Here is a 65765-nt window from a genome sequence, read left to right as displayed (position 1 = left end):
GTGCATAATGGAAAATTTCCTAAATAAATTATCATTTAATTAATATACTTACCCGAATCACATTAGCATTGAGTCACCTGAGATGCTTATCACTGAAAAACGCTTACCCGGCTAAAGAATTTAAAGGGAAGCAACCCATCACCAAAACGAAAGTGAAAGTAGCTTTGGTAATGGGCCAGTACACCGGGAGTTACCTCCCATACGGGTGTATGCCACGTCACTTCCTCTAGGAACACGTGCCTATTATCATACGGCTTTAAAAAATCTTAAAACCATAAGCGGGGCAGGTGGGAGGGAATACAGTATGTGATTCGGGTAAGTATATTAATTAAATGATAATTTATTTAGGAAATTTTCCATTTAATATCATATTCTTACTCCGAATCACATTAGCAGATAACATCAACAAGGCGGTGGGCTAGAAATGAATCAAAACTCACCATCAAGTTCTGGACAGGAACTGGCCTGCTGCTATGAGCGCTGGAAGGCCTCTGGAGCCATCCTGTCGAAGAGCTGTGACGTCCCGAAGATAAAAGTTTATGAAAACATCTTCGGAACGCCAATACGCAGTTGTCAGCACCTCCTCTAGACGTCTGGAGCGCAGAACTGCCAGAGAGGATGCCCACGCCCTCGTCTCATGGGCTCGGGCCGAGTCAAGTGGCAAGGAGGGCATAACCCCCCCCCTCTTTGTGCGCCTCCACTCATAAGCCTGCTTGATGAGCGAGGACACCCACCGGGCCAACGTTACCTTCGACAAATCTTTCTCGCGCCTAGTAAGGAGAGAGATAAACAACAACTTCTGAGAACTAGACCGAATCGGCTGAGTCCGGGCTAAGTACAGACGAAGTGCCCTCACAGGGCAATTGACCGAATCGGGGTCACCCGGGGCCAACGCGCTGGTCAGAGCCTTAACTCTAACCAGCGGAGAGGCCTGCCCCGGAGACTGATTCTTGGCCAGGAAATCAGGCCGGAAACGCAAAGATGCGGAACCGTCCGGCTCAAAGGAGATATCTCCAGGCTGACCCGACAGGGCGTGGACCTCGCTACCCCGTCGGGCCGTAGCCAACAAAAGGAGAAACAGCGCTTTGCGAGTGACATTGAACAGACTGGCCTCGCTTAAAGGCTCAAAATCCGCAGAACGAAGGAATTCCAGGATTAAAAACAAGTCCCACTTGGGAGCGGGCAAACGAGCTTTAGCTTCCTTAAGAGCAGCCCCTTTAATGACTGCAGCTATAACGCCCCCGACTCGAACAGAACGACCAATCTGCTGAAGAGTCGCCGAGATAGCGGAGCGCCGGACCCTCAACGAGGAGACTGAGGCGCCCTGTGAAGACATGAAAGAGAGGTGGTTAGCGACCTGAATAGAGCGCGGAGCCACCGAACTCACCCCTCTAGCTGAACACCAGGCAGTCCATGCCTTCCAGTGGGAAGCATAAACTGAAGAGGTGGACGCTCTATGCGAGCGAGCCACCAAGTCCAGAGTCAAAGACGACGCCCCAGAGCGCTTCAGCGAGTCCCGAACAACTTCCACACGTGAAGCTTCAGAAGACTGGGCTCCTCGTGTGGAATGCCTGTTCGGGGCTGCACTAGTTCCCCTCGCACGAGTGCGAGAGGAATGGGGGGCCCTTGGGCAAGCCGAAGAAGATCTGGAAACCAGACCTGCGACGGCCACAGAGGAGCGACCAGAAGAAGAAGGGCCGGCTCCTCCATCTCCGCTTTCCGGATTACTCGGCTGAGTAACGGAAAGGGAGGAGTCTGAAGATCTGTATGTGCCCCCCAACCCTCCCTGGACGCATCTGTAAAGAGGTCCAGGTCGGGGAGGGGCACGACGATCGGAACACCTCTGCAGACCCACTCCGTGTGCAACCACGGAAGGGTCGCAGACCGGAACCATCCCTGCAAAGGGATGAGGGCGTCCCAGTCCACCAGAGGAGAGTCCACAAACGGCTTCAGCGCGAACTGAAGCGGACATTTGTGGACCCGGCCCAGTGAAACCAGAAGAGCCATAGACTCCATCTGCCCCAAGATGGAGGCGAGCGAGCGGATGGAAGCCATCAGGAGAGGTAAAGTGGAGCGAATCTGAGCTTGGAGCTTGTCCACCCTTCTCTGAGAAGGCTGGACAGTCCAAGCGACCGTGTCGAAAGACATCCCCAGATAAGTGAATGTCTGTGACGGGGTCAGCTCCGACTTTACCCGGTTGATCGAGAACCCCAACCAGTTGGATTCTCGAAGAACCGTCAGGGTATCCTGCGAACAGCCGCTCTGGGACTGGTTCATGATGAGCCAGTCGTCCAGATAAGCCCGCAGACGGATACCCTGGGACCTCACCAGTGCACAGACCTGTCTCACCACCATGGTGAAAATCCACGGTGCGAGAGACAGCCCGAAAGGGAGTGCGCGAAACTGGTAGATCTGATCTCCCCACCGGAAACGAAGCCATTTCCGGTCGGTCGGATGCATAAGAATGTGAAAGTATGCGTCCGTGAGATCGATCGAGGTCACCCAGTCTCCTGGGCGGAGAGAGTCTCGGACAGAGGCTGGCGTCTCCATCTTGAATTTTATCTCCCTCAAGAAAGTATTGAGGAGAGATAAATCCAACACGGGACGCCATCCTCCTGATGCTTTGGGAACAGCGACCAGACGCCCGTAAAATCCCAGGGAGCTGTGGACCCGAACTCTCTCCACCGCGCCCTTCTGCTCCAGGGAGGCAATTTCCGACTGCAAGACGGAACGTGCTTCCTGCGAGAAGGGGGGCTTGAACCGCGGAGGCACTCGGGTAAGAGGCGCCTTTTCCTCCCGCCAGAGTAGACGGAAGCCCGAACTCACCACTCCCACAATCCATTGGCTGTCTACTACCGACATCCAACGAGAAAGTGCCCGGGAGGGGCCTCCCGCCATCACCAAGGTGGAGGGCGGGAGGGAGGTGAGATCGGGAGCGCTTCATTGGGGGTGTGGCTTACTTCCAGAGCCGCCACGCCCCCTCCCCGATGCCGTCCTCTTCTTCCCACCACGAGCGGCCGGCGAAGCCTGCCGCTTCTGAGCTGGCTTGGGGTTAGACGATGTCTGAGCCTGCTTCTGTTTAGAAGGCTGAGACTGTTTCACCCCCTTCAGAGTGTAGTCAAGGAACTGACTGTCCTTGTTTGACTGAATCTCCTTCTGTCTGGCATCCAGTGCCAGCGGACAGAAGAGAGACTCCTCTGAGACCGGGGAGACTCTCAAGGTCTCCCTAGTAGCCAGCTCCGTGAATTGGGACTGCGAGAGGAAGAGATCCCTCCTGCAGAGTACCGCTTGGGTGTACTGCAGGGAGGAAAGACGCAATTGTTCCTCATTGACCTTGGCCAATGCGGTCAAAAGCGCAGAGACATCGTCCGCATTCTGTTCTTCACTGAGAGTGAAAGGAACTAGCGAATCGGTCAATGCCCGAGACAGAGCCCGAACGAGAGTCTCCGCAATGGAGGACAGTTCGATCTGCCGACGTCCAACCTCCTCAGCAGAGAGGAGGGAAGCCTCGGAAACCGGCAAAACCGAATCACGCTTGATCGGTTTAGTCAGAAGAGGCAGCAATTCCCGGGAAACCGGAAGGGTAGCCCTAGGGAGTGCAAAAGACGCCAGCCAATTCTGGCTCTGATTGGGCATGCCAAGCTTCCTATTGGCCGTAGGCACGAAGGAAGAGGCTTGGGCAGCTGAAGCCACCCACTGCTGAGCTGATTCCGGAACTGGACCAAAAGGAAGCAGTAACGGAACAGGCACTGGCCGAATACCACTCCCCGCATGTGCTGGACGAACCAGTGAATGCGAAAGTTGGTAAGCCACTGACGGAGACTCGGCGAACCGGAAGGAAGAAACATCCTCCTGTGCCGGCCGGAAGTCCGCCATGGCAGAAGGAACGAATGATGCGGAAGAGTCCGCAGCCACCACCCCTTCAGGAAAATAACGAGACGTTACTTCCGCCGCGACGTCAAGAACAGACTTGAGCTTCGACGGAAACACGCCCCGCGACTCCTCGCTGACCACTGATGGAGCATCAGAATAGTCACACGTGGAACCATGACCGAAGTCACCAGTTCCGGAAGCAGAAGCATGCCCTGGCAAACCGGAAACCGGAAAAGCCTGAGCACTAACGTCATCCTGCCGCCCAAAACCCTGTGAAGGTAAAGGGTAAGCAGGACGACCATCCGCAAAAACCGGAGCTGGATGAGCTGACGTCACTCCCCCGACTGAGTGGAGTGATGCCTGCTCAAGCCTAGGCGCTTGAAAGCCGGAAGGCGCACGCTGTAATCCACTATCTGGTATCCGGAAGGAACCACCAGAAGAGGAAGAAGCGTTTCCGGCCGAAACCGGAAGTGTAGTCAACGGAACCGCAAAATGCGGAAGTGAAGACTGCACTGGTTGACTTCGCGATCCGGAAGGACCGGAAGTCAGTGAATACTCCATCCTGCCGCGACCGCCGTAGCGTGCCGGAGCGGACGGATCATCACTTCCGGCAAGTGCCGGAAATGCGGCAGTCGAAACCGACTGCCGCCGCTGTTCGAACAAGTCCGGGGCCTCGTAGGTTATCGCCGGAAATGAAAGATCAGCAAGGTATCGGTCGTGACCCGATGCGAAAGAGCTGTCCCCCGAAGGAGAACGTCCAGGCGCCTCACGAGGGCTATCGGACCAGCTCTGCTTACCAACCGACGCTGAAGAGGGAGGACGCTGCTCCAAGCCGGAAGTGGAGGACAAAGACACGGAAGCCAATGCCCGGACGTCACTGCCAGATGCCGGAAACGCCGAACTGCTGGCGACGGAACGCTGAAATTCTGCCTGCACCAAGCTGCGGATTTCTGGAACCAGTGACTTTAACAGAGAGGAAACCAACGCACCTTGTCCAGGTGCTAACAAAGAAGACGAAGTCTCCGATGTAGAGACAGGTGCAGAAGTAACAGTAGCGCTAGGCGCCGCAAAAGAAGCAGAAGTAGTAACAGCGCTAGGCGCCGAAATTGGTACAGCCAACAAAGTGTTACGCTCTTGGTCTGTAACAAGTAACGTTGCTTTGGAAGAGGAAGACTTAGCCTTAATTTTCCCCTTGGGGTCCGACTTGCCACGGCGCTTGTCTGAATCAGACATGTTGACAACAACACGTGGCAACGCGAAAAAATTTACTGAAACATAAGTCTAAACGACTGGAAAATTCAGTAAACACACGCACTAATGCGTTAACAAAATACTATAGCTAAACTTGCCCCACAAGCAGAGGCACGGAGAGCTACAAACAAAGTCACACGAGCTAGAAAACTAACTCACACAACAAAATGGCGACACGCAAGACACTGACACAAACGTCAACAACACGTGGCAAAGTAAAAAGATTTACTGAAACGTAAGTCAAAACGACTGAAAACACAGTAAACACACACGCTTACGCGTCAACAAAATACTAAAGCTACACTTGCCCAAACAGAAAGAGGGCACGCAGAGCTACTAGCAAAGTCACACGAGTTAGCTAACTAACTCACACAACAAAATGGCGAAACACGCAAGTCACTGACACACAAGTCCGTAAAAAACGGACAACGTACAGTAACGAAACAGCGCAAACAACCAACAACAAACGGGAACGAGCTCACCAAACTGTAGGCAAGGCGAGCAGACAAGCTGGGTAACGTGGCCGGCGGGTGTCACTCAAACACACAAGGTCAGCCACAGAGCGTCAAAAAGTGAACCGTCCTCTCCGAGGTGAAAAAGACGTATGATAATAGGCACGTGTTCCTAGAGGAAGTGACGTGGCATACACCCGTATGGGAGGTAACTCCCGGTGTACTGGCCCATTACCAAAGCTACTTTCACTTTCGTTTTGGTGATGGGGTTGCTTCCCTTTAAATTCTTTAGCCGGGTAAGCGTTTTTCAGTGATAAGCATCTCAGGTGACTCAATGCTAATGTGATTCGGAGTAAGAATATGATATTAAATTACGTTAACAAATGATGGACTAAGTGCATTCTGTTCATATTTCGAAGAGAAGATCATTTCAAGTATATGGCATTTTTATATTCAAAACATAAGGTTCGGTTTAAAAAAGAGCACAAACATGTTTTCAACACAATGCTCTCAATTTGTTACCTATTCAAAGAAATGTGCACTCTTATAGATTCGGGTATTGTTTTTTTATGGTGCGGGTTGTTTTTTTCCATTTGCTTTCGGGGGGGGGGGGGGGGGGGGTAGGGGATTCATAAAGTTTCTCAGATTGCATTCTTTTTTCATCTTTGACAATTTTGATAAATCAACCATGAACAAAACCTTTTAAATAAATAAATAAAAAACAGAAAGAAATCAGAAATTAAGGACAACTTTGTAATGTCCCTCTTGCATGTCAGAGGTTGTTGTCCTTAAAAGAAGTGAACTCTTTTGAAAATAAAAATCAACAAGTTACTGGCTTAAACAAAATGTCCATGGCAAAATCTTTCCAGATTTTTAAGAGCATTTCTGAGCCAATTTATCAATGCTGACTTTTCCCCTTCACTACTTTTAGAGTTCTGAGTTATAGCATGATTTTTTGGAACGATTTTTACCACATCCATTACTCTTCTGACCACACACACAGTGACACACACTGACTAGACTAGAGACAAACAACCACTACAAAAACAACGACAAGAATCACGATTTGGCCCTCAAGCCAACCTTGACCTTGGCAGTTCCGTCACTGTCATCCTCCTGGAACACCTTGATGAGTTCAGTCGATTCCAAGCAATTTCCAGAACAGCTGAGGACTCCAACAGGTTGCAGCATTTGCCAAATCCACAAAGCTGTGATGCGTTTGTCACAGGTTGAACAGCTGATATGTCAGTGGTCCGGGCACATGTGCCATTGATGTGGTGTTGGAAGCCCTGTCTCAACTTCAGATATCTCACACTCGCGATTAGACATAACAATTATACAGTGCGCACACAAAGCAATATGCCAAACAGTCACAACATCAATAAAGGAAACAATGATTAAAAAAAATGTGTCTCTCATAGCACTCCAATTGCCTGAGTAATAAACTACACATACCAATTGCAAAGGATAATGAGCACATGTCAACAACAACAAAAAGAAAAGAAAAACATGGATTTTTTCTCATGTCACACAGTTAAAAAGAAAAATAACCCAAAACAACACCAAAAAACAAAAATAAACACCACACCCACACAACAAAACATACACACACAAATTCACACATACTTACTGTGTACCAGCATAGAAACATGAGATGCCAAGCAGAAGCACCACCAAGAAAGGCACCGAGACAGCAGACGGAACAATAGCAGCAACACTTCTTGCAGGGTTTTTTTAAGAACACTAGGCGACTTACAGCACTGATTCAAAAAGAAGATTTTTGCATTGAACACTGTTGGGTTTTGTCATCCTCTGGACATTAAATCGAAGCAGTCTGAATGTAGCAAGGGTAACGCTTCCCTTTCTCTGAGGATGCTGGGCTTGTGAGGTACGTGGCAGATAGAGTGAATAACAGCAGAAGACTGTAGGAACTCTTGATAGATTCCAACAAATGACTGTCATTGTCAGCACAGCTCCCCTGTCAAACTTGTGCACTCTCAAGGAATCGCAGCAGGCGGTTGCAATAATTGCTGGATGAGATGCTTGGTATGATCCCATCCATCATGTCCAAAACGTGTGCTTCCAGCAACCATTCTTTCTTTCTTTATTTGGTGTTTAACGTCGTTTTCAACCACGAAGGTTATATCGCGACGGGGAAAGGGGGGAGATGGGATAGAGCCACTTGTCAATTGTTTCTTGTTCACAAAAGCACTAATCAAAAATTTGCTCCAGGGGGCTTGCAACGTAGTACAATATATTACCTTACTGGGAGAATGCAAGTTTCCAGTACAAAGGACTTAACATTTCTTACATACTGCTTGACTAAAATCTTTACAAAAATTGACTATATTCTATACAAGAAACACTTAACAAGGGTAAAAGGAGAAACAGAATCCGTTAGTCGCCTCTTACGACATGCTGGGGAGCATCGAGTAAATTCTTCCCCCTAACCCGCGGGGGGTGCCAGCAACCATGTTTCAAATCCTTTCTCTGTGCTACCTTCTGATGCCCATTTTACTCTCTCCATCTTTGTCTGTTCTACAGGCATCATGATACTGTGCAGCTTATATATATCCTTCTCTTTTACATTTTCACTTGTTAACAATGCTCAAATGAAGACAAAAGACCACTCCTGTTTTAACAGAAGTTCCATAAAGAACACCAGATGAAGGGATTTCCTTAGTAAAAGTTGCAGCAGATTCACAAGAATATGGATTCTTCCAGAGAAGACAGAAAAATATAAAGATTATATTGAAAAATATCAGCCTACAAGTTGTTTAAATAAGCAGAAACGCCTCAATGCAGCAGTCATTCTTTGCATGCCAACACCTGTTAATGTTATATGTGTGTGTTAAAGGTGTGTCATAGGTAAATGCTTTGCTGTAAAATTCACTGCAGAGTCCATGGGCATGGGAATGCAGGCAACAACAAGAATTGAAGAATTACTCTTCTCTCCCATTAAAAGTTTACTTTTTGATTTAAGGATAGGTGTGGCTCATTTTTGTGCAGTCAATTGCACAAGTTGTAAGAGTTGGGCACATGAAAAACTTCCAACAAAATAATTTATGTTTGTGTGAATATTCCCTCTCTCTGTCTCTCTCTCTCTCTCTAAACCTGCAATATAAATAATATGGCACAGAAAGAGCCAAAGAATTTACAGTTATGGTACTCACATTTCTCATAAATACAGTAACATTGTTCTAATCACCAATGCGGAAGATTCTGTATATTTGTAGGACCTATTCAGTTATTGTACACAGTACATGTACAACATTTATCTGGCATTTTGGCCACAAGTAAAGATTGAAATAAAAGTAGAGGGACAAAAATATTTCGGACAAATCATAATGAAAAACCTTGCTCAATCAAATGTTAAACCACCGTACAACAGTGATTCAACAAATCAGAATAAATACATGAAAAACATACATGAATAAATTTGATTGCAAAATGATTTTTGGTTTTCATGACCTCATTTCTCAGGGCTTTGGGGGCCAAAAGTAATGAACAGAAGGTTAAACGAGATCTGTAGAATACAGAACACACACACCGACACACCAACCAAACAAACAGCACTAACAATGAGGGATTCAAATAATACTGATACCAGCCAAGGTTGGAAAGAACGCTTTTCTTCAGTAAAGCATAGAAGATTTCAAATCACTGTCACAGAACTCAATAACTTGTGCTATGCAGACTACCAGTTTGTTTTTTCTAGCCAGTGTACATAGTTGTTTTCATTAATGTTTGCTTTTGTCTTGCCTTGAAATTAACTAGCACATTTCTCCTGTGCAGGTTTCCCAAATGTATTTTTCATCCCATATGTGTGTGTGTGTTTGCACGTGGTTATCTTGAATTTTTTCTTGCAATGTTTACATACAACATAGAATAAAAGGTACTGAAAGAACAACTGCATACCCTGGTATCTCCGATTTTGTATGCCGGTAAAACAGTGAAATGATTTATTGGGCTCTTCTAAATACCTAAAATTCGCGATCTTAAGGCGATTCTTAATGCATCTGCAATTCCTAGCGTATTTGTTGTATGCAAGAATCCAAGATATTCTTCCGTGCTGCTCTGTCTCAGGCACTGATCCAAGCTGACGTAACTACTGAAGGAATCTTCCCATAAATTCTGCACTGCAGAATATCAAAGCTGTCCTCTGCCAAACTGGAAGATCTCTTTCTCATGGTCTGGGTGGCCGAGTGGTAACACACTTACGCTCGGAAGCGAGAGGTTGCGAGTTCGACCCTGGGTCAGGGCGTTAGCAATTTTCTCCCCCCTTTCCTAACCTGGGTGGTGGGTTCAAGTGCTAGTCTTTCGGATGAGACGAAAAACCGAGGTCCCTTCGTGTACACTACATTGGGGTGTGCACGTTAAAGACCCCACGATTGACAAAAGGGTCTTTCCTGGCAAAATTGTATAAAAATGTCCACCAAAATACCCGTGTGACTTGGAATAATAGGCCGTGAAAAGTAGGATATGCGCCGAAATGGCTGCGATCTGCTGGCCAATGTGAATGCGTGATGTATTGTTTAAAAAAATTCCACCTCACACGGCATAAATAAATCCCTGCGCCTTGAATTCGTGTGTTGAGATATGTGCGCGATATAAATTGCATAAAAATAAAAATAAAATAAATAAATCCCTGCGCTTAGAACTGTACCCACGGAATACGCGCGATATAAGCTTCATATTGATATTGATTGATTCTTGGCTGAAGGTCTTAATGTTGCTGATGATTCAAAAGTTGATGACAATCAGAGAAATCTTGTGCTTGATTGAAAGACGTCATAGAACACAGCAGTGTTGGAAGCTTTTCATTCCTGGACCTTAGGCAATGTGTAGCTGTAACATCTGGCCGAGTCTCCGACCCCAAATCGATGATGAAAGATGCACACTGGTCATTCTCCATTGCACTCCGTTTGTACCACACATTCCACTCCTTTGGTACAATACATTCCATTCCTTTTGTACCACACTTTCGGATTCCTTTCCTTCGGTACTATACATTCCAATCCTCTTGTACTATACATTCCAATCCTCTTGTACCACACATTCCACTCCTTTGGTACCTCACATTCCGCTCCGTTTGCGCCATACATGCCATTTCTTTAGTATCATAAATTCAAATCATCTCCTCTTTCAGACATCTCTTGTGGACACATCCTTCATCCAGTACTGTACATCCCTGAACTTTGATTATTTACTGTCAGTGAACAAGGAAAGGCTACACATGCCAATCATCAAGAGGAAGAGGATGAGGATGAAGAGATGGTGGCCACATAGCCTTCAATATTCAGTCCAAGGGTCTGGCACTGCACCAGAATCGTGCTCACTGCCGCCTGGTTTTCCTGCGACACCTCGAACAGTAGAAACTGTTGTGTGGTGCGGGGGACAGAGAAAGGGAAAATGTCGCTGATTACTTGGTTCTTCACTGCTTCAAAATGGTTGAGTAAGTAGTATGTCCTCCAGTAACAACAATGTATCACTGCTGTCCGCATTTACAAGTATGAGCACTATCTACTAACTGCAAATAAAAATTCTGACTGCTCAAAATCTTCACTCAACTCAGGTTATTACCTATAAGATTTCATTTTGGCATTTGTAAGCAGCACGATTATGAAATGATGTTAAACAATACATAGAGAAACACATTTCTAAATGTTCTTCACTATGCTAGCTGTTATGAAAATCTGAAAAAAGGGAGATGGGACACCAAAGCTGATTTTATCAATCATGAACGTAGAGAGTGTTTAAAAACAAGTTGTATACACAGGTTTTTTGAAACTGATTTTTTTTACAGAAGCTGATAAAACATGTACATGTAAAAACCTGCAACGGAATCTTATCAACATCAAAATGTTAATACCATCATCATTCAACTTGCAGACTAAGCCACATAAATCAAAATGTACTCATGTATTCAAAAGCTTCAAGTCAAATGTTGATATAACACCTATACAAGTGACCAGATACCTCAGCTTTAAGGAAAAGATTTGTCAGCCATAACCATCTCTTATATCTCATCCCTATTGCTACATAGTACATGCTATGACCTATAAACTGGAAGGAAAGTTAAACAGAGGAGTTCTTATCTGGCTGTATTTTCTTTCTAATTTCCCATGATAAGAACAAATTAAGTATAATATGACAAAATAAAATATAAAAAAACACTAACTGTGAAGACCTTGTAAGATCAAGGAGCTATTATGCGATCAGTGGGTGTTATTTTTCTACTCTTCCTTCCAGTAAACTGTTATTCTATCCCACTGAATTGTTGCTATTTGTTTCTTATGCAAACAATGAAGAAGACAACAGTATATTTACATCTTTCCACAGCGACACAGATAGGGGCATGGCGGTGACTGCTCGCATGTAAAGACGCTCCACCTGTTTGCAACACACAAATACTGCTTATGGGACTCCCTTTCTTTGGCATTGCACTCTTCTTTCTCAAATAGAACCTTTATGTCCATCACATTTCAAGAAGAAAAAAAGAAGGAAAAATCTCTTGCAGTCTTACGGTGAGAAGTCGACACCCCTTACCAAACTAAGTTCTTGTTTTTTTCACTGTCTCGTTATTTTTTTGTATGTCTTGTCAACACAAGAACCATCAGGCCAACGTACTTGTAAATGTTTCGTTTTGTCTACAATCAACCGTTCCAAAAACTGACCTCTCTTGTTTTTTAATCCCTCATAACTGTTTCAATTCTCTTGAAGGTCTAAGCAGCTGCTTTTAAGCTCTCCGTGCTTTGAAGTACTGTAGTCAACAAGGTCCTGATAAGTGCAAACATTTGTTGAATAAGTATGATGACTTAGCCTCAACAACCAGTTATAAACCTGTTTTTGTGCAGAAAGAAATTTGCACCAAGAATGTTATTGTAAGTTTTCTGGCTGTACATCAATACCCATGAGATGAACTTACAGGGCCAATAACACACAACCAAAAAAATCCAAGCTGATAATATTTGTATCATACAGTAACAAGTACATGTAATGCGCCAAACATCTCTTAAATAAAGAAAAACCCACTCCACTACATATGCACACCAAAGAGAAGCATGCGTTGCCTCTATATCCTTGTGAAGTAGTACAGACTGTTAAAAGTTTAGATGTAAAGATGATTCTTCAACACAAAGAATCTACACACACACACACACACACACACACACAAAACAGTAGTGAGAATACAAAAGACAGGAGAGACACAACATATGGCATGTGTTCCCCAAGAAAGAAAGAATGCAAGAAAGAAAAAAGAAAGAATAAGCTCTTCATATGCAACATTTTTGTTAATAAAAAAACAAAAACTGAAAGATTGTACAGTATTTGCTGTGAACTACAGCGAACAGGAGATTCTGCCAAGATAAGGTAAAAATCATTTATTTGTACCGTTAAAAATGAACATCTATAATGTAAAGTCAGGTGCACACTGACACACAATGACAGATACAGAAAATATACACATCCAAACTCACCCACCCCTAAAATTCAAACAAAATTAGCACACCAAAATAACATTATCAGATGCACAAACAACTATCAATATAGTGGCAGAAAAACAAATTCTTTATTTGAAATTCACAGAAAACAAAAATTATTTGTGCTACATCAATAGAAATCACAACAGCTATTTATTTTATATGTGATTATGTTACACATAGTATGCATCATTTATGATGTCCAAGCCAAATTGAACATAATGTACTTTAAAAAAACAAAAAACATTTTTATAATTGAGACACAGCATTTTCTAGAGCAGAATGATTGTACAAAAAGACTGGAACAAACGAGTCATCAATAAAACAATCAATAAAGCAATGAACTTATTGAATGTGTCAAAAAAGCTAAACAAAAAGTTCCCTTACCTCTTTAGGAGTTCCTTCTTGGTGTGCCAAAGCCAAAGCCCTGAAAGAAAATGTTACTACCTTATACACTTTCAAGTATAAAACAATTTCCTAGAAACAGTCAGCGAGTATATAAAATCCTCTGCAATCATTAAACACAAATGGTAACCTGCTCAGTATAATAGCTCCGTGTCCAAGGTTGAAGACATAAAAAACAAGAGGCGAAGCCTTCAAGGCTCACGTAAGAAATCAACAAACAGTAACACAAACTCAATCACTCCGTCACACATACACACACACTGTAAGCATAGGTGACACGGTGCAAGAGTGTGAGACACTAGATCTAGATCTGTCTGTCTGTAGCCTACTTACGAGGACACGACTGCCAGATGGCCAGATCGACACTGCGCTTTCGACAGCGCTTCCTCGCGCAGACACTGGAAACACACTGTACAGATTAACCTGTAGGAAATCTCCTTTGGTATCTTCTTTTATCTATTTTTCTGGAGCTACGAAACCGAACAATGTGAAATCGTCTTCTCCAAATCAGCGAACTGCAGCTCGGTGATAACTGTATTTATACCACAATCCTTCACGCGATCTGACCTAACCTTGACCCCTGACCTGGTCTACATACCACACAAACCAGTCACCTGTTTTTACCCCCCCAAAACCCCCCACCACCCGTTTTCTTTGGATACACACTTTAACTACATATGTGCCGACGAAATGTTGATCATTGCTTCAATACTTTGAAGCTGTTGCTTGAATAATAACCAGGTAAAATTTGTATTTCGGTGTTCAGTCAAATGTTAAAGTTTCTACCACAGACATATGCACGCACGCACGCACGCACAGACAAAAGTTAGCATCGCATAGGCTACACTTACGTGAGCCAAAAAACACAGCCCAGAGTCTTTTGCATTTGAGATCTTTTTACACGTGATGAAAGTACAGCATACGTTACAAGGATGAGTCCATTCTATAAAGTGTTCCATATCAACAGGAAACAACAATCAAACACTGTACCTACCAGCCTGAAACATGAAACAAGACATGAAATAATACGATTCATAGGCAGATGGCAGAAATGATAAAGAAACAAATGTAAAAAGAAGACACAAAAGCTGGTGGGCAAGTGAAGTGCAAAACAACCCCTGGATACAGTAGAACCCCTCTTTTCAGACCCCCACCCCCCTTCATTCATTCAACACTCAATCCCCTTTTCAAACCTCGCCTCTTTTTCACACTCTCTCTACTTAATCTCTCTAAGTTTACCCCATTTTCAGACCCCCAACCCCCTTCATTCATTCAACACTCAATCCCCTTTTCAAATCTCGCCTCTTTTTCACACTTTCTCTACTTAATCTCTCTAAATTTACCCCCATTTTGAGACCCCTCTTTTTTAAGATCTAAGATTTGGGGAGGTTTGAAAAGAAGGGTTCCACTGTAAAAGGTCCCACACTAAAGCAAGCATGGAGAGAACTCACAGTTTCCACAGCTGGAGGTTGGCCACTTTGTCATAGATGGCGCTGGCACAGAGACTGCGAGCGCGGCGTGCCTGTCCCTCCTTCACCGCCCTCTCCACACACCTGTCATCATACAGCACAACACTGGCCTCACTTCTCATGGCATGCGTGTCTCACAACTCATGTACTTTCATTCTGAGTGAGTCTTGCATACAAAGGGAAATAAGCATGGCTAACTAAACAAAGATTTAGTCTGCAGCTGAATCAAGCCATTTTTGTCTCCTCCCCACTACCACCACAAGCTGAAAGTGTTTTGATGTTCAGGTGTTCCTATCCTAATGTTAGTGGGCAAAGGAGGAGACTCCAGGATCACTGAGTTCTGCACTGGACAAGCCATCATTTCTTCCAGTTTTAAAATTGTCTCCCAAACACATGTAAATGTACTTTAACAAGTATTTGAATATAATCATGTGAGTTACAGTTCCAAAGTTGGACATTTCGTTTCTGTTGTTAATCAACTCCACACAGATTTACTACTTTCAGATTCCAAGCAGCAATCGTGCAACGGTCAGTATCAAGGACATACCTGATAAGCAATGAAATGTTGCTGGGCATGAGATCGTAGAAGGTCTGCAGTGCAGTAAGGGAAGCATCCTCCGGCAGCAGCTCCAGGTAGAACTCCACCAGGTCTGTCACGTGACTCAGGTCCCGCCACTGCTGGCTGTGGGGTCCGTGTTGCCGTGGGAACGGAACGGTGAGGAGAGTGGGCGCCGTGGTGATGCTGCGTACTATGGCTTCCTGCAACTGCTGCAAGGCCTCCTGGGAGGTGGAATTCTGTTGTTGGCGGTAGAGGAACTGCACGTAGCTGTGAAGCAGAAGAAAGAATTAAACTTATGATTTCGTTTGGTGTTGGTCGGTTGGTTATTTTTTCTTTTATTTGTTTACTTTTATATGCATTTTTTGGTTTGTTCCCATGTGTGTGTGTGTGTGTGTGTGTGTGTGTGTGTGTGTGTGTGTGTGTGTGTGTGTATGTGTGTATGTGTGTGTGGTATGGTGTGTGTGTCTGTGTGTGTGGTGTGGTGTGTGTGGTGTGGTGTGGTGTGGTGTGGTGGGTGAGTGTGTGTGCGAGCATGTGAGTGGTTGCACGTGCCTGTGTGTGTATGGGGAGGGATTGTTGTTGTGGTGGTGGGGAGAAAGGTGTTTGATGTGTTTGTTCTGTGCTTTCTAATCCCAGCAGATCCTCTGTAAAACGAACAAAAATCTAATGAAAGTGTGCAGACAAATGCTCTAGGTGGCGCTGACATTAAAACTTACTGTATTTCAGACTTCAATCAAGAGCGCAAGATTCTAGAATGCTGACAACTTCGCAAACTACAAGGGAACAACAAGTTGTGACAGTTTGCAGGGAGAAACAAAAAATACCAAGCATGTTTCTTTCAAGTCGCAAACACATAACAAAGCAGAGCATAGAAAATTTAGTGTAGAAAATCCACCCACCGTTTCCAGAGTGTAGCAAGATCAGCAGCATGTGTGGTGGCAGAAAGGGCTTGTTCATACGTGTTGATCACCTCTCCACTTTCCCCTTGTAGCTCCAACAGCAGGCTTTGGTTGGGGGGGAAAAAAGAAGATATTTCTTACAAGTATTTCAGAAGCAAATAACAAAAAATAAAAGAGCTGCATTTGTGTAGTAGACACCAATGAATGGAAATGCAAGTTTTGACAGTTCACACAACAACCACTTCTATAAGAGATAAGACAAGAAAAAAGTCCTTACCAGTAACACAGCCACAGATAGGTGTTCTTCGCAGCAACATATCCTTTGGCCTCTTCTTTCAAAGGTGGTAGTCTTTTGTGGATGGGTACCTCAAGCCCAAGCAGGTTCCTGCAGAAATTACAACACACACTGCATGCATAACGTTGAGTTTTTAACATCAGAGGCACATTAAATTAAAATAAAACAATGCTACCTTCTAAATCCAAAATTTTAATAATAAATTTTCATTTAATTAATATACTTACCCAACTCACATATAGCAATTAACTCTAGTTCAGTGCTGGTAACGCTGTACGCGTCCCCTTGGTAACAAGGGAGACCACCCTAAAAAAGAGTGATCCATCCCATAATATCAGACCGATGTCCGGTCCAACATCCGTATGCGTGCGCATACGCCGCCATTTGTATCATTCGAACGAAGCCCAACTCACTACTTTTTTAGAACCCAATACCACCACAGCGGGGAGGCGGGAGGGTTTAAACGATGTGAGTTGGGTAAGTATATTAATTAAATGAAAATTTATTATTAAAATTTTGGATTAAATTACATATTATTACCCAACTCACATATAGCAGATTGCTACTATAGGTGGTGGGTACTTACCAAAACTAGGCATGCAGGACTTGTCCCGCCGCTACCATGGCAGGCAGCGCGGAGCTTCCATCCTGTCTTACAGAAGCGACATCTCTGAGGTAATAATTGACGAAGATGTCCTCAGAGCGCCAGTACGCAGCTTCCAGTACCTCGGCTAGCTTGCCGGACCGAAGAACTGCCACAGAGGATGCCCAGGCTCTCGCCTCATGGGTTCTAGCCGCGGTGAGAGGCAACACTGCCCTAATATCACCCGACTGCACTTGCCACCATGCATATGCTCGTTTGATCAGAGTGGAGATCCATTTGGCCAGAGTCACCTTAGCTATATCCTTACACCTAGCCGTGATTAAAGATATGAAAAGAAGCTTTTGACTTTCTGACCTAACAGGCCGAGTTCGAGACAGATAACATCGGAGAGCTCTCACAGGACAATTTGCAATATCGGGATCTCCAGGAGCCAAAATCCTGCTCAAGGGTGGGATGCGCAAGATTGGAGAAAGCTGGCCAGGTTTCTGGTTTTTCGCGAGAAAGCCGGGAACAAATTTGAGAGAAATGGAACCATCCTTCTCGAACGCAATATCCTTGTCTAAACCCGACAAAGAGTGCACCTCACTACCTCTCCTCGAAGTAGAGAGAAGCGTTAAAAACACAGTCTTACGCGTCAAATCGGCCAAACTGGCTGACAAAAGAGGCTCGAACTCTTCCGAGGCTAAGAAACGTAAGACCAGGAACAAATCCCATGCAGGGAGAAGCGATTTTGAACGAGCTGCTAAAAGGGCAGCCCCCTTAATAACACTAGCGATAACCCCTCCGAGCGAAATTTTGTGGCCTAATTGCGCGAGGGTCGAAGAGATCGCCGACCTCCGGACCCTAATAGAAGAGGGAGAAGTCCCCTGATCAGCCAACCACGACAGATGGTTGGCTACATGAATAGACCTAGGTGAAAGAGGTTTAACCCCGTTAAGCGCGCACCACCTAGACCAAGAGGCCCAGTGCGATGAGTAAACCGAAGACGTCGATTTTCTATGTGCATGTCCAACGAATCTCAGAGTAGGGGAAGAGGCCCCTGCCCTACGCAAAGCGCTTCGGACAGAATCCACGCGTGAAGGGCCAGGATCTGTGGGTTCTCGTGCTGAACGCCTGACCGAGGCTGCACGAGATCTCCTCTTTTCAGGGCGAGAGGGATCGGGGGCCGAACTGCTAGACGCAGTAGGTCGGGAAACCAGTGCTGGCTTGGCCACAGAGGAGCGACCAGAACCAGCGCTGGTTTCTCTAAGTCCACTTTCCTGAGGACTTTGCCTAAGAGGCAGAACGGAGGGAAAGAATACGCCGGAAGATCTGACCAATCCACTTCCAGAGCATTCACCTTCCAGGCCAGAGGATCCGGGAAGGGGGACACAAAGAGAGGAAGTCTCGCCGAAAACCTCGTCGCAAAGAGATCTATCTTGGGCTTGTCGATCTGCGACCAAAGCCGCTGCAAAGACTGGTGTGTGAGAGTCCACTCTGAATTAACAATCCTGTCCCCTCTGCTCAAAGTGTCTGCAAGGACGTTCAGACTGCCCTTCAAGTACACTGCTGACAACAGAATGTGCTGGGCGTGACACCACTTGAGAATGCGACATGCAATGTCGGAAAGACTGTGAGACCGAGTCCCCCCCTGTTTGTTCACATACGACGCCACAGACATGTTGTCGGTGTGAAGACGTACATGACTGCCCTCCAGGAAAGGCTTGAACGCTAGAAGCGCCAGGGAAACGGCCTCCAACTCCAGTACATTGATATGTAGGGAGGCCTGAGAGCAATCCCAAACTCCCGAAACCATGTGCTCGTCCAGATGAGCACCCCACCCCGTCAGAGATGCGTCCGTAAACAACTCTCTCTCCGGCGGTGGACGAACAATGGGAACACCCCGGAACAAATCCGGAAGAAGCCAAGCACCTGTGGTCTGCTGAAACCAAGTTCCCAGAGCGATCGGAACACTCCAGTCCTGGGATGTCTGATCCCACCTTGACTGCAGGGAGGCCTGAAAAGGCCTTTTGTGAACCCTGCCCAACGGAATGAGGGAAGCCATGGATTCCATCTGACCCAGAACCGAAGTCAGAACCCTTGCACTGGCGTGATTCTCTCCGTAGAGAGACCGAATCAGACCCTGAAGCTTGTCGATCCGCCTTTGAGACGGACGGACAGACCACCGAAGTGTGTCGAATTCCATGCCCAGGTAAGAAAACGTCTGGGATGGTTCCAACTCGGATTTTGTCAGGTTGACAGAGAAACCCAGCTGTGCCGCCCGGCTCAGCACCCTGTGCGTATGAGCCTCGCAAAGCCCCCTGTTCTGGTGAAGGATTAACCAATCGTCCAGGTATGCTCTGAGACAGACGCCTTCCTGTCTCACAAGAGCGCAAAGCTGCCTGACCACAATCGTGAAAATCCACGGAGCTAAAGACAGGCCGAACGGCAGAGCCCTGAACTGGTAAGCTTTGCCGCCCCAAGGGAAGCGAAGCCACTTCCTGTCCGCGACATGTATGAGGACGTGAAAGTAAGCGTCTGTAAGATCGATCGACGTTGCCCAATCTCCCGGCCGTAAGGCCTCCCGAACCGAAGTTGGAGTTTCCATGGTAAACTTGATTACTCTCAGAAACTTGTTCAAAGGAGAAAGATCTAACACCGGCCTCCACGCCCCCGAGGCTTTCGGCACTACGAAAAGTCTGCCGTAAAACCCCGGTGACCGCGCGTCCAAGACCTCCTCTATAGCTCCCTTGAGCAGCAGAGCCGAGACCTCCTCCTGGACCGCGTTCCGTGCCACCAAATCCTTTGGCGCCCTGCAGGGCGGGATTATCCTGACCAGGGGAGCCTTCTGCCCTGACCAGAGAAGCCGGAACCCCGAACACACTATCCCCGTGACCCACTTGCTGGCCACCAGTTGCAGCCAGGAAGAAAGGGCCCTGGACGGGCCGCCCGCTACAACCAGCGCGGGGGCCACAGGGATGTGTTGTTCGGGGAAGTTTCATTGGGGGTGAGGCTTACGCCCCGACCCCCTGGAACCCCCGAAAGACTGACCCCTCTTAGGGTATGGAGCTCCACGCCCCCTACCCCTGGAGGAGAATGACTGCTTCTGGGCCTTCCCACCACCTGACGAAGACGTCTGAGGCTTAGCAGAAGAAAACGCCTGAGTCTGAGACTTGCCCTGAGGCTTCTGGAAGCCCTGTGAAGCCAAACGTGCGATCGCTACATCCCGCGCGTCCTGTGTCTCTTTCTGGAGTGCATCGAAAGACGCCTGCCCTAGGAGAGACCCCTCAGCAAAAGGGGAGACCTTCAGCCTCTCCACAGTCGCGGTGTCCCGAAATCTGGACCCCGTCAAGAAGGCTGATCTCCTTGAAAGCACTGCGTGAGTATACAGCCGGGCAGACAAGGCAACCTGTTCTCTAGTCACCTTGCCCAGAGTAGCCAGCAGTGTCGAAACATCTGTTGGCGACGCATCGAACCGAAATTCAAAAGGATCAAGAGATGTGGCAATCGATCTCGACAAAGACCTTTGCAGAGACTCCGACAAGGACGTGAGCTCCAGCAAAGACCTTCCGACTTCCTCCAAGGCTGAGAGAGAACCGTCAGTACATGGGACAACTCTATCCCTATTGTACCCATCTTCTCTCAAAGCAGCAAGTTCCGGCGTCACCGGAAGTGCCCCTGACGGCAGAGCAAAAGTGTCAATCAGGCTCACAGGATAAGGGTTGAGCTTGAACTTCGGAACACCGGAAGCTGCTCGAGCCCCGGGTTGAGCCAGCCAAGAGACAACGTCTTCCGGAGCATCACCGTGCTGAACCAACAACGGCACTGCCGGTTTGCGTTTCCCACACAAGACGTTCGCCATTTCATAGGCAATAGTTGACGATTCCCGGAAGCGGAAGCGAGGCCGTTGCTCCTGTGCACTCCGGAAATCGTCAAAAGCAGACCGAGGTGGGTGAAGCTGAGCCTTGTCCTTCACCACCCCTTCCGGAAAGTATCTGAACGCCGTTTGCGCCGCCAGCGCCACTGCGGCTGACAGCTTCACGGGCAAATTCAGTTGGGAATCCTCTACCACTGAGGCATCCCCGTCTTCCGCCCTACCCTCCGACTCGAGATCAAGCTCGGAGCCAGGAGGCAGAACATCAGACAGTTTATCGTCGGCAGAACCGACCACTTCCTGCCCCCTGGGCGGAAGAGGACTAAAACGGTCCCCGATATTCTCATAAAGAGACGTACGGGGGCGCTCGTCCTTTCGCTGCTCATAAGAACTCTCACGGCCTCCAACGCACGAGAGAGCCCCCTGAGCTCGCACACCGGCAAGCGGTGTAGACATACCTTGTACTGGTGTCACATTCAGGAGAGACACCAACTTGGTACCCCCATCCTGCGAAGCATGGACATCCGCCCGAGTCACAGTCGCCGAAGGCTTAGCGGAAGTCGAAGCCGGAACTGCAGGAGACTGCCGTACCTGTGCTAAGGAGAGAACATCAGAAACACCAGACGGAAGCGCTCGTAATTCCTCCCTAGTGGAAGATAATTCCGACGCAAGTGTCGAAACTTGAGCGCTCAAAGTCAACAATAAAGACGCAACTTCAGTTGGCGCTAACCCAGGGCAGCCATCTGAAGTTGAAGCAGAAGCAGAAGCAGAAGAAGAAGAAGCTTTGCCCGAAACACCACTCTTGCCAGAACGTAAACAAGCCTGACCGGAAGTTAAACTGACGTCTGCTAACACGGGAGATTTAACAGAAGTTGAATCAGAAGAAACAGACGCGGATTTTCCTGCGCCCTTCTCTCTCCTCGAGCTACGTTTAGGAGGCGAATCGTCAGGCACCTGCCTCGAACTCGGCTTCCTTTTCACGCTATCAACAAGCGCAGCCTCCGCCATAGCAAAAATAACTCACGAAAAATTTCAAAGAAAAACAATTTCAGAAAAATTTCACAAGTACAAAACGAGCGACGAAAACGTCGCTAAAGTTATAACAAAACGGAAAGATCTCACCACACAGCTAGGTAAAGGTGAACAGATAGGCGACGACCAAGGGGAGATGCCAAAGCCAAGGACTAAGGCGAAAAACTGCAAACAGCAGGAGCGTACATCAGAAGCGTCCTTCCCAGTTGAACCGCTGAGAGAGAATGATACAAATGGCGGCGTATGCGCACGCATACGGATGTTGGACCGGACATCGGTCTGATATTATGGGATGGATCACTCTTTTTTAGGGTGGTCTCCCTTGTTACCAAGGGGACGCGTACAGCGTTACCAGCACTGAACTAGAGTTAATTGCTATATGTGAGTTGGGTAATAATATGTAATTTAATAGCAAAGTTAAAGCACACACACCAACACACACACACACACATGTATGTACACACGCACAAACACACTCACCCATACAGGCGAGCACATATACACATGCACATAGTAATAGTGCCTGGAATATACTTATGAATCTCTGATACAAATCAATCCTCTATCAGTTCTGACTCATCTTCATCTGAATGCTACTAGTGATGCCCACAGACACAGTAATACATGTAAAAAAGTAATAAGGACTTATCAAAGACAAACAAACTGCATGACCAACAATTTTACTTAACTGCTGACAGTTTACAGAGCTGGGTAAATAGTTGGTTTTCTGTTCTTCTGTAATAAACGGGAGATGTTTCGACAAGGTATAATAACAGACTCACAAGAAGAAAAGGTTTGGGTCTGCTTTTGCCATTTCCTCCTGGCTGACATCATAATGACGCAGCACAAATTGCTCCAACTGTTCCAGGGCCTCATCAATGTTTTCCTGTTCACAGAAATCATTTTATCTACAGGTCAACCAAAAAAAATGGAACATGAATCAGTCAATAAGTAACAGAGTAAATAAATATTGAAATAAATAAATGTAGTTTCCAATTCATCCTACAAAAAATAAGCTTTATCTGCATAACAGTCAGTACTGAAAACAGAAATCCTTAATCATTTACTGTTCTTCTCACGTTTAGATTTGAACACATCTCGCAGTGGTGAGTTGGTTTTACATACAGCAAATGTACGCCCATCCATTTATTCAATATCATTTCTATCACATCAAACTTTGTATGCTGAATACCCAAACAACATGAATGACTAGATAACTGTTTGTCGTTATCTGTGGCAATGGACAACTTCCCCAACATGAACATTGAAAGAAACAAATGAAGGGTGGAGTACAGGTGTGAATTCTATCAGGCTCTCATGTTCTCTTAAATGATGGTTTGCTTGGCTGATGTGCAATACAAATTTACATGTACTATGTACTGTGATAGACATTGGCTTTTCTTGTCCCTTCAACCTATTCGGCTATTCTGATTTGCTCTGAATTCTACAACAAGAAGAGCAAACGCTCGATCGAGTCACTTTCGCAGTTCTTCTGAATATTATATGAGGCATCAGATGGACAGGAAGAAATTGCTATTCACAACACAATGAGTCACGTTCACATAAAATTTGAGCCCGGTCACTTTTATAGTTTCCGAGAAAAGCCCAACGTTAAGTTGTGTGTTGCCGAACAGAAAAGGCTAGTTATCTCCCTTGTTTTTCTGATAACGTTCGTAAAAGGCTACAGATGTAAATACTTTGATGTAAAGAATAATCCTACAAAGTTTCAATCACATCCGATGAACTTTGTCAAAGATATAAAATGTCTAATTTTTCCTTTGACGCTGACCTGTGACCTTGAAAAAGGTCAAAGGTCAACGAAACCATCGTTAAAGTGTAGAGGTCATTGGAGGTCACGACTAAACAAAATATGAGCCCGATCGCTTTGATAGTTTCCGAGAAAAGTCCAACGTTAAGGTGGTGTCTACGGACGGCCGGCCGGACGGCCCCGGCCGGACAGACTAACACTGACCGATTACATAGAGTCACTTTTTCTCAAGTGACTCAAAAAATGGTTGTATGTCAGCTCAAAGCCAAAACGTTTTTCTTCTGCCTAACATATATGAATCAAAGGTCACCGTTCATGTCTTTGAAAGGCTTGATAAATATTCACCTGTGACATTTCCAGCAGAGCTACGTGGAAGTGAAGTTTGGCGCTGTACAAGTTGGGTTTTGTGGCATCCAGCAACACCTGTTATCACACACACACACACAATGAGACACACTTTCATGATTCATGACATAAATGAACTTTTTTTTTCTCAGAAGAAAAAGGTGAGAATCTAGAGTTTGCAAGGTAGCTAAGTACAATGGAAGCGCCGATTTAAGACTGGCAAAAATCTGAGATCAGGTCAATATTCAACAAATACATGAACCTACTTGTTAACTTTAGCCCAGCAAGACGGACCCTTAAAATCAACAGACACAGGCAAAGTCAACCTTGTGCATTCTCTTTTCACAAAGAAAATGTACTACGAAACTGAAAACAACCGGGGGGAGTCTTAAAAGGGGAGTTAATATACTATATCAGCATGCGTGCTTGAGTGCATGTGTATGTGTCAGTGCCGAAAAATGGGTAGGGCGGGTTCTGAGTTCCTTTGTATAAGTAGTGGAGTTTGAGTGCATACGATATGCATGTGTCAGTGCAGAAGAGGACCTACCTTTCTGGCATTAGCAACGTCGTGACATCCAGCGTAAATATCGGCCACCATCAGCCAAACGTCTTCCAGGTGAGGCACACACTGCAACACTGGCTTCAGGATCTGACACGCCTCAACGTACCTGTCACAGTACACTCACATTAAAGGCACAGTCCTTCCTGTAGAAATGATTCGGCCAGGCTTTCACATGAAACAAGGTTATCCCTCCACTTGGACACACCTAGGAAATCAACTCGGGTGCTTTCGGTGCAAAGTGGGTATTTTTTATAAATTAATTTCTTCATTAACACTAGCGCCAATCTGCAAAACTGATTCATCCGAAATTCCCACTCTGCATAAAGAGCAGTTAGGATGTCGTGGTTTTTTTTGTTTATGTGTCAAAGTGGAGGGATGGCTGTACCCCTTGTAAAGGCCTGGCCAGATCTGAGATGGTGAGCCATCCTGTTTTCATGGGAAGAACAGTGCCTTTATCATATGCATGTTCTTCAACCCCATGCATGATCATGGCAATCATCATGAACATTTATACAAAGCTGTGCTTCTACACACTCATTCACACATTTCTTTCTATCCAACTCGATCTGAGGTTTCTAAATCACCCTGTATGTATGACTACATTTCACATATCATAACACATCAATCAATTGGATAAACAGATGAAAAGAAAAATAATTAACATATCATACGCAGTAACAAAGAATATCATTTACAAAGCATTAAGTCAACATTCTGCTTCACTAAAACCTGACTGAATGAACTCTCATATGCTCACTTACTCAAACATTACACAATTGCCCTCCCTTCCTCTCTCTCTCTTGTCTCTCTCTCTGCCCGCCCACCCGCCCGACTACTCCCTCTCTTACTTTTCCCGTGAACGTAGCAGCTCAGCCAGGTTCTGCACGGCCATGACGTAGTGAGACGATGTGCCGCTGTCCAAACGCTTGTCAATGTCCACAGTGACAGCCTGGCCCAGGTACTGAACCAAGGTTTCTAAAGATGTGGCCAAGTTGGCTTTGTTGTGCCAGGGAATGTACAGCTTGTCCTGAGGAGAGAAACAACAGAGGCACTTTTAACAGCTACCGCATAGACCTAAATGACACTCTCTACAGTCCACTCATATAAAAATAAAATCCAAAAGTCTCTAAAAATGCTGTTGAACTTTCACAGAAGTTATCCCATCTGAGGTGAGAAACAACAGAGGCAGTTTTAACAGCAATTGCATTACTCTAAATGACAATGAAATCAGTCCACTCAAATAAAAATAAAACAAATTAATGAACTTTCATTTCTGAGCAGCAACTAAATAATGCCGCTTTTAACAAAAGAACCACTGAAACCAACATCACACACATTCCAGTCGTTTAATCAGGAGATTGTAAGCTACTGACCTTTGACCTGATCTGTCCTGGGTTCTGGTTGGCTGGGTCATAGAGGGCGGCAGGCAGACACTGAAACTCCATCAGGTGAAGCAGACAGATCCAGAGCACGCACCTGTCTGCGTGCGTCAGCCTCTTCAGGTAACCCCTCTCCTTGCTCACACTGTCTCTCAACCCCAGCACCGACTGCGTCATAAAATAGAAGTGTAAACCTAACAAAAATGCACATCACTAATTTTTAAACTCAGCACCAAAATAACATAAGAGTAAACCTAACAAAAATGCACATGACTTATTTTCAAAACAAGCACTGTTTGCATCATAAAATAAAATAAGGAGTAAACCGAAAGAAAAACGCATATCCTAAATTGACAGCTGCAAATATAATAGCAGAGAGGGGGAAAAATGCTCTGATGCTTAGCTCCGACATCCCCACCCCCCCCCCCCCCCCCCACCACATACATACCTATTCAATGACACCCAAAGGGTTCAGAAAAAACCCTAGCCCTCCTACTAGATCACAAACCCAAGATACAACTTAAATATACACACAGCGAAATGCTTTAACACAGAAAACACAAGCCACCAGAAAATGCCAACAAGTATTTGACACCAGTGCCATTGTAGCTTAGTACCTTATCCACAACCTCACACTCATCCCCACCTTGATGAAATTGAGAGCGGTTTTGAAGCGACCAGACTGAATGTTAAGGTTCACTTTGTACAGCAGCATTTCAAGCATCTGGTGGGAGCCCATCAAATCTGGTTGGCAAGGGAGATCCTTCCCATTCTCTTTTGCACCCTTCAACGCTTGCCTCCCTTCTTTTCCACAAAGGAAATCTAGGGCTGAGTTGCAGACTGCGTCTTTGGCGTGAAATCCAGTGCTGGCTTCAAGCAACTAAAGAAGAAAAAAAAATTAAATGTTGTAGAGCCCCAAATTATCTTAACTTCAGCAAATACATAAGCTTACTTACGGCAAACCCTGATCATTCCAAGCCATCCAAAGCAGCTGTTTTCTGCTGTCACTGAGAATATTTGACAAACAAAAGGACAAATCAATCCCCCCCCCCCCCCCCAAAAAAAAAGGTTATTTCTACAATTTAAGGGCACCCCTGAAAATATACAGCCATCCACAGTATCAAGGCTGGGTGTACTGGTGTAACAAACAAAATTCAATAACATAAGAAAAATATTGTTTCAAATTATAAATATTATCTGTAAGAATTTGTACACAAATGTTATGAACATCTGTATACTACCTAATTTTATGGGAATGTTTGTATACACGCACATACATGCACCCTCGCTGGGTCTCCATTCTCTCAGACCTTTGCAAGAGTCTGACAATCACATTGATTGACAAGACCAAAAACAGTATCAGAAAACTGACCAGCCACCAGATGTCGTAGCAAGGGGCACAAGCCAGCGCTGTCTGACACAGGTCTTTGAAGTCTGCAGCAGAGTCCGGGTGACGCTTGTACAAAGCCAGGTAGTGGACCCACAGCTCCCAACTGTCCTCGTTGCTCTCCAAGCCACGCGACAGCACGTTCAGCGCCTGGCCCAAACACTCCTCAGAGGATCTGCAATGGCATTAACATTGCATGAGAATTGTCATGCAAATTATGATTAAATAATATTTGACATGATGCCAGTGCTGCATATAAGAATTTGCCAATGTAAGAGAGTAGCTTGATCGTGCAACTAGCCGTCGAGAAAGGTCTCCAAATTCTCTATGAATGGGGGCAGGAATGTTAATTGCTGACAGAAAGAAAAAAATCACAGATAAAGAATTAGATTAATGGCCGAGTAAAAAAAGCCTGCTATGCACAGAAATAAGATCAACCTGCTCAAACACTAAAAACATATTCATAGAGACAGAGACAAATGCACGACACACAAACACAGCCAAACAAGGGCCAAATTGGCCTTGCTAATACAAGCATGCAACACAACCCCAGTAACCAACACTCGTACCTTGCAGGGTTGGACAGTTTGCTGTAGGCAAGTCGCAGCCAGAGCTGAGTGTCAGCCGGTGTGGCTAGCACCGCCCCCTCCATGTCCTGCACCTCTTCCCCCGGTGCCACCGTCTCCAACACAAAGTAGCGCACATCGTCTGCATCCAGCACAGAGTCGGCTTCACGCTGGCTTTGTCTTGCACCACCTGCATGTAGGAAGTGTGTTTGCAACAAGTACCTTTAAAAAGGTTGAAGGCATATGCAGTTCTACGCACAAACCTTGGGAAAAAGTCAAATAAGGGGAAAGTTTAACTACGTTTGGTTATTTGCGCAAGGCACTCACAAATTTTGCACATCAGCATTGTGCGTAGAACTGTAATCCTCCTATGAACATATGAGATATATACTTGCAGCAAGGTACAACATCTCTACAGACTACACAAGATCATATTTTTCTTTCATTTGTTATCAAATGACATGTTCTGGGATGTTCAATTTAACAAAAAAAAGTGCTATGACAAAAACCCTCCCTGAACAAATGCATCAAAACAGAAGCAACCGCCAAAACTCAGAAAAAGACAATAAACCCACATGTACAAAAAAGAGTACAATGCACAGCCACTGCGTCTGCCACATGAACCGATATCACCCCTCTTGATGTGTAGGGTAACCTGCTGTTGCTTTCTATTGAAAGCGGCAAGGTGAGTTATCGTTCGCGGAGTTCTATTGCGCCAGTGGAACCGGCCAACCGCTATAATTATCTGTTCGACATTCGTAACGACTGAGTGTAGAATAATTGTCGCTCAATTGCATGTTCACTAGTTTTAAAAGACTAGTAACGGATCCCGTGTTAGGTTCTGTGTGTCAAGAAGGTATCATAGAACTACCTTCTACTTATGACTAACTAAGTAACTTTGTTACATTTTAAGCCGTTTTACTTTCATTTCACGGTTCGTTACGTTGTTCAATGTGATGAATGTTTACGGGCGTATTAATCGCCCTTCAAAAAGGAAAGCCCAAACCGTGATTGAAGGTGAAAGGTTGAAGTTCCTGGGAAGGAAGTCTTCTTAGACGGGAAAGGTCTATATACACGTCTAGCTCCCCGTAGCAAGAAATTGAAACTGGGGATTATGGGCATTGGCACATGCGCAAAGAGGTACTACCGACAAGGGGAGACTACTCCCCTAAATGGTATACTGACGGAAATCTAGAGTTAGCGACCTTGTTTACAGTCTAGTACTTGTAACATAGGACGCTTCTCAGTCTAGCACTCGTAAGTAAGGTAACTCCTATTAGTTAAATTGAGGTGATGTATTCGAAAGAAATAGAGTACAATGCACAGCCACTGCGTCTGCCACATGAACTGATATCACCCCTCCCCCTCTGTCTTTACTAACAATGTGCCAAATCCACATATATTCCATCCCCCCTGCTCCTTCAGTCTTCAACACAAACACATCACAATTTCTCATGTGTACACACACACACACACACACACACACACACACACACACACACACACACACACACACACACACACACACACAAAGACACATACACTCACTTGTGGTGTCGGTGGTTGTCTGGAACTGAGACAGCAGAGACAGGGAGAAAGTGCTGGGTACACTGGCACTTGGTCGCCATGGACGACGATCGGGAAACATCGTGTGAGGCCGAGCTGAAACAACAGTCTTTATTATTTACTCAGAATAGAAACATCAATGCCTGCTTTTCACAAGAATGCCTCTGTGTGCACGTCAACTTCTTATTCTAATCAGAAATATGTGGTAACCGAAACACATAAATGGACAATGCCTTCGAAAATGTTACACCAAAATATTGGGCTGGTATAAAATAAGAGACACTAATGATGCAAAATCCTGACAAAAAGCCTGAACATTCTTTATTTAATAACACATTATAACAAAGAAAACGAAGTAGTCTTGTACAAAGAAGCTACATTTCACTAAAACTCAAACCAACTGTAATTCAAAGCTTTAACTAAAACACTAAGAGAGACAAAAAAGAGAATACTGACTGTGTTTTGCAGCAGCGTTGACTTTGTCAGTCAGCAGCAAACACAAGTGATCTATGGTCATCTTGCCCTTGTGTTGGGACAGCAGACTGTCCACATAGTCACCTGTGAACATCAAGCATACACCACTGACCATCATGACAATAATTTGCACTGACATCCACTGACATATATCGAATACCCTGCTTATCCAAAAGACCAAAGTGATCGCTTAAAACAGAACTTTCAAAAAGTACCTCTTAAAAAAAAAGAGATTCTGCGTCATTCAGTGTGCTTTTTTTCTTTTCTTAATGGTTTATTCAGGCATCAACATTTACAATATAGTAGGAACATGTGACAACACAGCAGTTGTGAATTATCTTCATATGACAAATCATAAGTGAATCCTCTGTAAATGAAACAGGAGAACAAAAAGACACAACGGAAAAACATGATATTTGACTGGAAAATACGGATATAAACTGTATTATGTTTTCCATTATTCGACTAAGGTATTGTATGGTAGCCACTTCTTTAAAAAACATGGATACAAAAAAGTTCCATGGAATCTCCATAAATAACATGGAACTGCTGTTCCAGTTTTTGCATAGTCAAGAACAGCTTTCGCATAATCTCATTTCCTCTTTTGACACACAATTTTCACAAAAGACCCATCTAATTACCCAACAAGATCATTGTTATCAACATGTCTATGGTTATCCTCACCTATGACAGAGGCATATGAAGAGATGGGAGTCTCGTCTGTCACACCAGCCAAACTGGGGCAGTAAGACACCAAGTCCATCAGGATATCCTTATCAGACAGCTTGTAGTCACGACTGTGTTGCCTAAAATACCAAACAATGCCATCGTCAGTATTTCCAGCACAACAATAGTTCACTGAGAGCAATTACGCAGCCTATCAAAGCAAAAGAAAACTTGCTGCCTGGTTGTGCAAGTACCTGCTGTGACAATGCACAGTCCAGTAAATCACTCAAATGAATCATGCAGAGTAAAAAAGTGATGTACAATTTATGTCAACATAACACTAACATCTTCTTTTTCTCATTCGTCAAATGGATAACACCAAAACTACAAGATGGATCAAAATGCAGCACAACCGATACATTCTGACAATATATGAGAAAACAACCAACAAAAAGGACCACAAAAGATATACCAACTCACCAAGGGCAATGCTGATCGTTACATGTTCCCTGCAACTCATAGCGGCACAGCACACGATTGGGATTCAGCTTGTGCGAGTATGTACCAGATGTGATCGTCAGACCCGCTTTCGTTCGATAGTAGGAACTGAACCTGAGAACACATGCACCATAACACTTTTATTTAAATGACTGACCCACATCCTTCATTGGATGTACCAAGAAACAGATATACTGGTACCTGTGAGAATAAGGGACAAAGTGTCCCTGCGTACATTGCTTGTGACATTGTACGACAGGTATACTTTAAGACCAGACCAGCGGACAACAAAGCATGTCCTTTATTTCGAGGTGTCCTTCCACTGGAGGGGCCTAACATTACAGGTACCACTGTCTTACTACCTAAACCAAACAAAATGTTTGCTGTCAGCAGAACTAAAACAAATGTTCTCTATTCGAACATCAACAATGCTGTAAAGTGATAGAAATGTCTCTGACAGGAATATGCTCCAAGAGTACATGCATCCAGAGGCAATTATCCTGTAAGATTTTCTGTTGCACCTGAATGAGACACCTAACGATATTGTTAAAGTAAGATGCCACTTACAGGTGCAAGTTCATTTCTCCTTCCACGCTCTCTTATATCAGCGTGCGTGTGTGTGTACATATGTGTATATGTGTGTGAGTGCCCCACCCCTCCACACCCTTCCTTTCCTGTGTGGTCACTGAGCTTCTACATTTCAGCAGTTAACTGCGAGTCTATCTCTGTATAGTATGGAGTTCTGCTCTAGTTTTATTTACATACATTTGTTTAACTTTTCTTTCTCCCATTGTCAGCATTTATTGTAAATCGCCATAAGCTCTAGTGAGAATGTGGCAATTCATAAGTGAGCATCATCATGGTTATTATAATAATAACTCCCATTACAGAATGTCTGTAGTGCCACTTTTCAGTGTGGACAATGTTTTATGACTACACGGAGTAAGAAGCACAAATGTGTACCACGACTCACAGGAAAGAGAGAAGTGTTGCAGGCTTGTGATTATTTCTTTGAGCGTGACAGCGTAGTAATTTCTGTTACAACGTAGCATGTCTAACAGTTGGCAGCTCTATCTACTGTACTGAAAATGTAAAGTCATAGCCACTGACCTATAAGCCCTGAAGGGCAGAAGAGAACTGGTGTAAGGGAGATCTGTTCCATCTGATTCCTCTTCCTGCTTGTGTTGTTTGCTGCCAGATCGCACCAGCTTTAACTCAGGTATCTGAAACACAGAATCGTGAGTTCACACTGTACAAAATTCTTATAGAAATTACCTGTGCCGTAATCTTGTCTTCTTGCCCTTACTTCACAAGGTCAGAAGTACAAGGGCTACATTATGTCCAAACCTGAAAATAAAAAGCCACAGTCAGAGCCCTTAACACGAACATACATTGCTGAAAGTTTTGAACCATAAAGCTATGCCCCTGATAGTCAAACTGGATATCAATTGTTGAACTTTTTCGCATATTGAAAATCAGGAATAAACCAGAAAATGTTTACCCCTGCAAGCTTTCAATCATTGGAACGAAGGCTCAGAGCTTACATAGCATTCTCAAAATAAATAAGCTAAAACACACACACACACACACACACACACACACACACACACACACACACAGTGTACAACTTACTGGGGCACAGTGCTGTGTGAGACTGGAGAAGATTTCATGGGACAGGTGTGCCGGGCTGGTCAGAACTCTCTCAACCTTTTCTCTCTGTGAATACAAAAATAGACTGAATTAGTGAACCCCCTCCTATCACTCTGAGCTCATTCATTTAAGTGTTTAATCCCTGTTCTTCCTAACAGAAGCTATCCAGATCAGTTCAAATAAAATCAGAATTTCCCATATATTAACTAAAAACACTAAAAAAAATAAGAAACCGACAATTTTACAATCTTCTTCTTTGACCCTAACTGGTAATTTAATAATCTAAATATTTCTGAATCCATTCAAAATCTCTGCACCTTTATTTCAAAAGCTACAAAAACTGTCAGTGCTACAATGGTTTAATGACCACACTCATTCCTGCCATAAAGGCTTAAAAGCTAAAAACGTATCACTTGAGTTAAATCAAAAAATGAAAGGGACATCAAATTGAAACGTTGAATGTTTCCAAGGAGAGGAAGCAGACGAGCAGACCGCTCAGCCATGGGTTACCTTTCTATGGAGCGTCACTCTTGCACCTGAATGAGACACCTGCGACATGAACGTGTCACAGATGGCACTTTAAGGTGCAAACCTACACAGGAGAAACCACCTACTCTACTTACCATTCTGTCCCCTCAAACGAATACACGCCTGAAAACAACACAGGAATATTGCTGGGATTGATTTTTGAAAGAAGTTTGGGTGTTTTGCTCAGGTCAAACAATACTCCTGTAACATAACCTCTCATATTTCCGTGAACAAACCATAACTGGGGCAGTTGATGTACCTGAATCTTGCAGAGGTTCCTCAGCTGCGAACCAGAAGGCATCTTGAAGGCAATGGACTGTCCTTCAGCCTTTTTCCCAGGCGCTGAGCTAGCCGTTTTGCTAGGATCTGAGTCCTTCAGATCTTCACAGCCTTTCAGCAGCAGTGTGGGCTTCGGGCTTTGAGTCATGTCCAGAAGGGAACGCCTCCGTGACCTGGCCACGCAACAGGTATAAATTCAAAATCAAGTAAAAAGTAAGCCAACTTGTCGATTTTTGGACTAATATTATGCTCCACCCTTTATTTAAGAGTCCTTTTTTTCCTTAATTTTGAACAAAAGCAAGAACCATAACAAACCACACACACACACACGCGCGTACGTGCATGTACTTGGAACACACACACACACACACCGCAGGAAATATTAAACAGAAAAGAAAAAGATAAAGCAACTTTGATTTCTTACATGAAAGACAAAAAGATGCAAATTAAAAGAAAGAAGCCTTGTAGAAGGCAATATGTATATTATTCTCTCAAAGACTTGACATTGAATTGCTTACAGTGGAACCCCCTTTCAAGACCTAAATAAAATCAGGTCTTAAAAAAGGAGGGAGACTTAAAATGGGGGTAAATTTAGGGAGGTTATGAGCAGAGAATCTGAAAAATCAAGGTCTTAAAAAAGGAGGGAGACTTAAAATGGGGGTAAATTTAGTGAGGTTATGAGCAGAGAATCTGAAAAATCAAGGTCTTAAAAAAGAGAAAGTCTTAAATTGGTGAATCTTTAAAGGGAGGTTCCACTGTATAAACAATATGTGTTGCCCTACTTGGTGCTTGTCACGTTGCTGTCAAGTGGCTCTAGTTTGATGGATTCCAGCGATTTCAAAGAGGCAGCCTGCTTGCTCTTCTCTGCTTGACGTGGGTTGTTACCTGTGCACGAATGATTGTTTTTGAAAAGTGCTCATGTGAAGCAATAATTGAACAGGCATGTACTAAGTCAATACATGACAAAGAAGCAGACACATATGAAACAGATCAATAACATTTGCAGGGCGGGGATGTAGCTCAGTCGGTAGCGCGCTGGCTTTGTATCCAGTTGGCCGCTGTCAGCGTGAGTTCGTCCCCACGTTCGGCGAGAGATTTATTTCTCAGAGTCAACTTTGTGTGCAGACTCTCCTCGGTGTCCGAACACCCCCGTGTGTACACGCAAGCACAAGACCAAGTGCGCACGAAAAAGATCCTGTAATCCATGTCAGAGTTCGGTGGGTTATAGAAACACGAAAATACCCAGCATGCTTCCTCCGAAAGCGGCGTATGGCTGCCTAAAGGGCGGGGTAAAAACGGTCATACACGTAAAAGCCGTGGGAGTTTCAGCCCATGAACGAACAAACAAACAAAAATAACATTTGCAAATTAATAATCACACAGTAAAACTGGATTTAAAACAGAAAAGGAACTAGCCAGTCTGGAACACCTCTCACTGTCATTATGTGAATGGCTTGGTGTAAGAGTAGAGATAAGGATAAGGTATCCTATTGTCCTGTGAGCTTACCCTCATGAACATTTTGGGTTTTTTCTCACAGGGAAAAGCAAGCTACCATACGGTATGGCACTACCCTTTCTTTTTTTAGGTTATCCTACATGCGTGGATTCATGTTTCCAAGCCCTGACACTTTCTCTGTGAACTTCAAATCTTTATTGTGTGCATGTGTGCACACGAAGGCGTTAGGACACCGAGGAGAGTCTGCACAAAGTTCACTGAGAAATAAATCCCTCACTCAAAGTGGGGTCGAACTGACCCTGATAGCAATGACTGGTTTCAAACCAGCGCCGCTACGGACTGAGCTATCTCCCTATCCCAGGCAATACAATCTGAACTTCTTCAAACCACGAGACCTCCTTTCATTACTAAAACTCTGCCAAAATTACCTGATGAAGCAGTAGACCGAATCTCTTTTCTCTGTGCCTCCACCTTCATCATCTCCAGGCCCTGCATCTCGATCTGTTGCAGACGCTGCTTGATCTGTTCAGACTGTCGCTGAAGTTCGGCCATTTTCTGAGCTTTTGCGCTGGAACCTGCATTTTGATGAGACTGAGGGGATGGGATGTTTTCGTTGTGTGACTCAGCCAGCGGCGAAGGGTTAGGTTTCGCCTTCTTACCAGGTGATGGCTTAAAAGTCACGCTCAGCTGGAAGAAATGATAAGGAAGCTATACATCGTTAAAATGCACATTTACTACACCCAAACTAGGTAGAAATGTAACACAGTCTACATGCCTAGACATGTAAAACTGAGGGGAATTTTTTTAACAATATTTCTAAGTATCATTTTCTTGTCATTAGAAATGTGAAAGAACTTCTGCCAACAAATGGTCTTAAAATGTGCTGCAGTCAAATGAGCATTTATGTGAAACCAATAGCCAACTTGCACAATACCCCGCTTGGATAGCTCTCCGGTGCTAAAGATAAGGAAGGTTCACTTCCCTGCGGGCACATTTTTTGCTCTCAAGAGTTATCGTTCCTTCCATACACTACAATCACTGATCTAAACAATGGCTACCGAACAGCAGAATTTTCATGCGATTGCAAGCACCAAAGTTGCAAAAATACCTCAAAGAAAGAAAAATACAATATTCAGGATACAAGAAACCGAAGCTGATAAAGTTATTAAACAGACAACGGAGTACCGGGATGGCACGTCATTTTGACGTCAAAGAGAATTTAGCCATCGCTTCACAAGCGCTGGTGTTCTCTGGCTTGTGTTAAAAAAAACTTGATCGCCTTTCCTTTGTGTACGGGCCATGCTTGGGTACTTTGAACGATTAGGATTATTCTTGCGGCTAACATTGCTGCAGCGCACTGCTGCAAAGTGCAAATTCACCATTTTCAAGGCGAAGTGTCTGCACTGAAACGCAACCTATCACAGAGCTATCAAAACATGCCCGCAGTTTGAGGCAGATCTCGCAAGACCACGCAAGGTATTGCAGATTTATCGCACGACTTCGCGGCGCTGGCCGAAAGGGCAAGTCGCCTATTATAATACAAGGACTTTTCATCATATCTTTACAATGTTTGATCACTTGATATGACGACAGCAGCTCATGTGTGTAGTAATGAACAAAGCAAGATCTGATCTTGTACAATCATGATCACACAAATTGTTTGTCTATCAAACTTCAAATTCATGCCACAATCCCAAACTTTTGTGAGTAAGAATAACATACCAACCTTTGCCACAACAGAACAAAACGGACAACAGGACACACACATCCGCCCCAGACAACTCACCCCGATATCACTCCCCATTTTCACTTTTCTCTTCAGGTCTCGCACAGGAGGTGTGATGGTACCCAGCTTGTAGCCAGGGCCATGAAGCTTGCGGCCCAGACTCGACGTCTCAGCAGCCGCCACTCTGTATATTTCCTTCCTCTTCAGGACATTATCTTTGGTTTGTTTCACCTGTTGAAAAAAAAAGAGAAAATAAACTGTCATGCAGTCAAGCAACCTGCAACAAGCCTGACAACTGTTGATTAAGACAAAACTTTCCAAAATCAAGAAAAATCAGCCTGTGCCCTGTGTCTGGAACATTCCGTGGCTACTTTGTTTTTGGGTGGAGTGAAATCTGCTAGAAAATAATTGTTCAAATCAGGCATTCCTGATTTCCTCAGGGGAAACTATTACCGGTCATTAATTGTCTATAACCACTCGCTAAAAAATCCATTAACAACCTGCTGGCGAGGCGCATTGATACAGCCTCAATTAGTCTCATTTGGCTTTGAGGGTCATTTTACAAGTAGGAAATATGAAGGCCAACGAAATACTGAGACCATAAGCTATGCGAAGTGATGACGTCGAATACGTGACGTAAGTTGATGCATGAATTCTTCCTGACTACGTCAGTCAATTCCAAAGATCGCTTTTGTGATGAACAGAATTTGTTTTAGAGTTTGCTGTCCAGAAACCCGTCAAAAAAGAAGGGAAAATGTGTGTGAAAGAAAACAAAACAGGAGCAGAGTGATACGATAGGAATACAGAGACATATTTCTTGGGACTTGACCCTTGCAGGTAGGTGGACTGAAAGTAGTGTGCGAACAGAACAGAACCATTTCTGTCTGTTTACAACCGCATGAAAGCAGGAAAGAGATCGTCGTCAGATTGAATTACAATAACATTAACATGCTTCCATTTGAAACTTCTCGGTCTTCATCGTGGATTGACGCCCTCCCAAAGTCTAATTGAAGCCCGACGGAGCGAAGACCTCGAAGTTTCAAAGCATGTTAATATGTAATTGTCTCAGCAGAAGAAAGCAAGCATGGAGAGCCAAGCCAGTAAATTTTGTTCTGCAGAATTGTGCTTTTGCACTTGAATGAGACACTCATGATATTGAAGGATCAGAAATGCCACTTAAAAGTGCAGTTCATACAATGTTCAATGTTGTTGCCTGAACTAGCATAAATACAGATTGTCTCAGCAGAAGAAAGCAAGCATGGAGAGCCAAGCCAGTAAATTTCACTCCACAGAAGTTTGCTTTTGCACTTGAATGAGACACTCATGATATTGAAGGATCAGAAATGCCACTTAAAAGTGCAGTTCATATAACTTTGCAAACTCAAACATCAAGAAAGGTTGCTATGATAATAAAACTCATAGCAAAGTAACAGTAAAAGTGTTAGCACTTTCAAGAGCTGATGGTCCAGGGATAACGTTAATCAGTAATTTCTGGAATTTTACTCGTTTAAATCTGAAAATACAATGTACCGGAAATATAATCAGTAGCCCGTCAGAATGACCACTTGATTTCTAGCAGGTATCTGTGTTACTGTACTTCATCTGTACTGGCCTTACAAAATCTAGGTTAGGCCTTCAATTGCTATATACAGACCTGTTTACCCTAAACCTGAGGCAAGAGTACTTTTTCAAAAAGTCGAGTGTATTTTTCAAAAAGTTGGTGTACTTTGCAAGCAAAGCCATATGATGATATGGGCTAGGGAAAACGTACGCGTGGGTGCAAACGTGTTTGTGTAAGAATAGCATGTCTTGTGAACATCTTCAGAATTTAACTCCTTCCGATACAACAGGGATAAAACAATTTTATTTACCTGTCAGTTTATAACATTATAACCAGTGTCTTCCAAGCAGATTGATAATGAAAAGATGAAGTTCGTGAAATAACATCTGCGGTTGACAGTGGCAAGTTCATTTTTACAATCATCTCAGAAAACATTGCTTCAGCACGGACTACAGCCTTTTCTTCTGGCAGGATTTGCTTTGCGGGAATGAACTTCATAATTCCTTGGCAGCTTTCAGCGGATTTCTTTGCAGCAACCTTGTCCATGTGAGTTTTGGAACTGCAGTGTCGTTCGATGTCATATTTCCCAGCATGGGCAACGGAGAAATCTGATTTACAATACTTGCAGTGTGCATGACTTTTTCCCATAGTAGACTCCACAATTCCTGGCTCTTTCTTATATTTCTCCAAGAAAATCTGGTGCTTCTGCTGTTTAGACTTGGTACAGTCATCCGAAACTGGCATATTTTACCGCTTCATTTTCCCACGATTGTCCAGACGATCGCACGTGCCAACAACTGAACAAGGTTTCCACAGCTGAAGACTCGCTGTCATGGTTATCTCCCTTCGACCGAAACCGGTATCAGTTGTACCATCCCGTAATCAGCACACCAACACCGGAAAACGTATTCTAGACTTTTTCTTATGCGTATTTTGTGCGTGTGTCGCGTATTTGCGTACTGATAATAATTTGGCGTACAAAATACGCCCAAATCGTACTGGTAAACAGGTCTGTAAATATTTTGAACCAGGGGACAAATCGACCTGCTGGTTTTGATTTAGATGAAAACTAAATCAAGTGACGCCTTGGCTGAAACATGCTGTTGCCTAATAATGACGTTGGAGCAGAAAGATGCCCTGATTTTGAAAATGGCTAACCTGATAAGTGTGGTCATGCACTACATTTACAGACATTTGTCTTTGAATAAAATGCATACTTTCTATGGAAATTAAAGCCACAAAGTGACAAACCTGCTGTTTCCCTGTGGCCACCAGTTTGCTGTTGCCAGACAGGTATTTCTCATAGAATTCCAGTTGCTTTTGCATCTGTTCTATCTGCTTCCTCAGCTGTGCTGCTTCCACCTCCGCTTTTTTCTGGTTGTTCATGAACTTGTTCAGTTTGCCGAACAGTTCCTTCAGTTTGCCCTGATCTGACAGGATCAACTGTCTGAAAACACAAACAAATTTGCTGTCAATTCTGCCTTCTCTGCCAGTTGCACTCTCAAATACGTTTTGCTGATATGAAGAACCAAACAAAATGTCATATTAATCTCCTGGAACTTGTTAACCGTGCGGTTGAAAGGCAGCAGTATACAATCCCCTGTTATTCAAGTTTTTGAACACATCATCAGAAAAAAAAGCACAAAAAAGTTTTTAAAAAGTCCTCTAATCTACCAGCTATACTTTTCCAAGGCACTTCACGGTGAACACACATATTTGTCTTTTTGGTCTTAGACGGGAAATTAAAAGTATAAAACAAATCAAAAACAGGACATTCATGCTGGACAGGAATCACTGACCTGCGCTTGGCCAGATCCACTTCCTTCTGTCGCAAGACGGCCTGCAGCTGAAGGGTGCTGTCAGAGACTTCCTGCACCACCCTTGTGTCTGATCGGTTTTCTGCTGGGCTGCTCTGAACGCTCCCATCCTGACAAACACAAATGGTGGATCAAGACTTCGAACTTAGTATAAAAATAAATAAAATTAGATTAAAAACAAGAAGGGCAAAGCCCATACGACTCACATGCTTGACCTTGACCTTTACATGACCTTGACCTTCAGGGTCAAGGTCAAATAACTAAACCTAGCAATGACATCATACACTAAGAACTGCTTTACACATTTTTCCGACCAAAATACATGTGACCTTGACCCAAGGTCAAGGTCATCCAAGGTCATGCAACACAAAGCTGTTAATTCAAGACATAGGAAGTACAATGGTGCTTATTGGCTCTTTCTACCATGAGATATGGTTACTTTTAGTGGTTCACTACCTTATTTTGGTCACATTTCATAAGGGTCAAAGTGACCTTGACCTTGATCATATGTGACCAAATGTGTCTCATGATGAAAGCATAACATGTGCCCCACATAATTTTTAAGTTTGAAACAGTTATCTTCCATAGTTCAGGGTCAAGGTCACTTCAAAATATGTATACAATCCAACTTTGAAGAGCTCCTGTGACCTTGACCTTGAAGCAAGGTAAACCAAACTGGTATCAAAAGATGGGGCTTACTTTGCCCTATATATCATATATAGGTGAGGTATTGAATCTCAAAAACTTCAGAGAAAATGAGAAAAATGTGAAAAATAGCTGTTTTTTAGGCAACATTTATGGCCCCTGCGACCTTGACCTTAAAGCAAGGTCAAGATGCTATGTATGTTTTTTGGGGCCTTGTCATCATACACCATCTTGCCAAATTTGGTACTGATAGACTGAATAGTGTCCAAGAAATATCCAACGTTAAAGTTTTCCGGACGTACGGACGGACGGACGTCCGGACGGACGGACGACTCGGGTGAGTACATACGACTCACTTTTGCTTCGCATGTGAGTCAAAAATCAAAAGCAGTGCTTGCCTATGGCTAAATGTTTGTCTGGTTCTGTTACCCCTATGGCATAGACAAGAATTGTGTCCAACTCCAACCTGCCTGTGTAGAAATAAGTTTTGAGCTTCAATGCAAAACTCTCATACTTTCTCTGAAATTGTACAACTCATAAGTAAATTCACACAGAGAAGTGCAGACACAAATATAAAAACAGAAAACTATCCCTAAAAAAATTTTTGCAAAAAACCCACATGTCTGCTCTGCACAAAGCATGTAAATAAACAGGGGTGGGACTCTCTCGTGAGGAAAAAAGAGGAAATCCCTTTTTTCTAGGGGGGTTCGGGGGCATGCTCCCCCGAATTTTATTTAAATGATACATTAAAATCTGTGCAATCTGAGACTAAAATTCAACTTGTTTGGATCAGGTAAAAAAGACATTCTCTCTCCCCCCCCCCCCCCCCCCCCCCAAAAAAAAACAAGAAGGGCAAAGCCCATACGACTCACATGCTTGACCTTGACCTTTACATGACCTTGACCTTCAGGGTCAAGGTCAAATAACTAAACCTAGTAATGACATCATACACTAAGAACTGCTTTAGACATTTTTCCTACCAAAATACAATGTGACCTTGACCCAAGGTGAAGGTCATCCAAGGTCATGCAACACAAAGCTGTTCATTCAAGACATAGGAAGTACAATGGTGCTTATTGGCTCTTTCTACCATGAGATATGGTCACTTTTAGTGGTTCACTACCTTATTTTGGTCACATTTCATAAGGGTCAAAGTGACCTTGACCTTGATCATGTGTGACCAAATGTGTCTCATGATGAAAGCATAACATGTGCCCCACATAATTTTTAAGTTTGAAACAGTTATCTTCCATAGTTCAGGGTCAAGGTCACTTCAAAATATGTATACAATCCAACTTTGAAGAGCTCCTGTGACCTTGACCTTGAAGCAAGGTAAACCAAACTGGTATCAAAAGATGGGGCTTACTTTGCTCTATATATCATATATAGGTGAGGTATTCAATCTCAAAAACTTCAGAGAAAATGGGGAAAATGTGAACAATAGCCGTTTTTTAGGCAACATTTATGGCCCCTGCGACCTTGACCTTGAAGCAAGGTCAAGATGCTATGTATGTTTTTTGGGGCCTTGTCATCATACACCATCTTGCCAAATTTGGTACTGATAGACTGAATAGTGTCCAAGAAATATCCAACGTTAAAGTTTTCCGGACGGACGGACGTCCGGACGGACGGACGGACGGACGGACGACTCGGGTGAGTACATAGACTCACTTTTGCTTCGCATGTGAGTCAAAAAACCACAAAAAAACCCACACTTTCACAAAACAATGGTAACATTGTAATGGTGCATACTTACGTAATGAATCATGTATCCATAATCTAATACTGGCAATATTATGATTCAATGCATTGAAGCTCAAAATGACTATTAGTTATCAGGAGTTTTCAGTCAGCACAATTTAACTCTCAAGCCTCCAGTGTTCTGTTCCATCTTCACTTCTCTCCATATCATTCAGTCAACAAGTTATAGATACTGTGATGAAATGGAACGCGGAAAAATAGATTACTCCAGCGGAATTCGTAAGTTGTGTCCGCGAAAATCCGCAGATTCGCGGAAAAGTCCCACCCCTGATAAAACACACTGCACTCACCGTGCCTTTCACGTCCACAGACTGCCTCTGCTCCCTGAGAAAGCTGTCAATGTCAAGACCTAGCCCTAGTTTCTTGTTCTCGTGACCTCCTTCGTCCTCCGATGATGAATCCGCACCAAGCTGAACCACCACTGGCTTGTGGACTGGTAGCTCCATCATACGCTGCAAACACTCAAAACCATTAGTACAGCATGTCACCTTTTTAGCTAATAGTACCGCAGAAAGTCAGCATTTCAACCTTCAAATGTTATGCCTCTGTTGCTAGGTTATCATTAGTTAGTTAAACTGTCAACAAATACAGTGCCTTCCACCTTCAAATTACATGCCCAAGTTGAGATTGCTTCATCGCATTTAGCTCGTTATTTAAACCACCGCCATTAGCTGGTTATTATACGCAGAATTTCTAGATATCTTCAGCATAGAATAAATATCAGACCCATAGAATGTGGAATCCGTATTCTCCTGCCAACCTATTTAAGCAAAAAGACTTCTGAAGACTATACAAAGGATAGACAGGCTACTAAAGTTGATCAACAATGAAGTGGAAAAGAGCACATCGCCACTGAAAGTCAAAACCCCCACCAAAGGTATAGGACTTTACAAACCTTTGAATATAGAGGTGCTTTCTTGACGTGAACCTTCCTGGAGGACACAGCTGTGGGCTTGGTGACCATGATGTGTTGGGGAGAAGCTGTGATGGACGCAGAAGGGGAGGAGTCTCTACTGCTGGCGGTACTGGCTGCTTTACCCTGTGAAAAACATAGCAGTGTGTGAAAGAACAGGTTCACCGTAACACAGTACCATGATTAGTTTGCACTTATCGTAGAATTATAAACATGATTATGAACACATAATCATCATTTTTAAACTCAACTCGACAAACCAGAAAGAAGAAAAGCAAAACTCTGCCATAGTGACAGCAAATTGATACGGAATACTTGTGATGCCTCAAATCCTCTTATCCTGCCGCAAAGCAAGTTTGTATGTTCATGCTACTATTCACATCATACGATTGATTCACAAAGGAAATATACAATACCTGAACTTCCTGTTTTCGTCGAGCCATTAGCGCACGCAACAGCTGAGCTCTCAGCTCATCCTCGTCTTCATCATCATCGCCAGCAGCCTCAACAGCTTTCTGTGGCGACGAAAACACGTCAGTAGGCTGAGACGGGCTGTAAAAAGCAGCGCTCTTATCACTGGAAAAGTCATCAGGGCTGTGCACCAACTTTGGAGAGCCCAGTTCCACAACGGAAGAGTCTTGAACTGGAACCAGTGATGGAACCACATCTTCTGAAGGGGTGATTTCTGCCTCGCATTTTGTCTGTCGCGTGATGTTTTGAAAAAACTGTTCAAGTTTGGATATCCTCTGCTCATCAGTCCCAGTTTTCTTTTCCAAGTCAACAGTCGTAGCAACAGCAGAACTAAAAAGTTCCGAAGGAGGGGGAGGGGGTGGAGGCTCGTCAGGTGGGAGAGGAGGAGGGAAGGAATCTTCTATGGGTGGGAGAGGTGGAAGGGGTGGATTAGTGGGGGGGAGGGGTGGTAGGACATAAGGCATGACACTGGTGTAGGGGTCCATAACAGCACCATACTGGCCCATCCAGTGTCTGTAGCTCAGCATGTACGGGTGGGAGGTCAGCAGGTCTGTGCTACCTGAATCAAACTGATCAGCGCCCTGAAACAATCATTTTACGTCTTTAACAACAGTGATGTTGACAAGGTAATGACAAAAATGATGAGAACCACTCCCAAATCTCCACGCATACACCTTTGCAATACATAACCTTGTTGAACTGTATCATGACCAAATCAATAAAACAGCAGTTGTCAAAAGATTTTGCCGTTTCATAAATGACACATACTTCTTTTATTAGATTTGTGAGTTTGCAACATTCACAGTCTACCTTTTTCTGATTTGTTTGAATCGACTTATTTTTTTCTAAAATGCTGTTTGTACAGAAATGTCCTTTTTTTTAATCTAATCAAAATAATTATTTATTCCTTTTCAAACACCAACGCTTTTGATAATAAAAACTGTGTAAAATATCTCTGCTCTATCAATAAGACTGAACATTTACCATCACTGGCACTGGTTGCATGGCAGTCTGAATATCTTCCATCTGTAGAGCTTCTGCAACATAAAGCAGTCAGATATGAGTATGAATGTACAACAATATCATGCAGGGTTGCAAGGGCTATATTATGTCCAAACCTGAAACTTACATTCCTACGAACTCTAAACCTGAACAGACACTGCTAAAAGTTCTGAAACATGAAGCAATACCTGAGAATCAAACCAAAAATCAATGTTTAAACTTTAAACCAAACCAGAAAATGAGCACCCCCCTAAATGGTAGCTTCTCAATCTCAAACACTCCTTTCACATGAATGTGTGAACCAAGCGTAAAACTGGTTTTTTCAGTACATCTCAATGTTTGAAGTTTAAGAGAAACAGATGAAGAAGACAGCACTTTACTTTACCATAAACTCACAACTCGTACAAAATAACCTCGTTTCCAAAAATAGAGCACAGTCAAATAAATGTGGGGCACTCAAGACACACTGAGAAAATCACTCAGGCCATCTCACACACACAGATCAGAAAGGAAATAAAGAGCGTTAGACAGCACATTAAAAAAAATACATAAAATAGTCAGCTCCATGGAAGTTTGGGACAATATTCAATGAAGACCGTGCACTCCTCTCGGGTGGGGTTTGTTTGTTTGTTTGCTTAACGCCCAGCCGACCACGAAGGGCCATATCAGGGCGGTGCTGCTTTGACATATAACGTGCGCCACACACAAGACAGAAGTCGCAGCACAGGCTTCATGTCTCACCCAGTCACATTATTCTGACACCGGACCAACCCCATAATGCCAGACGCCAGGCGGAGCAGCCACTAGATTGCCAATTTTAAAGTCTTAGGTATGACCCGGCCGGGGTTCAAACCCACGATCTCCCGATCACGGGGCGGACGCCTTACCACTAGGCCAATCGTGCCGGTCTCGGGTGGGGTAGTGGAGAGTAAGGTCAGTAACTTATTGAGGAAACTACCATACACTCATAGAATTTCTTGAAGGACATTCATGTATGTGTCATTATTCTTACCTGTCATGTCCTCCTCACTGTCAATATCCATCTCCACTTCTTCGTAGTTGTCGGTCAGTGACGGTAGCTACAAAAGACAATGGACAAAATTACTCATGTATAGATATTAATGGAAACCAATTACCTTTTCATCAGAAATTGTCACACAAGCTTCACGCATCTATCCATTGGCGCAAAAGCCTGCAATCTTTATCATTAACAGTGACAACAGGCCACTGGCACTGTTTGTGAGGGTATACAATTCTAAATGTCACCATTTATACAATACATTCATAGACGCAAAAGTAGATAAATCATGTTGAAAAGCACCTCCCCCCCCCCCCCCCCCCCCCCCCCCCAAACAAGAAAACCATCCAAGCCACAGAGAAATAACTGTGGATTAAATACCTTTGGTGGGGGTTTCAGTGGAGATGTGCTCTTTTCCACTTCATTGTTGATCAACTTCAGTAGCCTGTCCATCCGCTCTTTTTGGTCACCAATTGACAGAATCTTGGAAATTTCTCTTTGCCGTTCTTCATACTGCACTCGGCCATCGTTAACACCACTGCTGGATCTGTGTCGGTCAGATGAAGTGCGCGGTCGACTCTGACCGCTTCGAGAACCAGAGGTGGGAGCACTCGGACGAGGAAGCTGCCGAGCAACGCTGGTCTGGCGAGCCCTTCTTTGTGCTGTAATGAGTGTAAAACAAAAGCACAGTAAATGAGTAATCTCTGAGACGAACTTCACATGCACACAAACCTGACTACATTTTCATGATTACTTCATTCCTGCGTTCATTTCATGTTGAACACTCAGATTAGCTTCTTCATACCGGCTTGACTGCAACTGGGACAAGATGAACATAACACAAAAACATTTTGTATGGCAATGCTGTGCGTAAACTACCCTTAGATCTTAGGATACTGTTTTATAACTAAGGCAACTACAACAGCTGTTCAGTAACTTAAGTTCAGAAAGAGAACATCCCCCCCCCTGTTGTTAATTATGCTTCTATGATCTATCATTGTTGTTTAAAGTTGCATAACCGATGATTCTTCCATGCACATTACACTCAAGCATTGTTACTTTAGTGTAATAACTAATATTAGCCAAGTTTGCGCCCATTTACAGTAGCCACAAAGAGAAAGGTCAAAATCCAACACAAGTACACACAAACGAACACACATAGCTCATACCCCTTCTTGCTGCATCAGTCAAACTGCTGGTTCGTGACTTCATTAGGCTGATTTTCTCCAGTCTGACCGGGGCAAAAGGCAGAGGTCGAGACCTTGAACTTGATGATTTCTCCTTCTCGTCCTTTGCTCGTCTCTTAGAATTCTCCTTCTCCCTTCCTTCATCTCTCCTACCCCTACCTGTCCTGCTTCTAGACTCTGAGCTCCTGTCTTTGGAACTCTCCTTGGAAGTTTTCTTGTTTTGACTGGCTGTGCTAGCTTCTGCTTTTCGCTCAGATGAGTGACTGTGTTGGGTTGAAGAGTTTGTCTTTTGAACGTGATCTTTTGGTACACTATGAGCTTTTGAACTACTGGAGTCTGACTTGGAGGCAGTGTCCACAGGTTTTGATAAGGAGTTTGATTCTGTTTCAACAAGGGAAGACTCGATTATATTCTGCGGGAGTTTAGAACTAGACTCTTTCATGGGCGTAACGGCAGAGGAAGACTGAGAACTTGCTGGAGTGGTGTCTCCATTGTCTTTTGTTTGCTTTAACGTTGACTGGAGGGCAAGTAATCGCAACTGAAGCTCATCTAACTCCTCTTCTTCTTCTTCATCCTCCACCACAGGCTGGAAAGAAAAACACAAACACATGCACACTTCAGTCATAAATCATTAAATGCATAGCATAGTTTATTTCTTGCGAAGGAAAAATAAATTACTGTTATTTATTCCATACAACTTTACTCAATAACCTACTACGATTTATCAGTCAATGCTCAAACCAAACCCATTCCTCCTCTCGGAATTGTGGGAGATAAAAATAGAAGCACAAACTAAAGCTGAAAGATTTCAACTGACATTTCTGACCCACATATTTTCTGGTGTCTTGTTCTTTCTTTCTTTATTTGGTGTTTAACGTCGTTTTCAACCGTTCAAGGTTATATCGAGACGGAGGGAAGGGGGGTGATGGGATAGAGCCACTTTTCAATTGTTTCTTGTTCACAAAAGCACTAATCAAAAATTTGCTCCAGGGGCTTGCAACGTAGTACAATATATTACCTTACTGGGAGAATGCAAGTTTCCAGTACAAAGGACTTAACATTTCTTACATACTGCTTGACTAAAATCTTTACAAACATTGACTATATTCTATACAAGAAACACTTAACAAGGGTAAAAGGAGAAACAGAATCCGTTAGTCGCCTCTTACGACATGCTGGGGAGCATCGGGTAAATTCTTTCTCGTCCCAACCAATATGGGACTCCCCCTAACCCGCGGGGGGCTGGTGTCTTGTTAATTTTGTCCAGTCCTTGCAAGTGAGTCTGATAAACCTCAAAGAACAGAACTAGTTGAATCCAAAACTAATGATCCTGCCACAACTCTACTCACTAAGGAGTCTTTTCACCATGAGCACAACAGAAAAAAAAGCAACACTAAAAGCATAATTCAATCACTAATGAGTTACCTCAGAAGGGGAGGCTGACAGTGAATGCGGCCCAGCAGACTGTTGTTCAGCAACCGTACTTTCACTGGTTTCAGCAGCAACAGCGAGAAAAGCAGCAGCGACAGCAGATCCCTCGTCAACAGTGGAAGCGACCGTCAAAATGCCTTCCTGGCCCAGACCAGAAACACTCTCATCCCTAACGTTTGCCAAAGATGCAGCAACAGACATGGTATTGGGTGAGGAGTCAACAATGATCACCTGGTCTTGGCTGTTACCACCCATCTCGTCACTTGAGACGTCAGAGGCTGCTTCAGCTACCGTCTTGCTTGGCCTATCAACTGCTTCAGGTGGAGTCGGTTTGGTTGTTACAGCGCCGCTCTGCCTGGGGTTACCCCGCTGCACGTCAGTGCTGGAATCAACGTGAGGACTGGGGGAGGCACTTGACCTGTCGTCCTCAACCTTTTTGATCTCCTCCTGAAGCTGCGAATAATTTTGTAAAAGCTGGAAGTAGTCTTCCTCCATCGAGGTTCGAGCCCCAAAAGCTCCTTCACCAGACGACCTGGGTGGATGCATGCCATTGACAGGGCCTGTGTCGTTTCTGTTGCGCACGATATTAAAGTATGACTGCATTTTAGGATCCATGCGCAGAGCTGGATTTTCATTTATTGACCTGAAACTTGAATCTTGCGCCTCTGGCGATTGGTTGTTTCCTTTAGAATAAAAACGTTTCTGTCGCCAAGCTAAGCAAGAGTCAAGGAAGAATGCAGAGTATTACAAATGTACATGAATAGATGTAGGGTACAAACTATAACATTACGGTGATTAACCAATTTCTTCACACTCACTCTATAGTCTATACCAGATTCTAACACAACCTTTCCAGACTCTATTCTAAAAGTAAAACTATAACTGCATTTGGTTCCAAAAATAAGTACAGAGATTTTTTTTTTAACAATAAACCACCTCAAGTAAGCCTTTTACTTTCATGTTTTGTTTTTATAGATCTACACAGGGCAGGCTGGCCTTCCAGTTCCAGACGTATACATTGTATACTTACACTCCTCATTACTTAGAGACTCATCCGATAACTCAGGCGAGTCAAAAACATTATCTGAACATCAACAATACAGAAATACTGTAGTAAGGACACATTATCTGCAGAAAGAATTTGATTCACTTTTCACAATAGACCTTTTTGGTATCTCAGCAGATCTATAGGCACCGAGCGTGTGACGTCAGTCAATCCCAGCACGCATTGCGCGTCGCCATGTTGATAAGGTCCATAATTCGAAAGTACGCTATCTGTCTGTTGTGATCGTCAAATCTGCCACCAAAATGCCTGAGAAAGGAGTGCGTTGCTGCGTTAAAAGCTGTTTTATGGGTTCGAACAACAGTGCTGTAAACCGAATCAATGAGAATGTTCATTTTTTTCGAAATCCGAAAGTAAAAACAAACCAAGGATCGCAAATGAAAGATGTGTCAAGCAGGAGGAGGTTGGCGTTCCATTTTGCTTTACTTTTCATCTACAAATTCACTCTGTTATCAGTCAGTTTTATCCGGAGCTTCGATCATAAACAGACCTGAACTTGGAACTGCAAAGATCGACGATTTTGTCGTTCTTGTGCATTTAGTGTTGTTTCGTTTGATTGTTTTAGTTTTGGGGCAAATGAGAAAGAGAGTACTGGATTCGAAGAAGTGTTGGTAATAAATGTCTGTCTGTGTTTGTTCGTTTCCTGGCTGTACGTTTGTGGGGAGTGGACAACATTCGCCATGTGCTGGAAGTAAAAACTGTATCCAAGTTAAAGTTATGAAACATTTTAAATAAGAGACACACAAAAAACACACACACAAACAAACAAACAATCAAACTGCATCTGTCTTGAACAAAATACTTGATAATCTGATTAGGTCTAATTGGTTGGACGAACAGCGTTTCGTGCCTATGCTCATGTTTGTGTGTGTATATATATTTGTGTGTGCTTGTGTGTGTGTGTGTGTGGTGGTGTGTGTGTGTGTGTGTGCCTGCGTACCGGTGTGCCTGCGTTAGAGTATGCATTCTGTCTGTCTCTCTCTCACTTTCTCTCTCTCGCCACCTCTCTCATCCCTCTCCCTCTCTTGTCTCTCTCCACGTTAAAATTATGAAACATTTTAAATAAGACACACACAAACAAACAAACAATCAAACTGCATCTGTCTTGAACAAAATACTTGTTAATCTGATTAGGTCTAATTGGTTGGACGAACAGCGTTTCGTGCCTATGCTCATGTTTGTGTGTGTGTATATTTGTGTGTTTGTGTGTGTGTGTGTGTGTGTGCGGTGGGGTGTGTGTGTGTGTGTGCCTGCGTACCGGTGTGCCTGCGTTAGAGTATGCATTCTGTCTGTCTGTCTGTCTGTCTCTCTCTCTCTCTCGTCACCTCTCTCTATCCCTCTCCCTCTCTTGTCTCTCTCCACGTTAAAAGTATGAAACATTTTAAATAAGACACACACAAACAAACAATCAAACTGCATCTCTCTTGAACAAAATACTTGATACAGTAATCTGATTAGGTCTAATTGGTTGGACGAACAGCGTTTCGTGCCTATGCTCATGTTTGTGTGTGTGTATATTTGTGTGTTTGTGTGTGTGTGTGTGGTGTGTGTGTGCGGTGGTGTGTGTGTGTGTGTGCCTGCGTACCGGTGTGCCTGCGTTAGGGTATGCATTCTGTCTGTCTGTCTGTCTCTCTCTCTCTCTCACTTTCTCTCTCTCGCCACCTCTCTCTATCCCTCTCCCTCTCTTGTCTCTCTCTCTTTCACACACACACACACACACACACACACACACACACGCACACACACACAGACAGACACACACACACACACATAAATTGCATATGGGCCTCCAAACTTTTGTAAGATCTGAACTGGTCAAAAGTGTAGGCGCTGATGCCACACACCATCTATAGCTTGTGAGACTCGGAAAGTCCAAAGGTGGAATCGCATTATAGTCCTCTGTCCATGAGGTTTCTGGGCAGCTGTATGGGTCAAATCCGTTCAAATACTGGATTTTTTCAAGGTATCGAACCCTATGTTCACTGTCCAACCGATCAATTACTTCCTACTGTCCTTTCCTTTCACTTTTTCCATTTTTCCACTGTGTTTTCTACTCTCTTGATGATAACCGGAAACATGTAGACCTTACCAAGATGGCGGACGCATCGGTAACTATCACGTGACGCTCGGTGCCTATACGAGATATCCTGTTAATTATGCTTCGAAAGTTGCAAGGACTGCAATCATCAGTCTTCATAGTTCTCATGAGGCCAAAAAAAAAAATAGGTGTGGTTACGGTAACATAGCCAAAAAAAATAGGGTAGGTAGGTAGGCAATCACTTTTTTTTTTTAACTTTTTTTTCTAATGTGTACAAATTAAACCTACTTGACAGGGAAATAAGTGTGCGACACGGGCGCTTTCGCTTTCATTGCGTTTTTTGCACTCGGGTTTTTTTGTTTTTTTTTTTTTTTTTTGACAAATGTAATAAAAAGTTATAGGATCGGCCCCTAAAAATAGGGTAGGTCGGGTTACCGTAACCACACCTATTTTTTTTTTAGGCCTGAGATAGCCGTACCACATGCTTTGAAATTTGCGAGAACTTGGAATACGGATAGGGTCTACATGATATTAATATTAATAAGCTCGTGAACCTGCACACATTCACTGATTCAGGTTAAACAGTAGGCGTAAACAGTATCACTATCAGAAGTGAGAACTATCACAACAAAAAGGATACAACTCGCAGGAGTGTTGCCCTGTGGTTCTTGATTATGCTGGTGAGGCCTTTGGCTATGAGTATGATAATCTTTACTGTACGAGTCATATTCACGTCTATCCGACCAAGTTCTAAACCTGTCTCGGAAAGGTGATTCGGGACTCATGAAGCTGCGACTCGACGATGAACTAACGCAGGAGGAGTCTTGGTGAGGTCTACCTTGAGGCCCATGAAAGTCTCTTGATGAATACCTTAATACTGAAGAATCACTGGACGACGGACTAAAAAGTCCTTGGTCGCTACGTCTATGAAATTTCGAGGAATCACGTCGATTTTCGTAGCGCCTTTCATCTCCTCTATCGTTGGCTACATTTCTTGTCTTTGTTTCCTCCACTTCATCGTCGTCCGTTATTTCCCCTTCTTCTTTGTTCATGTCGTCGCCATCGAGTCCGTCCATAGCTGAACTAATCATTCCTAAAACATTCCAAAATTACACTTTACGAGCAGTTGTGCCCTCATTGTCTCTCGTGTCATAAGAACCAGCCATCTTGAAAGGAAAATGAATTACGTACTTCCGGTTCTGCGGGTTGTCGTCCCCTATCGCTCTGTGGATAATTCAGTGCTTCCCCTTGAGCGGTGTTAGTGCTAATGGAGTTTGTTTCTGTGTGTGTCTGTGTGTGTGAGTGTGCGTGTGTGTATGCGACAATAAGATAGTGTGTGTGTGTGTGTGTGTGCGTGTGTGTGTGTGCATGGTGTGTGTGTGTGTATATGTGGGGGAAGGTCAGTGCCGACCGGCTCCTAATATGAACCACTGTGACCCGTACCGTTCATATGTGACAAACTGACGGTGCTAGAGCACTCAAAACAATTTCATTCGCTGTATTTACCCTTTCTGAATTAAATTGCACATGTCAAAACTGTTGCAGAAACACAAATCACAAAACTTTTAGGCTTTCTCTCTTTTTTTAACGATTTTACCAACGTCAGCTTAAACCATGACGGACCATGCTGTAGTTTCTCGGTGTCCACAGCCCAGGGCCGGACCAAATGAGTTGTAAGGGGGGGGTTCCTCCTTTTTTGGGAGGGCAAATCAGCGAAGTGGCATGGTCCCCCGGAAAATTTTTGAAAAACGGTTAAAATCTGTGCAATCTGGTGCATTCTGGGCCTTGTTTTGAGGGTTAAGAGCAGCATTGTTTTGGTGGGGGGGGGGGGGGGGGGGTACCTTTTTCTCATCGGATTTCACATTGAATAAAATTTGTTAGAGACACACACAAAATTTATTTAAAAAAAAACAAAAAACAAAAACAAACACTCAAAGCAAGGTACCTACATGCTTTTTCCAGGGGTGGGGTTCCGGAACCCCCGGAACCCCCCCCCCCCCCCCCCCCCCCCCTGGGTCCGGCCCTGCAGCCTAACCTGTTTTCACACAAAAATGCTGTATATGACAGCTAGGACTGTCAGTTTGTGTTATATTTTAGCAGTGTTGACCATGAGTTTCTATTGCAAACAAAAAATGAATAGCAAAATCAGTCTCAAAGCCGGCGCGGCCGTATGTCAGTGGGCTATATGTCCCCTATAATGGACCACCTTCAACAAATAGAAGAAAATAAAAGATAACAGCTGGTTTCATTAATTCATTAAGAAGCTTGCTGAACATAACCTATATCTATCTCTCGAGCTATGAAAAAATATAACAAATAGCCTGTCTTCTTTTTGTGGAAGTTGATAATTTCATTTATTTTCTCTCGGTTTCAGTTGATACGGCGTTTCTTTTGTTTCCTGTTGTGCTTCAAATAACGTTATCATCAAACAGAAACAGATAAATCTAAGGCATATTTGAATTAGTCTGACTTACACACTAAGTTAGTTTTATCATGTTATTTTTAAATATAGGGTTCTTTTTCAGTGATTCGCGAAGGACTCTTCACTGGTCCATATCAAAATGTATTCCTCAATCTCGCTAAACAACTAACTACAATATACTAACTTCAATATATAAAATTCGAACTTATTGTAAAACAATAAATCACCTTTAAAACTTCTACCGTGTGATAGTAAATTCAAGGGTGTTGTTCACACCGATAGTTTTGATAGACAACAAAGTATGGTGAAAATTAATGTTCAGAGCATATTACTTCACCAGCGGTATACATTTTCGATCCTCCGAAAAAGTCACCAAACCGTGCTCTAATATCTCTCATCGATGCTTTCCCCACAAGGAAAATGCCAGTCGGCAGTCTAGTCATGTGTGTGTGTGTGTGTGTGTGTGTGTGTCCGTCAGTATGTGTGTGTGTGTCAGTGTGTGTGTATGTGTGTGTGTATGTGTGTGTGTGTGTGTGAGAGAGAGAGAGAGAGAGAGAGAGAGAGAAAGTGTACAAGTGGGTGCGTTCGTGCGTACGTACGTGCTTCACGTGATTGTGTGGTTATGTACGTGTGTGTGTGTGTGTGTGTGTGTGTGGTGTGTGTGTGTGTGTGTGTGTGTGTGTGTGTGTGTGTGTGAGAGTGTGTTTGTGTGTGTGTGTGTGTGAGAGTGTGCTTGTGTGAAAACTTGCGTACACTGCCCCGCGGTCACGGTGTGTGTGTGTGTCAGTGTGTGTGTGTATGACACAAATCGTTCGCACCACAGATCCGCAGACAGTCACAGACGGATTTTATTTGGCAGAATGGCATGAAGCTGCGCCGGTTCGCATCAGCAGTAGTCCAATATTGCACCAGTGTCCAATGTTGGTTCCACTCCCTCAGTGTGGCCACTGACCTGAACAGACTCAGGCAATGTCTTCCTCGCTCCCCTGACCCTTTGTACAGTATTGGCGTTAACCGGTAATTACCGGTACTTTACCGGTTGAAATGAGGAAATACCGGGGGAAAATTGGCTACCGGTATGAACTACCGGTTGATTTTTAGAACTACCGGGTTTTTTTTCACACATGAACATGACCCCACTGTGACCCGGCCCAAATTTGACGAGGGTCGACCAAACTGGGATCACGTCGGGAGATTATCATACCCTAGAAGTGTGTGAATTTTCAAAGTTCTAGCTACAAAAACATCCGAGATAACCTCTCAAAGTTTAGTTTTTTTTTGTCTACGGACGACCGGTGTAACACGAGAAAATTACTCCCACGACTGAGATTTTTTACTCCGGAGTAAACATTTCGTACGAACATTTTACTCCCCCATAACACGAGAAAATTACTCCCCACGACAGGTGTGTTCCGAGTAAACATTTCGAATGAAAATGTTACTCCCCTGACGAATAAATAACGAATAAATAACTCCATTCAACACGAGCAATTTACTGCCCACGCCAGGTGTACGCAACTTTTACTCCCTTGTCCCCTGTTAGTCCTGGTGGTGGAAGGGGTGCAGGGAGGGGTAGCGCGACATTCATTTGCGCGAGATCACATATTGGCATTATCCCTTTCGTACCTTGGGGAGTTCTTTTCTCGTACGAAAGGTGTACTTGGAGTAGGGCAGGACAATTAACCTGAATTCACTAATATCCCCTTACAACATTCTGCGGCCTTTGCTCACAGAACTATGGATTTAAATACTTCAGATGCCTTTCGTCACAGAACCCTGAATTTAAAACTGTCAGCTGTATTTTGTCAAAGAACACTAGAATTAACACATTCAGCTGTCTTTTGTCAAAGAACGTTAGACTTAAAACAATCAGATGGCTTTGGTCAAACTGTGTCAGTCGCTGGCAGAGTTGGCCGACGCAGAGGACTGCGAGGCTTTGTCTGCCGTGTCCTCAACCGATCTCTCTGCGCCGGACGACTTCTCGCGATCGCCTGAGCTTAACTCTGCTTTCACGTCTGAAGGCTTCCTATTCTTCTTCCTGCAAAAGAGCACAAAAAGCACGCAACACGCCAGCACAAGGAATAGCAAACCAAAAAGGCTGCCTAACACGATCCATGTTAACGTCATATTGTTGGACGTTGGCGGCTCGATCTCTGGCTTGGCAGTTTGCTTGACCTCTGGCTTTGCGGTTTGTGCTGCGCCCCCCTCCTGTACACGAGGCCAGCTGTGGAGCTTCTGTGGGATGGAGAGACCTCCGTTGCCTGGACGATCAGCACGAGTTTTGCAGGAGCACCGTAGGCGCCGCCGAGGGCTTTCGTAATCGTGAGTTTTCCCGTGCTCTTTTCCATCGTTAAGTATTGTTCAAAAGGAGGCTGTTTGGGCCCAGACTTTAGGCTGTATTCCAAACCATATGCTAGAGTGTCACCGTCCCTGGCAGCAATGTCGTGTGGCTGGATGTTGTTCACTGTCCCTACACAGCTGGAGTTGACTGATGCCGTGTAATTGGCCTCGCATGGTGGCGCTTTATTGTCGGGACATTAAATTTCAGGGAGAAGACGGGTGGAAGATCGTCCGCATCTGTGATAGTAATGATCAGAGTGTCACCGTTGCTATGTCCCGTCCTGCTGTCCCCCATTCTCACCGTCAACTGAACGACCTGTTTACCTTCAGCTTGCAGACTTTCAAAGTCCAGGGGACTCTTTTACGCTAATGTTTCCATATGGATTTTGCATTGAGAACAACGAGGTATTAGTCAGCAGGTCGAAGCCGCGGATGTATTCTCCGACGTCCTTGTCTGAGGCGTAGTCGTACAGTCGTATCATTTCCGTGCCCACTTTTGTGTTCTCTGTCACGTTAATACGCAGTGGAGAAGTGTTGAAACCTGGTTCGAATTCGCCAACGCGGCTCAATAGCAGGTCGAAGGGGTCTCGCCTACCACCCGAACAAACTAACTCGTACCTCACGGACATACCTGTGAAGCCGAACTGGTCTCGCAAATACTCCAAGTCCATAACTTTTCCCAGGGTAACGTTACACACCTGGTTCTGTCCTGAACACTGGTTGGGTGTTTGGGTCCCTTCAAATCGGAAAGCAGCGAGGAAAAACGTTCTCAAGCCGGCTGATGAATTCTTTCGTGGGATACATTGGGTAAGTTCGATCGTCCATGTGCTTTGCATAGTTAGATAAAAGGAAAATAATCTCTTCCCCGCAGCTTTAGTTTCACGCACTGATTGGGTTCGGGGAATGATAATAGGTACACTTGGAGAACCAGTAGGGGAAGGGCTCCTAATATTGACCACTTTTTGTTTCATGCTGATAACTAGCTTGTTTTCTTGCGAAGAAGTTTCATTTTGTGTTTGGTAGTCCTTCTCTCTTATGTTAACCCTTAGGCCTAATTAGAGTGATAGACATTCAGCAAAAATTAAATACAGAAAAAATCACAAATGGTCCATATTAGGAGCCTGGGCGTCTAATATGGACCAGTGAAGCGGCCTTCGCGAATCACTGTAAAAAGCCCCATATACTTCAAAATAACATGATACAACTTAGTGTACAAGTCAGACTAATTAAAATATGCTCTCGATTTATCTGTTTCGGGTTGATGAGAGCATTATTTGAAGCACAACAGGAAACTAAAGAAGCTTATCAAAAACAGAGTGAAAATAAGTGAAATTATCAACTTCCACAAAAAGAAGACTTTTTATTACATGTTTTTTAAATCTCGAGGGCTAGTTATATGTTATTTTCAGCAAGCTTCTTAATGAATTAATGAAAATAGCCTTTAGCTTTTATTTTCTTCGATTTGTTGAAGGTGGTCCATATTAGGGGACTCGCACATACTTTGAGATTTTGCTATTACTGTATTTTTTGTTTGCAGTAGAAACTCGGGGGCAACACTGCTAAAATGTAACAAATACGGTCTTACCTGTCATATCTAGCAATTTTTGTGTGATAAAAGCTTTGGCTGTGGACAGAAACGAGTCCGTTTTAGGTGGCAAATTTAGATCTAACGGTTTTGAGATTTCTGTTTCTGCAACTGTTTTGACATGTGCAAGTTATCCAGAGAGGGTGAATACAGCGAATAAAACTTTTTTGAGCGCTCTAGCGCCGTTAGTTTGTCAGAACAGGAGGCGCTCCATATATTAGGAGCCGCCGGTCCATATTAGGAGCCCTTCCCCTACATTCTATTAGAGCACATATTGATTTGGGTTCTTGCAGAAGAACCAGAACTGAAAGACCAAAAACAAATCTCATGGACATCCGCAACAGTTGCTTCACGGTCGAGTATCTGTCTGTCGCTCCACTTTTAACCAGGCCCGATTGCTGATCCCGCTGCATAGGCTTCAAGTTTTACAAATTCTTGTGGTGTTTCGTTGAACAGTTATACAATTAAACTGATTTTCAAGGGATGTCTAGTTCGTTCATTCGACCGACTTCACGAGAAACGTCATGACTCTGTGACGTCAGGAGTAATATGAGAGAAAAAAAAATGGTAGGGGAAGGGCTCCTAATATGGACCGGCTCCTAATATGGACCACCTCCTGTTCTGACAAACTAACGGCGCTAGAGCGCTCAAAACAATTTCATTGGCTGTATTCACCCTGTCTGGATAACTTTCACATGACAAAACAGTTGCAGAAACACAAACCTCAAAACCGTTAGATTTTTTCTCTTTTTACATTTAGTCAAGTTTTGACTAAATGTTTTAACATAGAGGGGGAATCGAGCCGAGGGTCGTGGTGTGTGTGTGTGTGTGTGTGTGTGTGTGTGTGTGTGTGTGTGTGTGTGTGTCTGTCTGTCTGTCTGTCTGTCTGTCTGTGCGTGTGTGTGTGTGTGTGTGTGTGTGTGTGTAGAGCGATTCAGAGTAAACTACTGGACCGATTTTTATGTTGAGGTTACATGCCGAGTCTCAGTGATTATAAAAAATAATGGTCGAAGTTAGCGGATCATGAAAAATGCGAGCTTTTTTTTCTGGTATTCTAAAATGATCTTTATTTGGTGTTTAACGTCGTTTTCAACCACGAAGGTTATATCGCGACGGGGAAAGGGGGGAGAGGGGATAGAGCCACTTGTCAATTGTTTCTTGTTCACAAAAGCACTAATCAAAAATTTGCTCCAGGGGCTTGCAACATAGTACAATATATTACCTTACTGGGAGAATGCAAGTTTCCAGTACAAAGGACGTAACATTTCTTACATACTGCTTGACTAAAATCTTTACAAAAATTGACTATATTCTATACAAGAAACACTTAACAAGGGTAAAAGGAGAAACAGAATCCGTTAGTCGCCTCTTACGACATGCTGGGGAGCATCGGGTAAATTCTTACCCCTAACCCGCGGGGGGCAATTCTAAAGGCTGTTCTTAACCAGACGAACCTTTGGTTCGCGAACTAGGTTCGTGGGGTTCGGCGAACCTCAAGACTGGTTCGGCGAACTTGTCTTGGTTCTTAACCAGACGAACCTGAGTTTTCGAACTAGGTTTGGGAGGTTCGGCGAACTAGGTTCGGGGTTTGCAAGTCATGTCTTGGGAACCTTGAAGATCGGGCCGAACCTTTGACTCTTCTGCCAAGGAGGAAGACAAATTATTGAAAAACTGAATCTCAATGGCGGACGAAATCACCCAAGTCAAAATTACATTTTCTGAGATTTTATAAAAACAACGCTTGAACGAAAAGGTAGAATGGTGACTTCCGTTCGATTTCAAGTTAAGCTTTTCACTTTTCCGAGCAAGACAACCGCTGAGAGTGAAAAAACGCCGCTGTTTGACTTCGAAATTTCCAGTCGTAGACGACCTTCGCTTCTGCAGCATTGTGTTAGTGCAGGTGAGGCAGTGTTACTCATTTCGCTGAGCTCGTTTTCGTATTGTTGTGCATTAGGATCATCTAGTATGATATGAATAAAAGCAGGAATGACTTCGGCATGTAAACGCATTGATTTTGTCGAAATCAGCACAGCAGTAAGCTAGATTCTTTCTGCTCAATTTGTTTAATTTTTTTCTTCAAAAGTTTATGACTTTGATTTTGATTGTTTGTTTATCTCATCGGCACAACATCCATCAGGCAAAATATCAATATGTTGAATGATAACGTTGAGATAAGGAAGTTCACACATTTATCTGCTTGCAACAACAATCGCAAGGACAGATCTATCTGCTTCGTTGACTGCTAGATTTTCATTGAATTTCCCAAGTAATGATGATCTCGTTTTCAATTACTGAATTAGATCTGGACAGTGTTTGTGTTCTTAGATTCATGATTGACCATGCAGGCTGATTGAGATCATAACATTGTGTTTGTTTGTGCTGGTGCAATGTGCAGATCAATGGCCCGGACCGCAGGATGACCCAGTGATCAATACAACTTAATTGCGTTCACCACTCAACATTGTCTTCCACCTAACTCAAGGGCAAAAATAAAGGTACATGGTGGTGAAATCATTGTGCAATTTATGTCTGTGAAGATCAAGATAGTTGTTAGCACTAACTGATCATGCTTATTATTATCAAGTTACATACACACTCCGCCCCAGCTCCACCCTAAACCCATAACAACACTCTCCAGTCCAACTACCCCCACCCTTCCGTGCAACATATGTTGCCGTCTGTACCTTGTTTGTGGTTATGGGGAGTGCTCAAATAGTTCCATAACTGTTAATATAAATTAAAAGTACTGAGAGTTTCATTTTCCATTGCTCTTCCCCTTCCTCACGTCACATTACACACTCCCTTTGCCCCATCCCCCACCCCCTCTCTCTTTCTATGCTCTCTTTTTTCTTTTACTTCTTCTTCTCTTTCTCTCTCTCTCTCTACCTGTATAAATCAGCTCTCTGGTTGTTGCTTCTGTAAGTGTAATGTAAAGTTCTACATCTCTGCATAAATTTTGTATTGTCATTTTTCAGAATGCCCTTGTAATAACTTCAGCGTCTGCCCATGGAGTCTATATCTAGGTCAAAGTCTCAAATGTGATGTGATCAAGAGGATGCCGCAATGATCCAGGTAATATTGCAAATACTCAAACTGATCTAAAAGCAGAAGCATAACGTGATCCACAAACATTTCTGCTTAAACATTACAGGGTTACAGTACACCCAGAAAAACAGCTGGATGTTAGTGCATAATTATCTGCAAGTGCAAGCAACATCGACCCTCTCCCCCTGCTCTTTTTCCATCAGCAAGAGCAACATTTATTTTCATGTACAACTTTTCTAGTGCCTCTTATGTTGTATAACTGTTGATATTTAAATGAAGCAAGTGTTTGTTTTCAATGGCACTGCATTTCCCATGTACACACACACACACACACACACACACACACACACACATTCGCATTGTCTCTGCCTGTCTGTCTGTCTGTCTGTGTCTGTCTGTCTCTCTCTCTGTCTCTGTCTCTGTCTCTCTCTCTCTCTCTCTCTCTCTCTCTCTCTCTCTCTCTCTATTTCTCTGTTTTTACATAAGTAATTTTGATCACTTACACTTCACTGGGATTTAGTTACTGAATCAGTCATTCAGTGAGAGTGTTATGTAGAGTAAGAGTATTGAGTCTGCTGCTGCTGCTGCTGTTGTTCTTACTCATTACTGTTTTTCCTCTCTGCATAATTCTTGTTCTCCCTTAAATTGCTGGTGTTATTTTCATCATTACAGTATCTGTCCATTGAGTCTGCGTCTGAGCTGTGATGGGACCAAAAAGATTCCAGAATGAAAGAGGTAACTTTTACTGATCTTTATTTAGTTTATGGAGAAGTTGGTTCACATAATGCATTACAGAGTTGCTGCCTTTTTAGATATATTAAACATTGTACCAGTCATTACATGATCAAACTGTGTTAGCCACCCCACCTTCCCCGGTTCCCAGCTATCCTTCTATCCCCGCCTCTAAACCCCCACCCCAATCCTTCCATCTCCCCCAAATCAAATTTACTGACACAACACTGATTTTCATTTTACCTTATTTAAGTGTTCTTTGAATAAAATTATATAGCCTGTTGCTGCTGCAAATGTTGTTGTGACTGTTCTTCCTCAGTGTATATTTTTTTCGTTTCCTCAGAATGCAGTTCTCCCATGCACCACAGCGTCTATCAATGGAGTCTACAATATTGTCTGGGATGTGATTTGAGCAAGAGCATGTCAGAATGATCAAGGTAACTTTTTAAACACACAGAACTGATCAAACTGTAGAATTCAAGTACACAATTTCAGATGTTTTCAAATGCATAACATACTGCAACAGTCAGGGTCTTTCTCCACATAAAGAGTGTGAGGTTTTCTTGGTAAAATTGCGATTTTTGTCGCTATGCGCAGAGTGCGGCCTTTTTATTTGATTTTTGTACTATAAAGGCAGATATTCAAATAAAAGAAAGTCTTGCATGGGGAGGAAGGAATATGCATGAGGCTTTTGACAAGACAAACTGTCCTTATTAGAGCCTAAACATACGTTCCTTACCGTTAGAACCAAAATGTCAGACATCATAGATGCTCCAATTAAACAAAAGAAGGGCATCCTTTTACTTAAACATAATTATACACTGTACCGCACATTAATAACCTGGTTGTGTTCTGTGGCAGTGCATAGTGGGAACCTTTTTGCTTAATGAATTTCACATGTGTCTGTAACTTGAATCTCCACCAAAAGAAGCTGGACGTAAAAAGGGGTGTCTAAAAAAAAGCGCCATATTTCCTTTTTGATCTCTTTTTTTTTCGCAGTCAAAAATGTGATTAAAAAGAAAATAGGGAGGTTTTTTTACCATCCTGTATAGTCTTGTTGTTCCCATGTAAAAACCTAGTCAAACATGTGGTGTCTGATATGCTGGGTAATATGGTGAGGAACATGCCTTTAAAGGCCCAGTGATAATTGTGAAAGCCGTTCTGCTCAGCTGGAATTTGATGAATTTTGTTGTTGTTGTGTTTAATGAAATGAATTCGCAAAAAGGAAAACAATTTTTTTTACTGTTCACACAAAGCACTTGTAGATAGTTGGTATGTGCCGCATGTCAGGGGTGGTCTTATTCAATCAATCAATATGAGGCTTATATTGCGCGTATTCCGTGGGTACAGTTCTAAGCGCAGGGATTTTTATTTTTTTATTTTTTTATATTTTTATGCAATTTATATCGCGCACATATTCAAGGCGCAGGGATTTATTTATGCCGTGTGAGATGGAATTTTTTTACACAATACATCACGCATTCACATCGGCCAGCAGATCGCAGCCATTTCGGCGCATATCCTACTTTTCACGGCCTATTATTCCAAGTCACACGGGTATTTTGGTGGACATTTTTATCTATGCCTATACAATTTTGCCAGGAAAGACCCTTTTGTCAATCGTGGGATCTTTAACGTGCACACCCCAATGTAGTGTACACGGAAGGGACCTCGGTTTTTCGTCTCATCCGAAAGACTAGCACTTGAACCCACCACCTAGGTTAGGAAAGGGGGGAGAAAATTGCTAACGCCCTGACCCAGGGTCGAACTCGCAACCTCTCGCTTCCGAGCGCAAGTGCGTTACCACTCGGCCACCCGGTCCTAATACATACAGGTAAACTGACAGGTACTTTTCCACAGTGGAACCCCCCTTTCAGACCCATTCATTTCAGACTTCCTCCTTTTTAAGATCTTGCTTCTTTAGATGTTCTGTGACGGGTGAAGTGGCGCGCAGTGGTAAGACGTCAGCCTCCTAATCGGAAGGTCGTGAGTTCGAATCCCGGTCGCTGCCGCCTGGTGGGTTAAGAGTGGAGATTTTTCCGATCTCCCAGGTCAACGTATGTGCAGACCTGCTTAGTGACTTAATCCCCTTCGTGTGTACACGCAAGCACAAGACCAAGTGCGCACGGAAAAGATCCTGTAAACCATGTCGGAGTTCGGTGGGTTATGGAAACACGAAAATACCCAGTATGCCTACTCAACGAAAGCGGAGTGAAGCTGACTATGCTCTCAGAGTATAGTGTGGGGAACCCAAATGGGCAAACGAGCTCACACGTCACCAGAATTTCTGGAACGCTGAAGAAGAAGAAGATGTTCTGTTCATAACCTGTAAATTACCCCCATTTTTAGACCCCTTCCATTTTAAGACTTGATTTTCTCACATTTTTTAAGGTCTTAAAAGGGGTTTCCCCTGTACTCCTAAAAAACCCTGACCCACAAAGTAATTTAATTATAACTGCTGTAATCGTTCCTTCCGTGTGCTATTATCTGTGGGTTTTTTTTTTCTCCTGTGTTGTCTCATCCTCTGTGTGCCCTGAAAGAGACCTCCGGGTCGAAATTGCCGTACCTTGTCTTATCCAGCTGTGATCCCGCCTTCGTATTAATGTGAGGGCAGTACCTTTTTTAAACTTTCAATATTGACCGTACGTTTTGCATAAAACACCAATAATGAATTAAAAATACATCAGAAAATTATTTCCTCACTATACACAATAACCCCTCATTTAAAGGCTGACAAAGTCCTATTTAATTAGTTTACTTACTTCCAGGGCTTTTCCCATCGTTGTGGGATGTATAAATTAAGCTTCCTGCAAAGTTTTAGGTTTGAAGTCCTTACCAATTACAAGAAATAATCAATTCTTTATAAAGTTTATTGCTATCTTTAGAAACAGTTCTCCAGGGCTTGGGCTATTTTTAGACCGTCAACACAGACAGTACAGCTTCGTCAATCCCCGCGTGAAGGAAATCGCTCACCTTCCACGTGCAAAACGTAGTGATATTGACACGCCAGATTAGCGCGGTAGCGGATTGTGCTAAGCAGGAAAGCGCGCTTTTCTGTATTCTTGTTAACTTCGCAATTTCCGGAAAACATCCACTTTCACTTTGAGACTGTTCTGTTTACATTCGACACTATCAACACCACTTTGCAATACTGAAATAATTTTTTTCTGTTTTTGAAAGCTACAGCCAATCGTTATTATATCCCCTTAGGTACAGTTTTATAACATTATTGGCACATGTAAACAATAGGAATTAATTAATGAACGCTACGAAAAGGGCAGCCTTTAACCTATGAACTTGCAACTGTGTTGACCTGTGTAATGTAACATAGACCACCACCATCTCTCTCTCTGTCTCTGTCTCTGTCTCTCTCTTACACCCCTTACCTGTTCGCAAACCTTTACCCAAATGTATGCTAAATGTATACAATACAAGACAAGACATGGCAAGACAAGACAAGTTAGGAAAAGGTTGCCAGTAGGCCAATAGAGGGATGACAAGACAAGACAGGACAGGACAGGGACCAAAAAAAAAAAGAAAGAAAAAAAGAAAGATAACTAATTCGGTCAACAGATGTTAAAGAAATAAGCATTTGTTTGGGTTGAATGTGTTCTGCGCGAAGTTAGAATCCGGTTTCATTCTAGAATGGACCGGGTCCAGGTTGGAATTCTAACCCTGCGCAAGTACAGGGGTGCCATTCTAGAATGA

General features: G+C 43.6%; 1 protein-coding gene and 1 long non-coding RNA gene across 2 annotated transcripts in view; one reads left to right on the top strand and one right to left on the bottom strand.

The window, feature by feature from the left end:
* Nucleotides 1-6186: 6186 nt before the first annotated feature.
* On the bottom strand, nt 6187-53091 carry LOC138962248 (zinc finger C3H1 domain-containing protein-like). The gene is made up of 36 exons (XM_070333992.1): nt 52574-53091; nt 48827-49545; nt 47384-47987; nt 46596-46876; nt 46209-46275; nt 45179-45231; nt 44140-44775; nt 43706-43849; nt 43101-43262; nt 40387-40514; nt 39839-40034; nt 37087-37257; nt 35729-35987; nt 34627-34729; nt 33825-34017; nt 33020-33103; nt 32498-32610; nt 31370-31501; nt 30908-31029; nt 30206-30307; nt 29732-29845; nt 28187-28373; nt 27603-27792; nt 26877-27110; nt 26225-26398; nt 25700-25878; nt 24837-24957; nt 24290-24367; nt 22959-23062; nt 16670-16777; nt 16393-16497; nt 15482-15760; nt 14917-15018; nt 13448-13487; nt 11907-11969; nt 6187-10954 (listed from the first exon to the last, which is right to left on the bottom strand). The coding sequence occupies exons 1-36, from the start codon at nt 53022-53024 to the stop codon at nt 10823-10825; spliced, it is 6930 nt and encodes a 2309-aa protein (XP_070190093.1). The 5' UTR covers nt 53025-53091; the 3' UTR covers nt 6187-10822.
* A 6614-nt stretch (nt 53092-59705) lies between these two features.
* Nucleotides 59706-65765, top strand: part of LOC138962249 (uncharacterized) — an 8296-nt gene continuing 2236 nt past the window's right edge. Inside the window, exons 1-5 of the long non-coding RNA XR_011454453.1 lie at nt 59706-60180; nt 60676-60775; nt 61256-61352; nt 61998-62060; nt 62401-62494. This is a non-coding gene — a long non-coding RNA (uncharacterized lncRNA). The remainder of the gene's footprint in view (nt 60181-60675; nt 60776-61255; nt 61353-61997; nt 62061-62400; nt 62495-65765) is intronic.

The sequence above is a fragment of the Littorina saxatilis genome, linkage group LG3 (genome assembly GCF_037325665.1).
Source record: "Littorina saxatilis isolate snail1 linkage group LG3, US_GU_Lsax_2.0, whole genome shotgun sequence".
Lineage (NCBI taxonomy): Eukaryota > Metazoa > Mollusca > Gastropoda > Littorinimorpha > Littorinidae > Littorina > Littorina saxatilis.
Note: the sequence above shows the minus strand (reverse complement) of the source record. Positions and strands in the feature narration are given on the sequence as shown.

Bases quoted from the DNA above. Each gene is read 5' to 3' on its own strand.
- LOC138962248 (XM_070333992.1), bottom strand. From the start codon at position 53,024: ATGATTAGTTCAGCTATGGACGGACTCGATGGCGACGACATGAACAAA. The intron at 32,611-33,019 runs GTAAGTTGTACA...TCTGTGTTTCAG, and splicing joins TCACACAGCACTGTGCCCCA to ATACCTGAGTTAAAGCTGGT. The intron at 26,399-26,876 runs GTGGGGATGAGT...TTTATGACGCAG, and splicing joins CCGCTCTCAATTTCATCAAG to TCGGTGCTGGGGTTGAGAGA.